The sequence below is a fragment of the Cibotium barometz genome, chromosome 66 (genome assembly GCF_041138505.1).
Source record: "Cibotium barometz isolate CiBa-2024 chromosome 66, ASM4113850v1, whole genome shotgun sequence".
NCBI lineage: Eukaryota > Viridiplantae > Streptophyta > Polypodiopsida > Cyatheales > Cibotiaceae > Cibotium > Cibotium barometz.
Genome location: NC_141111.1, coordinates 16,111,735 through 16,183,823, shown reverse-complemented (window position 1 = coordinate 16,183,823; position 72,089 = coordinate 16,111,735). Strand labels below are relative to the sequence as shown.

At 38.8% G+C, this 72,089-nt stretch overlaps 2 protein-coding genes across 13 annotated transcripts; one reads left to right on the top strand and one right to left on the bottom strand.

Annotated features, from left to right (window-relative positions):
- Nucleotides 1-16,834: 16,834 nt before the first annotated feature.
- On the top strand, nt 16,835-70,926 carry LOC147602813 (uncharacterized). 12 transcript variants are annotated; one of them, XM_086797621.1, is made up of 8 exons: nt 16,835-16,990; nt 17,083-17,170; nt 18,515-19,509; nt 19,579-19,734; nt 19,863-20,242; nt 68,531-68,964; nt 69,137-69,197; nt 70,007-70,926. In XM_086797621.1, exons 3-8 carry the CDS (start codon nt 18,666-18,668, stop codon nt 70,709-70,711), a joined length of 2,580 nt encoding a protein of 859 aa, XP_086653747.1. In that variant the 5' UTR covers nt 16,835-16,990; nt 17,083-17,170; nt 18,515-18,665; the 3' UTR covers nt 70,712-70,926. The 12 variants fall into 12 exon arrangements, with proteins under 12 accessions (XP_086653747.1, XP_086653735.1, XP_086653740.1 ...); XM_086797609.1 differs by having other exon boundaries at nt 16,836-16,990; nt 18,515-19,734; XM_086797614.1 differs by having other exon boundaries at nt 16,836-16,990; nt 17,083-17,181; nt 18,522-19,734.
- LOC147602814 (uncharacterized) lies at nt 40,512-51,591 on the bottom strand. The gene is made up of 3 exons (XM_086797588.1): nt 51,118-51,591; nt 50,063-51,027; nt 40,512-40,623 (listed from the first exon to the last, which is right to left on the bottom strand). The coding sequence occupies exons 1-3, from the start codon at nt 51,589-51,591 to the stop codon at nt 40,512-40,514; spliced, it is 1,551 nt and encodes a 516-aa protein (XP_086653714.1).
- Nucleotides 70,927-72,089: the final 1,163 nt, after the last annotated feature.

The following is a 72,089-nucleotide window of genomic DNA, read 5'->3' as shown; positions in this document are numbered from 1 at the left end:
TTCATCAATTGATGATGAGGCACCCATGTGAAGTCCGAATTAGTGGCTACGTCAAAAGATTTCATGTCCATGTGAGAGATGCAAGGGAGCAATCGTGCATTTACAATGAATCACAATAACCATGTGTAAGATTACGGCCGATTCGAAGATGTACTATATGCCGCTAGTTCAATAATCATAAATATGCTCTATCGCAAGTTCTTATGCACATTATTTAGGTATTCATAAGGTACTCCATGTTTTTTAGGATGAGTATGAGGAGGATGTTGATGCTATATATAGCGTGCCTACCTCACCCTCGGCTGGTGTATTGTGTCTCTCTCTTTCTCCTTTGATCAACATGGTATCAAAGTGATGCAGATAGTCATTCGATCATCCCTTGCACCGCCTTCCAAAGCGTGTGCTATGCCTACTTTGGCTTGCTTTTTGGTGACTAGCTCTTGCCATGCTCTGCCACCTCTCTCTTCTTGCCGGGGTTACCAACACCAAGGAGATGTTCTTGCCTTGCCTATTGCATTGTTTCTTATGACTTAGCGTTGCTAGCTATCGTGTGCCCAGCTTTTATCTCACGTGTATTGTTTTTATCAGAGCATGTATCAGTACGGCTACGATGGCAGCGGCCAGGCCCTTACCATTGGATACTTCTCCTACGACGTGCTCAATCTGTCGGACGTTGTAGGAAAGGATCTAAAATTCACCAACTTCAGCTGCAGCTGCCGGGCCATGTCAGCCGCGTCGTCAACAACGTCATAGGCAGTAGCGGTATCATCGGACTTGGTCGAGGTGTGACATCTCTAATCTCTCAGCTCAAAATAAAGCAATTTTTTAACTACTTACATAGCGTTTTTGAGCGCAAGTCCAACACAAGAGGTTATTGCTTCTATGTATTTTTTCTAGAGGTATATTACATGTCTTGAGTTTTCATGGCTGCCTCTATGTTTCTATTTTCTAACAAGGTCTGATTGTGAGTGTGCATGAAGAAGGCAGATATCAAGTAATTTTGTGTATGAAATAATCTGATAGTTAATCTTTTTGGTGAGTGCAAGTGCATGTCCAAGAGTAAGTTCCATATAGCTTGGTGGGTGTTCCTACCCCAAAGTCACAAAACAATACAAGACTTTACTATTGTGTGTATTTTACCACTTTCTTAAGCTTTAAAGCTACCAATTGTGTGTTTTTGTATGTGATAACAATTGTGTATCATTTGGACACTTTAGCACTATGATTAGATTTAGGCTTGCTATATGGAGCTTTTTCACATGCTATGGTTTTGATCCATTTTCCATACAATTGGAGCTTGTTCACATGCTATGGGTTTTGTCACGTAGGCTGTAACGTCTGTGAGACCGACGGCAGACCGGATGGTCAGATGGGGCTTTATCATCAACGCCTTGACCGGAGCGCCAAGGACATGGCCATCCAGTGTTCAGTGTAGGAGAGGACGCCCATGCAAAGTCATGGGCGGCCAGGCTAGTGTGGACGGCAGGCCACACACTATATAGGTTGGGGGATGAGGGGCAATCCTCATTCTTCTTCTGTGGCTAGGTGGTGAGCCAGAGGCCGTCCCCTCCTGTGGTAGCGCCCGTAGTGGTGCAACGGTGATCTAACATTGGTATCAGAGCGTCAGTTCCATTTGGTCATGGTCCGTGCATGACCGGGGACTGGGGACTTGAGCCCACTCAATGGTTTTCAACCATTCAATAAAAATCTTATCCTTATCTCTCTACAGGTTACAATTGACTGTGTGGAGAGAGGTGGCCATAGCTGAGTAGAGAAAATCATTTGCAGGCATAGCAAGTTTTTGCTCTCTTGCTCTCCCTTGTATATCTCTCAACAGCGTAGAGCAAGGAAGCCACCATCTTTATCCGCAGAGCATTCTGTGTGTGGGTGTGGGGAGAAGAAGACGAGAGCTGCCCCTCTCTCTCTCTCTCTCTCTCTCTCTCTCTCTCTCTCTCTCTCTGGCTGGAGCGAACACCAACCAGCAGACGGGTGCACAGGCGAGGAGAGGAAAACTAAGCACAGCTCTCTTGCGTTGACAGTAGCAACACCATACTCTCGCTCGTATGCACAAAGTCTGACGTGGACAGCAGCCCGCAAGCTCTGTTGTGGTGGAGCCTACAAGTGTTATGTACGCATTCTCCTGGTGAAACTTAAAGGTAGCACCATCTCAACGGTAGAGGTGATTTTCCATCTCTCTCAGCCAGGGGGAAGACGGAGCTCTCGGAGCTCTCTAGCTAAAAAATAGTCGCACCCAGCCGCGCAGCTAGTTGCCCAGCGGGCGGCCTGCCTAGTGCAGCTGACGGCCAGCCCACAGGCGGCCAGCCAAGCTAGCGCCGGCAGCCAGCCAAGCCAACACCGGCGGCCAACCCACAGGCGGCCAGCCTTTCCCTACAGTGGGGGGGGACCGCGTGTCAGGCAAATTTTTATTTTTTTTTGTTTTTTTTAATCCAACAAACACCTCTCTCCCGACAGTGGAGGGATAATCCAGGGTGGTTCAAGCGCAGGTTCCCACGGGGAATAATTTTTTTTATGAGCTACAGGCACCTTTCTCTCGGATCGGAGCATCACGGAGTAGCGACGCTTGTAGAGACTCGCAGCGCAACACAAATCGGTAGTCGACGACAGTCGTCGCAGCAGCCGACCGTAAGAAGGGGGGTGACTATTCTCTCTCCACCACTGCTCATTTTATTACCGTTTTTTTTGTAATTTTAGAGTTCTCGCATTTTTATTTGTGCAAGAATTAAAATATGTATGCTAGGCGTAGTGTGTCCCCACCGCCTTCTACTTCTCTAGGGTTTTCAGGTCTCTTATCCTCGATCGCGGGTTTGACCCCCCGACCGAATTGTCAGGCCGTATACACCCGACCGTTGTCCGGTCCGGAGTGCGCTCGTTGATCACGCATGATCCGCCAGCGCCCTCCTCGTCTGTTGACCCCACCTTAGGACCCAGCAAGCCCGCAGCGGCCCCGCAGTATAGCAGATGACCCCTTTCTGGCCAATGAGCCAGATGACATGAACACCGACGTCGCCGAGGGGGTCAAGGAGGACCTCTTGGAATATGACGACGATGATTATGACCTATTGGACCCTGCCGATGTCCTCACAGAGACGGAGCTCTCTAGTGGACTTTTTAAATATCTTAATGCAAAACTGAACAATATGGGTAAATTCCAGGCTGACTTAGTCACGATGCTACAGAGCATCTCCACACGGTTAGACGCATTGACAGCCGCCTTGGCTAGTACTCTGACTCCTCATGATAGACGAGCTCCTGCAACACGGGTGAGCGTAGCCTCGCCAGTGGTTGTAGGAGTACATGCCGATGCGCCTGCGGGGCCGTCCGTAGAGACAGCTTCGTCCCTAGTTTTGGTGGCGAGAAGAAGGAGAGAAACAAGGACTCGGTCAACATGTTTCTAGCGAAGTGGTCAGACTTGCACGCACTGTGACAGCAGCCTAGCCGGGTGCAGCCCAATAGAGGCTAGCCTCTCATTAACCGGCAAAGCGTACAAGTGGTGGATGAGTTTGACAACTCGTCCTGTCACTTGGACGGAGTTTGAAACGATGTTTTGAAAAGAGTTTTTGCCTGTTAATGAGGCGGAGAGAAGCTGGGAGTTATGGGACAAGTGCTCGATGGAGAACAAATCCCTGACTCAGTACATCTCAGACTATAGGGAGATAGTACTCAAGCTAAAGGGGATCGATGCATTCCAGACATTGCAAGGCTTTAAAAGAGGCCTCAAAGATGATTACCTTGAGTATGTAGAGCCCTTACAGCCTAAAGACTTAGCAGAGGCAATTAAGTATGCGCAAATATTTGATGACATCAAGCGCCGTAATGCACGTGGTGGCTCGAGCAAGACTGAGGGTAGTGAGAAGAGGAGGTCAGGCCTTAAAAGAAAAGGGTTCCATAGTGATAAGCAGGGGGATAGGATGCACCAGGGAGGACAGGGTGGTCATTGGTCTAAAACCCGCAACCATCCAGAAAGAAAAGAGACAGTGAAGTCCAAAAAAAAAGAGGAGTATATTAAAGCGCGAAAGGAAAATCGTTGCTTTAATTGCAACGATGTAGGGCACATGAACGCTGAGTGTCCAAAGCTTAAAGCTAGCACGAGCGGCAACGAGCCCAAAAGAGATGGTAAATCCTCTAGGCAGTTGTATATAGTGCAGAGACTCCCTCTCAGTTTCGCAGAGTTCAGAGAGGTGATTGTGTGTCATTGTGATGAGCATCACGCTAGTTCGGTGACACCAGCGATGTGGCAGCCTACTGTAGGTCCGCATGACATGGTGCGCATGTATGGCACCATAGGTGGCCCTAGAGTCATAGTTTTTATCGATGATGGAGCTAGCCACAACTTCTTGAACTACTCGTCGTTAGTCATGAGTATACTATTGGTCTAGACTGTTGACCTTGCCAACGGGTGTGACAAAACGGTATGGAATACCGTAGTATTGGGGGTCCCATTATCTATGCAGGACTATGAGGCTCCGCTTGACTTTCAGGTCATGCACTTAGCCAGAGCAGATGTATATCTAGGTAGGGAGTGGCTGTATGGCTTGGGCCCTAGTCTAGCTCGGAGTTACCTACATAGAGTTACCTACATAATACGCTACGTTTTGAGCATGGAGGTAGAGTCATTACCCTATAGGGCGACCGTACTGTCCCCGCCACACCACTTATTTCCTCCATGGAGCTGTGCATAGCGGTCCGCAGAGGCAAGATAGCAGAGGTATATGCTTGTTACCCTCTTTTAAATTCTGTTTCCGTAGATGAAACTGTAAATGTTGTTTGTGTAGACAAACAAGGAAAACAAAATAACCTTGGACGAGACCCACTGTTTGAAAACCCTGTTTGGCATGCATGCTCAAACAAGAAAAAATCCAAGGTGAAAGAGACATTAAAGAAAAAGTACATAGATAATTTAATAAATTTATTAGAGGAATTTTAGGATGTTTCTCCTGATGATTTGCCAGATGGCTTACCACCATCTAGAGAAGTAGACCATGGCATCAAAGTTATGCTAGGATCAAAACCTATAAGCAAACCTGCTTATAGGTTAAGCCACTCCGAGGCACAGGAGGTGGAAAAACAATTGACGAAATATTTGAACAAAGGCTTTATTCGGCCTAGTTCAAGTCCGTGGGCATCGCCTATTCTTCTGGTAAAGAAGAAAGATGGATCTATGCGGATGTGCATAGACTATAGGGCTCTTAATCAGATAACGATTAAGAACAAGTATCCGATGCCACGCATGGATGAGTTGTTTGATCAACTCTATGAATCGAGATACTTTACAAAAGTAGACCTGAGATCAGGGTATCATCAGGTTAGAATTAAAGTAGAAGATGTTGCGAAGACAACATTTAGGACCCGTTTCAGGCATTTTGAGTTTTTGGTTATGCCATTTGGACTAACCAATGCTCCAGTGACGTTTATGACGCTGATGGACAGCATTTTACGTCCATATGTGGAAAAATTCATAGTAGTTTTCCTAGATGATATTCTTGTGTACAGTAAGACACAGAAAGAACACATAGAGTATTTTCGTCTAGTATTCGAGTTGTTGCGAGAGCACAAACTATTTGCAAAGAAGAGCGAATGTGAATTTTTTGAAATAGAAATTCACTACCTTGGCCATATTATATCCGCTCTGATGGTACGTGGATGGAGCCAGAAAAAGTAGAGGCTATTCTTAAATGGCCAGCACCGAAGAATCTCGAGGAACTGCAGATTTTTCTTGGCATGTCGGGGCTCTACCGATAGTATGTGAGAAGGACTACTCGAAGATCGTAGTCCCGTTGATTGACAAGGTTGGGGGGAAGCCCAACATAAGAGCTTTGATAAGCTCAAGGTGACCGTAGGCAGCTGCACCTGTTTTGACTATTGTCGATCCAAATGAGCCGTTTGTCTTGGAGCTAGTAAAATGAGGCCATTGGGGATGTACTTATGAAAAGGGGACGCCCAATTGCATTTGAGAGTAAAAAGTTAGATCGTGTGCAGCGTAACTACTCAGCTTATGAGCGAGAGTTACTAGCGATAGTTCATGCACTCAAAAAGTGGAGACACTATTTATATGGTGCTTCTTTTGAGGTCCGAATGGACCATGAAATTCTGAAATGGCTTTCAAGTCAAAGTGAGATGAAGGGTAGAAAAGCTCGGTGGGCGGAGATTCTACAGGAGTTTGACCTTTAGATACGTTACTAGAAAGGTAAGTATAACGTGGTGGCAGATGCACTTAGTTGCATGCCACAGATTAATGAACTTAGTTTCACAGTCTTCAAGAATGATTTCTTAGAGTCACTACGTGGTTTATGTTGTTGAAATATACAAGTGAATAGGGTGTGTGCGGGAACAAGCCCTTGGTTAGAGACTGTAAAAGAGAATGTGTAAATGTGAAAGAACCTGTGAAAAGGTGAGAAGAATCTCCTAGAAGAGAATAAATGGTAGCATGAGAAGATTTAGGAAGTGTGGAGATATTCTGGGAGATATTCTGGGAAAAGTGAAGAGGTGGAGAGAATCAAGCAAGAGAGGTGGAGTGAATCAAGGAGAAATCAGTGGGATTAGATGCTTGGATGTAAACTCTATAAATTGAGGCATTGGCCTATGAGAATTTGCTGGTTTTTTATTATCCATGCCTACATTAAGTTATTTGCTAAGTACTCACTAGTTACTCTTAATTATTTGCCTACATTAAGTTATTTGCTAATTACCCACTAGTTACTCTTAATTATTTGCCTACATTAAGTTATTTGCTAATTACTCACTAGTTACTCTGCTAATCACTTTGTTAATGATGTTGATTCTAGTATTTGATCCACCATAGCTCATCACATTTCTCTAATTTCAACATGGTGTCAGAGCCATGCCTAGAATCCATCATTTTGTGAGCCCATTATCTTGCTAATCATTTTGCTAATTAGAATTAGTAGCTAATTATAATTTTCTCTCTTTTTTCAACTCACCTCTGTACCCCCAGCTGGTGGAGGAGCTCTAGCTCCTTGCACACTCATCATTAGGTCAAACCCTTTTAACCCTAGCTAGCCAACTCATAGAAGCTCTAGCCAGTCAAGACAGAAGCGCAAACCGCCGTCGGGGCTGCTTGCAGAAATCGACGATTTATCAAGCGCCATTTTTCTGAGGATATTTTGACATTGCAATCAAATTGCTCTAATTCCTCTTAGCCCCAGGAGTTTTCAAGCATGCTCTACAAGCTTGTGAAGACAGAATTCAATTTGATCAAGTCTACAGTGAGATCCAAGCTCTTCATCAAATCTGCAAGTGACTTTGGTAAAACAGAGATTAAGCTTTCAATATTTGGTCAAATCTTGTGTTTCTTGGCTTAATCCTCTACTAGACTCATTGCTATTGATGGCTTTGAAAGCATTTGAGCTCATTTGAAGTCTAAGGCACCAGATTTGGACTTCTCGCATACTCTGTTTTTTGTACACAAAACAATGGATTAATTTGTTAATCAGTGATTAATCAGTACTAATCACTGTATTTTGGTGTAATTGAGGGTTCAAATTAACTATTAGATATCTGATACAGATCCCTATAACTTCAGATTACAATTCGGAGTTGGTTTGATACTCCAACCATTCCATACAAATTGGTTACCGTTGATTTAATGTAATTTCTGGTGATTTTATGCTGATAAATTTGTTGTAATCTTCTCTTAAACACTAGATTGAGTTATAAAAGGGTAGACAGTGTCCTTGAATCTTGAAATTGGATCAAGAGGTAAGACCCCCTTCACATTATCATGAGTATAGCACAAGAAATAGCCAAATTTAATGGGGAGCAGTTTTACACATGGCAGACAAAAACCATGTATTTGCTCATGAGAAAAAATCTGTGGGGGCTAGTTGAGGGAAGAGATGAATGTCCAGAGAGAGAGAAAAATGAGTGGAAGAGCAAGAATGAAAAAGCATTAGGACTTATTGCACTCAGTTTAAATGATGAAATCATTCATCACATCACAGGGATACAATGGGCAAAAGACGCATGGGATGAACTCAAATTATTTGGCACACAAGCAAAAAATTCAAAGATAAATCTGTTAATGCAATTCTATAAATTGTACATGAAGGAAAGTGAACCTTTAATCACACACTTGAACAAATATAAAAGCATTAAGCATTAGCTGGCAACTATTTGCAAAAAGGTAGAAGATGATGAGGCATTAGCAGTGCTTCTGAAGAGTGTGGACAAAGGTGAATATGAAAATATTGTAGCAACACTAAAGAATGTACCTGAATTAAAGCTACACGAGATAGAAGCACTCTACTAGAGCATGAGAGCAAAGGCGAAGAGAAGAAATGGCTCGACTCAACAGCAGGAGAAGAAAAAGCATTCTTCACCCGAGGAGAATTCTCTCGAGGACGAGGACATGGAAGAGGCAGAGTAGGAGGAAGAACCTTCACTTGCAACAACTGTGGAAAGCCAGGTCACATGGCAAGAGACTGCTACAGCAAACCCAATGGAGAAGGAACGACATCGACAAACTTCATGGAGGCTCCAAAGGAAGTGGAGTCAAATCATCTTTTCTGAGAGAGAGAGAGAGAGAGAGAGAGAGAGAGAGAGAGAGAGAGAGAGACCCCACAACCCAATGTAACCTGCCCCAACAAAGTAAAACCACCTCTGAGCCACCGATGATGTAGGCCACGTGGTAGATGTATGTGTGAGCACTTTAGTTAAGGTCGCGGGCACTTGGAGTAGCCTTGGAAACATAGAGAGAGAGAGTGTCAAGGACTATGAGTTTAGGGACTTGAGGCACTGGTCTCGTAGGCTATCAAGTAAGAGAGAAACTTGGTATAGGGTCCAGGTGTGGTAAGATAACTTGAGGGGAGGTGTGCTAGACACTAGTCGTTTCGCACAGTATCAAGTAAGAGAGAAACTTGGTATAGGGTCTAGGTGTTCTAGGAGTATTCACTTGAGGGGAGGTGTTGAAATATACAAGTGAATAGGGTGTGTGCAGGAACAAGCCCTTGGTTAGAGGCTATAAAAGAGAACTGTAAAAGAGAATGAGTAAATGTGAAAGAACCTGTGAAAAGGTGAGAAGAATCTACTAGGAGAGAATAAAGGGTAGCATGAGAAGATTTAAGAAGTGTGGAGATATTCTAGGAGATATTCTGGGAAAAGTGAAGAGGTGGAGAGAATTAAGCAAGAGAGGTGGAGTGAATCAAGGAGAAAGTGAAGAGGTGGAGTGAATCAAGGAGAAATCAGTGGGATTAGATGCTTGGATGTAAACTCTATAAATTGAGGCATTGGCCTAATGAGAATTTGCTGGTTTTTTGTTATCCATGCCTACATTAAGTTATTTGCTAATTACTCAATTACATCTTAATTATTTGCTAATCACTTTGTTAATGATGTTGATTCTAGTATTTGATCCACCATAGCTCATCACATTTCTCTAAACTCAACATATGTGAGCACGATCCATCTTTTACAGAGGTCTGGCGCGCTGTACACATACGCACTTCTTCACAGACGCAACCACCTCCCTCGTTGGCACGGATTGCTAGTCTGGAGAGACTAGCCGAAGGTGCAACGGGAAGGGAAGCGAGAGTTAGTCCAGAGAGACTAGCCGTGTCTTCTGGGTATAGTTTGGAGCGGGAGAGCTTTGACGTAGGCCCTTCATCACCTTTGACTGCCACGGCTTCAAAGGGGAGTGATAAACTTCGTCGGGGGGAGAAATATGCTAATTACTCCATTGACAAGACGGGTACTTACTCAACTCTTCTTAAGGGGGGAGTAATGTCACACGTAGGCTCCTGTGACCGACCGGATGGCCAGACGGGGCTTTAGCATCAACGCCTCAGCCGGAGCACCAAGGACGTGGCCCCATCGGGGGTTCAGTGGGAGAGGATGCCCATGCGGAGTCATGGGCGGCCAGGCTAGTGTGGATGGCAGGCCACACACTATATAGCCTGGGGGATGAGGGGCAATCCTCATTCTTCCTCTGTGGGGCTGGGTGGTGAGCCAGAGGCTGTCCCCTCCTGTGGTAGCGCCCGTAGTGGTGCTACGGTGATCTAACAAGTTTTGACTATCACATCATGCTTTATACTACTGGAACTATGTGCATGCCAATGATGATTTATATGTTTTATTTTGAATGGTCATCAACTACAAGCTTCAAGATCCGATTATCATGCTTATAGGCTCTGGAATTCAATGCAAAATATTAATATTTTAAGCCTTTTGTAGATAGTTTTGGAATGTACACATTGCCTTATAATGTTTATAGGCTATGAACTTCGATGTGTTGCAGAATATTAATCTCTTAAGCCTTTTGCAGATAACATTTAAATTTGCCATTTATAATATGTAATAACTTTTTCTTTTTGCATGGATGGCACATGTATTTTGTGATTGATATAAAGATTTTACAACCTTACATAGACTTCAAGATAAGTTCACTTTTGTGCCCGTTTGGCACTGCGAGCGAAAATGAAGATGAAGATGCAGAAAAAGACAATGAATTAATTTAATTATTGTCTTCGTCTTTATTCATTTTTGGGACCTAAACACCTTATGTATTTTGCAACTTTGTATATAATTTGCAAGTAATAAAAACCATGACATTGCTATTATATTGCAAAACAAATTTGGTGTTTTAAGTGTTTGTCTTTAAAAAGAAGTTAAAATAATGTGATTTTATAAAAAACGAGGATAGAATGGGTGAGATATGGGGAGACATATCTCCCCACATATCTCACCCATTATGTCCCCAATTTTTTTTGCAGGTAGTACGTGGCTATATGCACTACTATGAACGTGGTTATTTGCACTATTGTAGCCATGTGCTCTTAGTCGCATCCATAGCGACGGGAATGTTTTTTTCCATTTATATATCCTTTGAAATTTATGTGGCTCTTCATGTGGTTGCGCTCTTCGTTTGTTGTAGTGAATCATTTTTTGGCGCACCATCTATAACACTAGTGTACTTAAAAGGTTGGCTACTCCTAATGGTTTTTTGTTTGTGTAAAAACCATAACCTCCAAAAGTAAAGAAAGTTTTCCATAAAACTACCTGTAAACATATATAACAAAATGGAAATGTGGGGAACTTGAAATCCATGTCATACCTAAAGAAGATGAATACAAAAAGGACATAGGGAGGATGAAAAATAAAAGCAAGAAGAAAAAGAAAATATAATTTAGAGCTTCAAGTAGAATTCAATGGCGAGGACAAACAAGAAGAATGTAAAAATTGAAAGGAATGAAAAGGAGGTAGCTTATTAGAGAAAAGTGTGTGTGCATGTGTGTGTTTGATGAGAGCTATCTTTGCTCAAATATACAAGGACAACAATACCCCTAATATTATAGTTATATTAAAGAAAACATATTGTCATACACTACGAACCTTACATTCAATTTGAACACTCTTCTTGTTTTATTTTTCAAATAACCGTACCTCATAAGAGGCTCATTGAAAATAGAAGGTCTTTTACTTTCTTGTCGAGTTATAGAAAAATGTACATGAATACGAGGTTTCTCATTTGAAAAGGTGAGAAAATCCACACACAATGGGTTACCTTTTAATCTCTATCTTTTGGGGGAAAAACATGGGTATAAATAATTGTATTATTGAAAGAAAGGGATAGAGAGTACATATCACTCCTTAACTCAGGCTAGACACCCAAAAAAAAAAGCATACTTAAGGGGTGTATCTAAAGTATAAAAATGCATTTTTGAGGGGTATTTAAAATACCCTTTGAACACATGTACTTTATAGGCTTTTTAAATAGTGGACCCCCATACTTTATAGGATTTTTAAGTAGTAACCCCCTCTCCCTTGCCCAGAAATAAAGTGAGCGGCACCTAGATGAGTGGATCGGCATTGAGCGGCACCTAGATGAGTGGACCCACCCTTTCTAATAGTTCAAGAATGGCTCTTTTATGGTTACTGAGCTAGAAAGTCTAGATGTAGACAGTATCCATATGCTTTCCCCTCTCTCTCTCTCTCTCTCTCTCTAGCATCCCCTTATTGTGTGTGTCTCTCATATTTTATAATAAAGTTCTTAAGGAATCTGTCTATCTCTCTCTCTCTCTCTCTCTCTCTCCCACCCCTTTATTGTGTGTGCCTCTCATATTTAATACAAAAGAGGAGGATTTTCTTAAGGAATTCCCATCTTGTTCTCTTCTTCTTGGTGTTTCCGTGAGTTCTCTCTCTCTCCATATAAATTTTCGGTTTTGTCTTAAAAGACAAAAATGCAAGCATGGAGCTTTGCAACCTAGTACTTAGTATTAATTACGGTGTTCGAGAAAGTATTTCGACCAAGTTACTAATACTTAAAACCCAAAGGGAGATTAGACTCGGTGAAATTGAGCGAGCGTTCAAACTTCAGGGAGCTAACACGTGGTAAGGCCCGCGCGCTGACACACAGGCTATATTGCCCATGAATGAATGATGCTCAATTTTCTTGCTAGATCTTGTGTGCGAATTTCGAAGGCAGATGCTTTTGCTCCCTAGCCACTCTAGCCACTGCCTATATGCTACGGAGGTGTTCAGCCACGCTCACACAAGTTGCATCTTACAACTGTGTAAGGCTCAAGCCTCAAGATTCAATTAGCCTTAGCCCATTAAGCCCGTCTGTTTAAGCATGTAGAAGCGACAAGCCTTGGGAGGTGTAGCCATTACTCTAGAGTATGTACTCTCTATAGGTTTGCTTCGTCTAGTTTGTACCACATTGAGGAGGACATATCACTAATATATACGGGAGAATCATAAACGTGTCATGAAATGTTTGGGGTGTATATCGACTCTTCCTCACTATAGAAACAATGTTGATTAGTAGTGTGGGGCAGATAGTAGAACATTTATTATGTTCATTATGTGTAACTTGGAGGTGGGTTTGGGTTGGGGACAAGGTTTCTTTTTGATGGGCGTCATTCCCAAGTATTATTTCTATTAAACTTGTTATTATTATGAAGGGTGACTCAACCCGTCAAAAATCATCCTTTGTTGGGGGTACTCTACTGGAGTAAGGGGGTCTACACACTTTTAACGGGAAACTTGAAAAACTTCAGTATAAAGAGGGTGGGCAAATGTATGGATGAGGGAGACTCCTTGTCCATGAAGTTTTGGGGGTGAGATTTCCGTAAAAAATCAAAATTCCATTCACTTTTTGTCGCGCATCACATTTCCACCCAAATTGTGTCATTTCTAGAGGAAAAAAATTAGGGAAGCTTTGTAAAAAGAGCGTGGGCAGGAAGATTGATGAGGGAGATTGCCCGTCCACGAAATTAGGCAAGCAAGATCTCCCTAAAAATTTGGTCTTTTTGACGCGCTTTGCACTTGCATCTCAAGCATGTAATAACCCCTTAAGAGTGAAGGAAAAAGCAAAGGTAGCTTTCACTCTTTTGTTGTGTTGTGTGAGAAGCAAGTATTCAACGAGAGCTTAATGGGACAGATAGTTTAACATTTATTAAACTCATTGTTTATTTGTAATATGTTTGGCTAGTGAGAATTGTAGTAAAGAGTAAGGGCCAAGGATGATTTTTGATAAGCAAGGTCATGCTTCAAAATGTTGAATAGGTTAAAGAAAAAAAAGTGCTTTTTTCATATTTTACCACATTTTTTTGACAAAACAGGATGATTTTTTTATGAGCTAGGTCACGCTTCAAAATGAGAGAATAGGTTTTCTAAAAATAATGTTTGTTTTTTCACATTTTACCTTATCTTTTGACAGGCACTCAAGATGAGTGGCCATATTTTAGGCCAAAATGTCCAAAAAAGGGACATCAGGCTCATCAAAAGGGAACCTTGGGATTAGTCAAGGAAAAAAGCAAAGCTTGCTTTTTCGAGTTTGTGGGGAGGGCAAAAGCAAAGCTTGCTTTTCTAGTTGTGGGAGGGTTTGGCAAAAGCAAAGCTTGTATTTGTAGTCTCTCTTGTGGGAGGGTTTAGTAAAAGCAAAGCTTGTTTTTGTAGTCTCTATGCTTGGGAACGAGTACACATTGTACACAAGCGTGGGGGGAGTGTGTGTGAGAGAGAGGAGAGAGAGAAAGAGAGAGGGGGGAATCTAAAGGCACTGATGGAGTGATGAAAAAAATCACAATCGAGTGTGATCTTCAAGAATCAAAAGCACAGAGTGCGGAAGGGGGCAAAAGGGGGGTGATGAGACATGTTGACATGGGACGTGTAAGGGCGTACAGGGGGCACGTGTGCTAAAGAAGGTGGTGCCGTGCCGTGTGGCAGCTACGCGACTCAGCAAAAGCTTCGCAGCCTTGTGTCAGGGATTGAGTGCGTGAGACGGAGAGAGCCTGTGATCAGCCTCCCCGCGGCTCCCCATCCTCCTCCTCCTTCCAGAAAAATATTAACCTGCGTGAGTAGTAGTACGGCAGAGAGCTTTTCGGTTTGCGACCACTGCAGGCTCTGAGCTGCTCGCATCTACATCTAGCCTCGTTATATCATCATTTCCCCCTCCCACATCTAGCCTCCCCCTCAGACTTCCTCTTATGTTCATCACCTCTTCAATGCTCCCTTGTACCTCTCTCTTTGACGCTACTTCCTTTTAAAACATTCACTACATAACAGTAGCGCTTTGGCAAAAACCTTGCTTTGACCAGAGGCTGTAGTCATGTTCCCCTTCCACCAAAGGGGTTTATCATTATCTATAACAATCAATATGAATATTAATTAATCATGTTCCCCTTCCACCAAAGGGGTTTATCATTATCTATAACAATCAATATGAATATTAATTAAGCAAAGGTTTTCTCCCTTACCACGTATCACTTTCTCTTGCCGTCTCATGTAAAACCATCTTCTTTGCTCTTCCTTTAATTTGCTCTTCCTTTAACTCATGTGGCATCAATCTACAAACAGCCAAACTTTGCACAGGTGGGGTAGTGCCACATAGCAACGTGCCGGTATAGATCTAGCCCTCTTTTTTTAAGAATTGAGATGGTTCTACTCACATACCTTTCGTAGTTGAGTGGAGAGTTTAGAGAAAAAAATGCCCTTGACTAAGGTTAAACTAGACCTCGGTGTTACTTTTAAAATTTAGACCTCGAAGTTACTCACTTGTTGGTAGTGCTACAATTTGGAGGTTGTCGTACACTTCCAAAGGAGTTCACCCTTAGAAGACTAGATACCAAAATTTTCCTTCAAAAGAAAGTCAAAGTTGTTAAAAAAAAATAGATTTTCCCTTCCAATCTCTTGACATGGCAATGGTTCAGGTTTAACACAAGCCCCGTGTATCAAGTTTTGGGGTTGTCCTTCAAATTCGAAGGTTGCTTCAAAGTATCTAGCTAGAAGCTGTGCTCATGTGCATTAGGGTAGGTGAGAATCAAGGTTGCTTTTTGACAGGTACCCTTACCCTTCATTTTGATGGGACTCCATTGGTTTTTTTGCAAGTTTTTACCACTGTGTATGTAATTTAGGATGGGAGACCTCAAATTTTACGGGTATTTTGATGGTCAAAGTGCCCAAAAAGGCATGACTACTGTCAAAATTCAAGCCTAGTATGTGCATATTGGCATGCTTGTAAAGCTCCTATAGACACTCTACATAAAGATGCACAATTCACGAAGTACATAAATATTGAAAGCAATGACAATCCATCATTTAGGTCATCTTGATGCCACAATTTAGGATGAGCTAGATTACAATGAAAAAACCCTGTAATGAATGTGTCATGATCGTGAATATGTGAACTTCGATCAATATTGAATTTTTCTTAACTTGTAAGTTGAAATCGTAAATATTATTAATCGAAATTGCTCTCTCTCTCTCTCTCTCTCTCTCTCTCTCTCTCTCCAAGCTTTGAGCCTTATTTGGAGGTTTAGTAGGAGCAAAGGTTCTTAGCTATCCCTAGGCACAATACAACCCTCACATGAAGGTGGCCATCGGCTACAACGACTTGGGACATCATGCTCAAGGGTTAAATCAGCTCTGCCAACTTGCTACACGTTATAGAGTGGGATATGTATAGAAAATGTACCTTGGAGCAAAGATTCTTAGCTGTCCCTAGGCACAATACAACCCTCACATGAAGGTGGCCATCGAGTACAATGAGCTGGGACATCGTGCTTAAGGGTTAAATCGGCTCTACCAACTTGCGTACACGTTATAGAGTGGGATATGTATGAAGTTAAGAAAATGTACCTTGGAGGCTTAATAATATGCTTCATGAGTATGGGAGGACATGTGATGTTGTAACAATATGGATTGTCATTGCTTAAAGAGTCAATACAGTTAAGACAATATTTTTATGGGTGATAAATGGGTGGAAAGTTGGCAATGATACTTTGAAATTCAAGGTTAAAAACATATATATACATATATATATACATATATATATATATATATATATATATGCAAATTGGCAATGACATTTTGAAGATTCAAAACATTACAAATATTTTATAGTTTCCCTTTTGCAGAAGAAGAACAAGAAGATGATGATTAAAAACATATAGATGGATGATATGTGGATCATGTGGAAGGTATTTGAGCGATAGGGGCCAAAGGGCCATATAAACGTAGGCTCTATTGAGGCTGTATTGTCTCTATCGTAAGGTACATGGCTGATACTGACGCAGCAACCCCGCCTATTTGAAGATGCAGTCATGTCCCATCCACACTGAGCTGATGAGACGCTTCCCACCCAGAGAGAAGGACGAGACTGGTCGCAGGTCGTCGTCGGAGACTACGACGACGGAGGGCTCACGGGGATGTCGCCTGTACAGAGAGTAGTTGCGTTCCTGTGAATCTTTTCACCACAATATATAATTTTAAAGGAACAAAGTAAGATATGCACACACACACACACAGACCCCATCATCTACAGTTGCTTGTTGTGATTGACTTTAATCAGCGTGGAGAGAGAGAGAGTCACGATGCACAGTAAAAGAAGGGCTCTCCCCTCACTACTACTACTATTTCTGTGCTTTTGGGCGTCCCTTCTCTTCTCACATTTTCCAAAGCTTTGTAAGAAGGAAGGAAGGTGCACACGGATGCAAGCGTTTCCGAGGTTATGGAGACGGTAAGAATTGTTTTCGATGATTTGATGTGGCTTGAGAAGATGGCTTAGAAAGGCCTTACAACTTACAATTGTTGTGGGTTTTTTCTATAAAGGAAGGACGCTCAGTGCCCGAGGAGGAGATGAAGAGAGAACTCAGAACATTCAATGTTCAAAACTTCAAATTTGAGCTCAGCTGGAGCAGTGAGCATTCCGTGTGTGAAAAAAAACTGTTTCATTTCTTTTTTAGACATCCATAATTACTCTCAGCCTCTGCAGACTACTTTTCCCATGTGCCCACCCTAGCATTCCCCAAAACTCTTGAATGGGTTCCAACTTCCAACTGTCCCATCCTGTGAAAGAATAGGTGGAAAGGGCACATGCCAATTCAAAGCTTAATCTCAGACTGCTGTAAAGGAAGTGGGCTTTAATCTATTATTGCATTTTGCCCTCTCTCTCTCTCTCTCTCTCTCTCTCTCTCTCTGCGCTCTTCATGAAGAGAAAGCCCCCCGAAGACACAGACTCTTCCTAGGTTCTTGCTAAATGGACTGAAATTATATGGCCGTAAGTCTCGAAAAACCCTAACCGCTTTCCCAAACAAGCCCCCTTCTATCAAGAGAGGACTTGCTACTTTCCAGCATCTACTCGTTAACTACCCTAAACATGGCCTTCTTCTGCTTTCATCTCCTAGAAGATGTCTTTTGACAAGGTATTTGAACCCTCTCACAGTCCTAGAGGTGTCTTTTGACAAGGTATTTGAACCCTCTCACAGTCCTAGTTATTGTCTCATTGGGGCCACTGTTCCTATCACTCCTTCCTTCCTTCAGTCTTCTCGTAATTATAAAAACTTATGCTTCCTGCTGCAAGGTCTACTTATTCTTCTCTTCACAGATCTTTGATGTAGTATGTCATAAAGGATCTCCGTTGTTAATTCGACACACCTAGCAGCCATGGCCTCAAGCACCATCATGAATTGCAATCATTGCATGGTTTAGCTAGGAAAGGTCTTAAGACTCATAGGAATGATGTACAGAATTATCGCACTCTAGTGAAAAGGAATGTCTGTTTTTGGAGCTACTACATGATCTAAGGGGGGTGGCATGACTGATGTAGAATCACAAGTGTTTTCTATTAAGTTTGTGATACTTCTTAGGAAATTGAGAAGCGTGTGTGATGGATGGGAATGGGCGCTTTCAGTAACTTCGAGGTACTGGATTGGGCCTTCAAACACTAGTCAGGAGGGGTGATATGCTGTTGGTGACACAACCTTTGCGAAAACCCAACGCACTGTTCTTTATTTTAGGCATGGGATTTTGATTTGCTTTGCATAGAGATTGACGTTGTATAATTTGGTGCCGTTGACAATGCGTTGGGAAACCTCCAGCCCTTTCTTATTAAAATGTGATGCTATGTATAAACTTACTCCCTTTGACATGCAGCAACAGCATGACCTCCATGCTGTGCAAGCCTGTTGTGTAAACAAAATATAGCTTAACCGTTTCTATATCTGATAATAGCAAGCTTACTGGTTTTCTCTTCTTTAATTAGCTTGCAGATTTGAGAGCGGAGCTTGTGCCACAGCAAGATAAAGACATGGTCTAGCTAGAATGGAGCTCATAATGGTATATTAGCGCCTTGAGCCTCTGCAAGCTCAAGTCCTAGTGTCTCGAGCCCTCATAGCACAGTCTTCAGCACAGCAATGGACCAGCAGCAGCTTCATGAGCATCATCATAATCATGCCCATAATATAGCCTTGCATGAGCACCTTCGACGGGACAAATTGAGGGACCAGCAGATAAGAGAGGGGTTAATCCCCGTCTGCAGCAGTAGAAATGATGCAGCTATGGCTTACTCCGATATGCAACCCAGTTCTAGCTTCCGAGCCGAACTCCTGGAAACACCTCACAACAGTTCACAATCTCAAATAAACTCTACAGTCACATTTCCCCCATCAACACAGCCATTCATGCTGCACAGGAAGCCCAATATAGAGAGAAGCGTAACTCATAACAGCTTCTTCATGCACAGCAGCAACACTAGTAACATTCCTCTTCCTGGCAGCTCCGAGATCGGACATGAGATTGTGCAGCTTGGCAGAGAAGACATGTCCGCCGGAAACGGTTTGGCTAGGTCAGCTGAGAAGCTCCAAGATAATTCAAGTGCAGTATCGAGCCTTAATCCGAGATATGCTGACAACATTCTTGTGAGGTTTTCCAGTAATCACTCTGGTGGTGGAGGAGGGCTATGGCCATATCCACTGAGGACTAATCTCTCAGAAACTAGTACTAGTGTGCAGCTTCCCATGAACATCGGCTCGGGGCAAGATCTCAATGCGTACACAGGAGGAGCTAGCATGGGCGGCCATCTACACCAATCCATTTTACCTGTAAGCAATGATCCAGGTGCAGGAGTTCGGTATAGTCATAACAGTGCCGCGGCCGATCACACAGTCTGGGCAAATGAAGGGACGGAGCTCTTGCTTCTACCGGGTATAAGCGGCGGTGATCACCATCACCATCATCATCAAGCACCAGCTCCGCAAGGTGAAATCTCTGCTCCTCTCAACCTGGACAACCTAAAACCTCTCAGCGAGTACCTTAATCCGCATGCAGATCATGAGCAAAGCCGACAAGCGAGCGCTAACTTTCAGAGCTTCCCGACTCCGGCTGGGAGCAGTTTCCGAGATCTCTCACTCTCTCTCTCTGCACAGCAGAACTCCCAACAATTGCTCTATCACCGCGCTCTGGACAATCCTGCCTGTCTCTCAGGTTAGCGCTAACAATCGAGTTAGGTTTTAATTAATGACTAACGTGCAGGCTACGTTAAAATTAAGCCCGCTTATTTCACAATTAACAGTGCCATGGACTAATTATATGCAGCTTCTTTCTGGTTGCAGAATCATTTTGCCATCTGCAAAGCTCCATGTACCTCAAAGCAGCCCAGCAGCTTCTCAACGACCTTTGCAAGGTGGAGCGCAGCAGCGGAGGAGCTGCAAGCAGCTCTCCACGCAACCTAGTGTACAACAATCAGGCCCCGGGTGCTGCTTTAGCAGGTGGCATGGTAAACACCATGATCAGCAATGCTAATCATGACAGTAGTTTAATTAACAGGGGAGTGGTGGGAAGCTCCTTACATGGATTACAGCAGTCCACACATGATCAAGTGCCAAATTTGGCTCTTCTGCAACTGGATAGGCAGAGCACAATGTATCATCTACAACCGGACCGGCCTCACCTCGAACTAAAACGAAGAAGACTCGTGGTCATGCTGGAAGAGGTACGCTGTTTAATTATTAAACATTCCAAAAACCATAGGTTGTGATTCTAAGCTTAGCTTACTTGACATATTTAATATATCAATATTTAATGAAAACCTTTAAAGTTCAAAAACCGTATGTTGTACAATATAATACATATTAGTTTTACCCTAGGTTGTAGTATGTACATCTAAAGCTAGATGAAAAAATTTCAGACGTTGTTCATCTAAAGCTAGATTACACTGACATCAAGGATCCACTGATTAATGGATAGCTTAAGGATAAATTTTCAGATTTTAACTCATTAATTAAGAAAACGAATGTATTATTCGTAGCCCGTTCCCATCTAATCTCTATTTGCACAACCATAACTCGGGTATTGATTTTCCTAAATATTTGTGACCTTGTGTAATTCTATATCAGCTCGTCGACATTAATGTATCTGACGCAGCCTTCAGCTCAATATATATTGCCATTTACTGGTTGCTGTGTGCTAAGTTGGTTCTTTTGGAAGGTTCCAACTTTTGGATACTCATCATCAGGAAACCTGATTAACCGAGATTTTAATTAAACATCTTATCTTAATGTGGTTGCAAACATGCCTTGTTTTAGGTTACCCTTCAGGCCTGCATATTACATATTGCCTTTGTTTCTGACCCTTTTGTGTGGATAACTCCTTTGTTATCAAAAATGGAAGGACCATCTTTACATGCACATGTATATGGCATGGCAGCTTCTTCTTTTTTCAAAGCTCATAAAGGCATGCACGCACTAACAGTACATAAAAGGTGAGTTCTTCTGAGATTATCAAAGTGCAGCTGATCAAGAGTTCTCTTGATTTGAAGGAGAGATCGGAGCCAGGTAGAAACCTTAGTAGCTAATTTTTATAACCTTTAGAGCATGCAAGAGATGGCCTAGAGAGGTAATCAAATGACAGGGCATGATGCAAAGGATCTATCTAATGGGGCATCAAAAGAGTTGTGTGTATGATAACTAGCTCTCACTACATGGTGCCACACAAGTTTAGGACTTCGTTTTTGTTGAAGAATAAGATTCTCATTCAAAGGCTATTGAGACCTCTTGAATCTAAATCAACATCCTACCTATCATAGTCAAATTAAGGTATTAACTAGCTACTGAGAAGGTCGAAATGCATGTAGGGTCACCTCTGCCAGGCTTTAAGCACCTTGCTTGTTGTTCAGCTCATCTTGCTAAGCGCCTTATTTGTTTAGCTTGTCCTCTACCTTTTCTTGCCGATCAATTTATTGTAGAGAAGGTGGATAATGTCTAATGTTTGGGTGTTGCAACTCTTATGCCCTCTTACATTGAATATACACCAAAGCATGTGAACTCCCCCTAAGGGGATGGTATGGTGTCTCTAGAAGCCCTCTCTATGAAAAATAAGAATATAAGGCGATGGTATAGTGTCCCCCAGGATCTCAACCCAAATCCTCTTTATCTCTAAAGAATAAGAAATATAGGATCTCAACCAAACCCTCTTTATTTAAAGAATTAGAATAAGAATAGGACAAGGAAGAAGAAGAAGTCGAAGAACATATAACTCTTGTCTTCCCTTTCTACTTTTGCTTCTTCATGTCTTCCTTCTTAAACATAAAATAAAAAATAGACTCTAGACCAAAGACATTGAGTGACACTTTGATGATGACTTAAAAAAGACTCAAAACACAAGTAAAGATGTCAAACTTGTTTAGATTTAAAACAAGAAAATGTTTTTATATATTACCTTAAACTATAAAATATTCAGTAATATAGATATAACAAGGCTCAATAAAGAAAAATAGATTACAAGTTCTTGCAAACGCAAAAAAATAAATCCAAATACATTATAACAATAATAATAATAAAATAGTAGAAAGAGGAAAAATGCGCCTTCATCTTTTCTCATTCCTCTTCTTAGATCTAGAAGATGGTGGAAGGCGTAAATCATAATCCACTATTACTTGTATTCTTCTTCTTCACCTTCTCTTTTTTTAAATGAGAAAACAAACAAATTAGAAGAAGAAGATATCTTATTCTTATATTAAAAAAATACACTCAACAAAAGTAAAATTTAAATAAAAGTTAAACTCATGTTTGTAAATAATGAGCCGTAAAGTTCACATTTGAACAATCAAAAATTTAAGGAACAAGAGAAAGAAAGAGATGGACCTTACTTCTTAGGAAGCTTTCTCGTTGCAAAACCTTCAAAAAAAGAAGAGACTACAATAACATAATCTATGAATCCTTCACTAGAACAACTATATCCATTTAGAGTATGTATAATTTCATTAATTTTATATAGAAAAGAAAAATGTTTTGGGTTTTAAGCACTTATAAGGGTGTTTGTGCTACGTCCTTCCTGGCATGGTTTTTTTCTCTAGAGAGCTAGATAAGCATTTCATATGTGGTCCTATCTAAGCAAGGGGAGAGCTTATAACTCAATGTGTTGAGCTATCCTTGCATGGGTCTCGATATAGACTAGTTCTTGAGGTGGTTCTAGGACTTCTAAGCTTGTGGATCAATATCATGCATGGTATAGAACATGCGTAGTGGTGGTTTGCACATGTAAGGTAGTCTACAGATGTAAAAGCCTCATGCGATGGTGGTCCACATTTCTCCCTCTTTGAAACCTGAGGGTGGTCCAAAAAAGTAAGCCCATAGCCGGGGGGTGAGTTTGCCTACTCCTCACCTTGTGTGGCCTACATATATGCATGTGTGAGCACTTCAAATGCACAGTTATCATGAACAACAATATTCTGGGGATTCCATGTTTGGTATTATATCCAAGCTTGCACCAAAACTAGACTTGTGAAGCTCTCATGATAGAGGTGTGGTTGTGATATGATGGCTACTATTTTTCAAAGAGAGAGATTGGATTTAATGGGATCATATTGTTCTCACAGAGGAGAAAATGAGAGGAGACTTGGATTTCTCTTGAGAGGAAAGGAAGGACTCCACTTACTTCCTCTTGGAGATGGAGATTTATAGCCATGGAGAAGTTGGATAAGCACAATCACTGTACACGGAGACACAAGATGAGATTATATATAGAGTGAAGTGAGATGTGGATAGTTGTAAAATGGTCAAGAACATGAACTAGAGCTAGCATCCACATATATTTTTAGGACACTAGTTGTTATCTAGAAGGGGGTGTACAATACTAATAAGCCCAATTGAGAGCTTAGGTTTTTACAAATGGACTATCATGTTTCTATGATCTTAAACTTAGATAATAGAAATTGAGAAATAACAAAGTCTAATATATGATCTCTAGGACACTTGCATCAAGCATCAAAGTACAGGTTCTTACATGAGATTATTGCATATATAGCTATGAAGCTTCAGTTGAAGATATATTTTTATAATGTCAAGAGAGGGAATATGCTAATCATGGATTATGTGGCAAATAATAGAGGCTTCTCAGATCATATAGTAGCCCATTGGATATGTTGAAAGGAATTTTTGTCCCTTTCTAACAAATTTAAAGGCACCAAAAAAATGAAAGAAAGGAATTTATTTAACTCAAACAATGAAAGAAGATCAAGTAGAAAAAACACTAAAAAATAATAATTTAGAATACAATGAAACAAATAAAGCCAAATCATTTTACTAAAAATCCCGAAAGGCCAGTATAAAGAGCCCAAAGGCATTGACAAATGAGCTCAAAGGCATTGACAAATGAGCTAGCCTAATCAATATCACAACCACAACCCCTTCTTATCATCATGATCCTCCTTGTCATGATCACCATGCTCCTTTTTGTGGCCATGCTTCTACTTGTCGTCATTGTCTTTGTCTAAACACATGGAATACTATGTAAAAAAAATATTTTAAAATATAATTTAAAAAAAGAAATCCCTTGATTGCATTGCAAAACCTCTTGTACATGCAAGGGGAACCCTTGTTTTTTTGCTTGTGCACGTGAAAGTGTTCATGTGAAGGTGAAGACAACAAATTTACACAAGATTGTGGCTAAAGCATAGAGAAACTAAAGAGAACTATTTTGCATAAGGTTGAAGCCAAAACATAAATTTCAATACTTAATCATTGGCAAAGTAAGTCTCAAATTGTAGCAAAAAAGAGTAATGTATTATCAACAAAAAGACAAGAACATAATAAGGTATATAAGCACCAAGCTTAGAGAGTTGGGGTTGCATCAAGATCCTCATGAAGGATGGGTAATTCCTCATCATCATCTTGATCTTCCTCATTGGCATCAAGAATTATATCATTGTCTTTAGAACCACTAATAGCTTCTTTGAATTTCTCTTCAATGATGACTCTACTCTCAAGCAGCCATTGCCAAGTCTCATTGTTTGGATGGTAGCATTGATAATCCAATTTCCATCCTATAGGGCAATGACAATCATTTCTTGCAAAAAAAGAGAGAATAAACATAACCATCATGAGAAGTAATTATGACCAATTGAAGGATTCAAGGACTTGCAAATTATTCCTTCCAACGATCCTTCCCACTTGACTCCCAACCATCGAGCCAAAATTCTCTATTTATGAGTGGCTAGGTTGATTTTTGTTGTTTTCACTCCTTTTTCTCCCTTGCATCTTATATGTACTTTCTCTAGTAGTCCTTTCTTGTGCACCCATAAGATGGTGAGGGAATACCCTTCTTTACATTTACACTGTCCCTTACCCTCTGCCAAATTTGTGATCTCTCATTTTAAAGGAAATTCATCATCTTCACTCAAAACCAATCTTCAAAAAAATGCAGGATTGGGGAATCTCTCTTCAGGCACTTGTGGACATAGTCAAAGTCTCGAGTGGATTGTTGTTCCCATCTCTTAAATCAAGACTATAGGTGGAGTTCAAGAGATGTTTGTAGCGCATCATGAATTCCATGCCCGAATAATTCATGAGATCATGAAAACTCCACCATCACTCCTTACGATGTACTATACGTGGCCTTGTCAATTTAGGTCTGTTGGGTAGGCGAATCGGTCCCCTAAAACATCTGCATAGGTAAGACCCTACCTCACCTCTACTTGAGGACCCTTCCTCACCTCTACTACCCCTAGAATGATGTGAAACAAAATGTGTATGAGGAGTTAGAGGATTGGTCAATAGAGTGGATGTTTAGGACAATGAAGGTGTTGCTTTTCTGAAATGAGTAGCGACACTTGGGCCATATTGTCTAGACAATCTTTAGTTGGCTTCCTTGAAGGCGACCCCCTTGTATTAAAAAAAGTGGTGTGAGGGTTGGGTCATCGGTACATGGAATAACTCAACAGCTTGAGGTCTCGTAACATCCTTGCATACATAACATAGAGCTTGAGGTCTTGTAACATCCTTGCATACATAACATAGATAGAGTGAGGTAAAAACATGGCAAAGAATGAAAAACCTCAGTGTAATAAAGCTGAAATGGAAAAAATAGTGTAACAAACCTCATCATCTTCAACTCTCCACCCTAGCCACATCGATGAAAAGAGAGCAAGAGACCACATCCTACATTGGAAAAGAGATACCATTAGGAAACCATTAAAGTACATAAGCTTTATACATATGCATAAGCTTATTCATAAAGCTTATGCATAAAATAAAGCTTATGTATTAAGTTTATGCATAAAGCTTTATGCATAAGCTTAATACATATGCTTAATTTTTTGCAACCATTAAAGTACATATGCTTTATACATTTGCATAAGCTTATTCATAAAGCTTATGCATAAAATTAAGCGTATGTATTAATTTTATGCATAAAGCTATATCCATAAGCTTAATACATATGCTTAATTTTTATAGATCTAGCTTTATTAATAAATCTTTATGAATAAGCTTAATAGATAATCTTTATTCAATTTATGTAATAAGGCCTTATGTTTATGGCTTAATACATATGCATTAAGCTTAAGTATAAAGCTTGTGCCTAAAGCTTATACTTAATCTTTAGGCACAAGCTTTATACTTAAGCTTAATGCATATGTATTAAACTATAAACATAAAGCTTTATTGCATAAATCCATATGCATAAAGCTTTATGTATATGTTGAAGATAGATGCTTAAGATTTATGATAAGGTTTATGCATAAGCTTAATACATATGCATTGCTTTATACATATGGCCTTAAAGAGCTTAAAGACCTTTAGTACATATGCATAAGATTTATACATAAGAGCTTAAAGCTCTTAAGTAAATCATAAGAGCTCAAGAGCTCTTGCTCTTATGCATAAGAGCTTAAAGTTATTAAACACAATGCATAAGAGCTAAAAGCTCTTACGCATGTTGCTTTATGCATAGGATCTTATTTATAAGAGCTTGGATCTCTTAAGCACAATGCATGAGCGATCAAGAGATTATTGTGCATAAGATCCTAAAGTTCTTATGCATAAGAGATTGAACCTCTCAAGACAAAAGCATAAGAGCATTGAGATCTTATGCAAACTACCTAAGAGCTTCTAGCTTTTATGCATAAGATCTTAGGAATAATGCGTAAGAGCTTAAAGAACCTATGCATTGAGCTCTTATTCATTATGCCTAAAGAATAATTCTTAATGCACAAGCATTAAGGCTAATGTGTTCTTCTTATTGCATAGACATTAAAGCTTCATGGTTAGGCATAAAGGATTTAAGCATAGGCTTATGTATAAAGACTATGCATACAAAATTTATGCATAAGGCTTTTTACATAAGCCTACACATTAGGGTTATACATAAGTCATTATGCATAAAGGCCTTATACATAGCTTTATTTATATGTACAAGAGAGCATACGTATGTTCTATTCTTGCAAACATTGATTCTTTGTATGCATAGAGTACATATGGTCTTTGTAGGTATGCATAAAGGCCTTCTATATAGCTTTATTTAAGCATACAAGGGAGCATATATATGTTCTATGCTTGCATACATAGAGTATATGTACACATAGAGTACATATGGTCTATGTGCATATGCATAAATAGAGATTGTAAGCATTGTTTATGCATATAAAAAGCATATGTATGCTCTATTATTACATACATGCAGCATGCATTCTACATAAAACATAGACATATAGCATAAATATTAACTAAATCACAAAAAACCCCTCCCCCCCATCAAAGGGTCCCAGTAATTCATGAATTTTTAAAAATCCAAGAAGCACTAACCTGAATTAACAAGCTGAGTGTATTGGAGAGGAGTTTCAAAAAATAGTGAGCTCCTCAAAATGCTTACAAAAAAACCAACCAGAGTTTTTTTTGAAGAAAGAAAGAGCATAGAAAATAGAGCAGTAGAGATTTTGCTCACCTTATGTTGAGAGAGGGAGAGAGACGAGACAAGAGACACCACATACGCTCCACAAGAATGAATCATATTAGTCACAAGTCACATATATATAGGCAAGACCTAGAGTGAGTTAGGCTAGCTATATATAGCTCCCACACCCCCACTCAAATAAAGGTCTCCAGCTGCGAGTAAAAAACCCTTGGGAGCACAAGGGAAAAACCCAAGCTCCTACATATAAATGTACAATGCCACTTAAAGTCCATGTGAAATGTGCTTCTATATACAAAGTACAAAGAATAAATGTGCATGATGTGAAGTAATGTGTGAAGTGTCCTAAAGTCTATAGGCTATGTACAAGTCTAGACAAAATTGACATGACGTGAGATGTGCTAATCTCCAAAAAGAGAGGCCGCCGCAACTCCAAGTTCTGATCGCAAAATTGTAAACCGAGCTTCATGGAGTCCTTTGGTGAGAATGTCTGCAATCATTTGATCAGTTGGACAATGTTCTACCATTATTGCTCCTTTCCTTACTTCATGTCGAACATAGTGATAATGAACTGAAATATGCTTGGACTTGCTATGTTGCACGTAGTCCTTAGCTAGACTAATAGCACTTTGGTTGTCACATCTAAGAGGAGTGCTTGAGGAAGGAGAATGACCAATATCAGGCAAGCAATTGTCGAAGCCAAACCAATTCACGAGCTGCTAAAGATGCAGCTACATATTCAGACTCTGTGTAGTAGAAACTACAATACAACGTTGTTTCTTGCTAGCCCAAGATACCAAACAACCATTAATAAAGAAGCAATTACCACTGGTGGATCGCATGGACAAGTTAGAGCTTGCCCAATCAGCATCTGAATAACCCAAAAAATTAAGACAAGTTGATGAAGATATGTCTTCTTAACGGCGATATAAAAGTAGCTCCAACACCTTATATGTAAGTAGGAGAGGGTTGCAATAGTTATATGAAAATCTTGTGTAAAAATAAAATATTATGTGAGATAAAACAAGCTAAGCCACATATATCCTACTTATTATTCAAGAAGAGGATAAGCAAAATTTATTTAAGAGAAGAAGTAAGGAAATCACATACATAAATAGTGGTAAATGACTTATCCTACTCACATCCATAATCTTAACATAAATCCTTCCAACTATAATGTTAAGATTATGGATGTGAGGGATTATGCATGATCTTTTGATGAAAGGAGAGAGATGAGGGGTATAGCAAGGACATGAGGTTAACGATAAAGAGATAGATTGAAGGGATTCAGGTGTCATTGCAACAACAAGAATATTGTTATGGGTTCTTATAAAAGAAGAAGGTAGACCAGGCGGTTGGAGAAAAGCGTACCTAATTCAAACCATTTTTGGGATTTTTCGTAGTGTGCTACTAGCTACGCTATTGGTATGACTATTAGCGTTGCTAGTAGCTAGGCCACTAGCCGAGCTAGTAGCACACCGAGAAAAAAGGAAAAGACTAATTATAGTACACATAGTTGCCAAGATGATAGCTGGCCCATACGCGGTGGGCTACTAAATCATCAAATGCATGGGTGAGACCCTACCTCACCTCTACTTGAGGACCCTTCCTCACCTCTACTACCTCTAGAGTGATGTGAAACAAAATGTGTAGGGGTTTGAATAGGCATAGTGTGGGTAGGGTTAGTGCAGGCGCTAGGGACACTGGGTGAAGGAAAGAGGAGTTAGAGGATTGGTCAATAGAGTGGATGTTTAGGACAATGATGGTCTTGCTTCTCTGAAATGAGTAACAACACGGGCCATATTGTCTAGACAATTTTTGGTTGGCTTTCTTGAACGTGACCCCTCTTGTATTAAAAAACGTGGTGTGAGGGTTGGGTCATCGATACATGGAATAACTCAACAGCTTGAGGTCTTGCATACATAACATAGAGCTTGAGGTCTCGTAACATCCTTGCATACATAACATAGAGTGAGATAAAAACATGGCAAGAAATGAAAAACCTTAGCGTAATAATAAAGCTGAAATGGGAAAAAAAGTGTAACAAACTTCATCATCTTCAACTCTCCACCCTAGCCACATCGATGAAAAGAGAGCAAGAGACCACATCCTACATTGGAAAAGAAATACCATTAGGAAACCATCAAAGTACATAAGCTTTATACATATGCATAAGCTTATTAAAGCTTATGCATAAAATTAAGCTTATGTATTAAGTTTATGCATGAAGCTTTATGCATAAGCTTAATACATATGCTTAATTTTATGCAACCATTTAAGTACATACGCTTTATACATATGCATAAGCTTATTCATAAAGCTTATGCATAAAATTAAGCGTATGTATTAATTTTATGCATAAAGCTGTATCCATAAGCTTAATACATATGCTTAATTTTATGCATAATCTTTATAGATCTGGCTTTATTAATAAATCTTTATCAATAAGCTTAATATATAATCTTTATTCAATTAAGCTTTATGCATAAATTTTCTACATATGGCTTTATACAATAAATCTTTATGCAATAAGGCTTTATGTTTATGGTTTAATACATATGCATTAAGCTTAAGTATAAAGCTTGTGCCTAAAGCTTATACTTAATCTTTAGGCACAAGCTTTATACTTAAGCTTAATGCATATGTATTAAACCGTAAACATAAAGCTTTATTGCATAAATCCATATGCATAATCTTTATACATATGCATAAAGCTTTATGTATATGTTGAAGACAGATGCTTAAGATTTATGCATAAGCTTAATACATATGCATATGATTTATGCATTAAGCTTAAGTATAAAGCTTGTGCCTAAAGCTTATACTTAATCTTTAGGCACAAGCTTTATACTTAAGCTTAATGCATATGTATTAAACCGTAAACATAAAGCTTTATTGCATAAATCCATATGCATAATCTTTATATATATGCATAAAGCTTTATGTATATGTTGAAGACAGATGCTTAAGATTTATGCATAAGCTTAATACATATGCATATGATTTATACATATGCATACGTCATATGATTTATACATAAGCTTAATACATATGCATATGCTTTATACATATGGCCTTAAAGAGCTTAAAGATATTTAGTACATATGCATAATATTTATACGTGAGAGCTTAAAGCTCTTAAGTAAATCATAAGAGCTCAAGAGCTCTTGCTCTTATGGATTGAGCTCTTGCTCTTATGCATAAGAGCTTAAAGTTATTAAACACAATGCATAAGAGCTAAAAGCTCCTACGCATTATGCTCTATGCATAGGATCTTATTTATAAGAGCTTGAATCTCTTAAGCACAATGCATGAGAGATCAAGAGATTATTGTGCATAAGATCCTAAAGTTCTTATGCATAAGAGATTGAACCTCTCAAGACAAAAGCATAAGAGCATTGAGATCTTATGCAAACTACCTAAGAGCTTCTAGCTTTTATGCATATAAGATCTTAAGAACAATGCGTAAGAGCTTAAAGAACTTATGCATTGAGCTCTTATTCATTATGCCTAAAGAATACTTCTTAATGCACAAGCATTTAGGCTAGTGTGTTCTTCTTATTGCATAGACATTAAAGCTTAATGGTTAGGCATAAAAGCTTTAAGCATAGGCTTATGTATAAAGAATATGCATAAAGAATTTATGCATAGGCTTTTTACATAAGCCTACACGTTAGGGTTATACATAAGTCATTATGCATAAAGGCCTTATACATAGCTTTATTTATGTGTACAAGAGAGCATGTGTATGTTCTATTCTTGCATACATATATTATATGTATGCATAGAGTACATATGGTCTATGTATGCATAGAGTACATATGGTCTATGTAGACATGCATAAAGGCCTTATATATAGCTTTATTTAAGCATACAAGGGAGTATATATATGTTCTATGCTTGCATACATAGAGTATATGTACACATAGAGTACATATGGTCTATGTGGGTATGAATAAATAGAGCTTGTAAGCTTTGTTTATGCATATAAAAAGCATATGTATGCTCTATTATTACGTACATACATGAATTCTACATAAAACATAGACATATAGCATAAATATTAACTAAATCACAAAAAAGCGTCCCCCCCCCCACGAAAGGGTGCCAATAATTCATAAATTTTTAAAAACCCAAAGAGCAACAACCTGAATTAACAAGCTCAGTGGATTGGAGAGGAGTTTCACAAAATGGTGAGCTCCTCAAAATGCTTACAAAAAAAATAGCCAAAATTTTTTTTGAGAAAAGAAAGAGCATAGAGCAAAGAGCAGTAGAGATTTTTCTCACCTTATATGTAGGAGGGGGTTGCAATAGTTATATGAAAATCTCGTGTAAAAATAAAATATTATGTGAGATAGAACAAACTAAGCCACATATATTTTACTTATTATTAAGAAGAGGATAAGCAAAATTGATTTAAGAGAAGAGCAAGGAAATCACATACATAAATAGTGGTCAATGACTTATCCTACTAACATCCATAATCTTAACATAAATCCTTCCAACTATAATGTTAAGATTATGGATGTGAGGGATTATATATGATCTTTTGATGAAAAGAGAGAGATGAGGGGTATAGCAAGGACATGAGGTTAAGGATAAAGAGATGGATTGAAGGGATTGAAGGTGTCATTGCAACAACAAGAATATTTTTATGGGTTCTTAGAAAAGAAGAAGGTAGACCAGGCGGTTGGAGAAAAGCGTACCTAATTCAAACCATTGTTGGGATTTTTTGTAGTGTGCTACTAGCTACGCTATTGGTCTGACTATTAGCGTAGCTAGTAGCTAGGCCACTAGCCGAGCTAGTAGCTAGGCCACTAGCCGAGCTAGTAGCACACCGAGCAAAAAGGAAAAGACTAATTATTGTACACATAGTTGCCAAGATGATAGCCGACCCATACGCGGTGGGCTACTAAATCATCAATTTTGCTCGGCTATGTGTTGATTTGTGAGTGCATGGTAGTTTAGAAGCTTCTATACATTAAATACTTAACAAAAAAATTTGTAACATCATCAATGTGTCTACAAGATCACGATACTAAACATCATCACTTACCTCGCTATTGGCTGGAGATGAAGCATCTTTTTTCAAAGTTATACATGATAGTATTGTCTTGAACATGAAAGTGAGAACCAAAATTTAACAAGCTAACTATGTTGTAGATGAAGCATCTTTATCTAAGCGGTCTATGATAGAATTACCTTCATCAAAGGAATATCCCAAATTTGAAAAGCTTTAAGTCCGCCATCTTGTAGGCACTTTATGTACACTACTAAAAATCTCTAACCCATTCATTGTAGGAACCTTCTCCTTGAACCAAAATTTGATAGGCTTTGAGTCAATTACCTCATAGGCACTTTATTTGCACTACACAAAAGCTCTAATTTATTCATTATGAGATTCTTCTTCTTAAACTATATATTTAGTTGTTTTTCTTAAGTATGTAGATTTAGTTAAAGTGAAATTGTTAGAAAGTATATCAAACAAATTCACATTTAAAATGTATTTTGTAATAATTTATCTTATATATTTTTATAATACCATCAATCTCATGTTGCATATGTGTCTTTAAACTTAGTCGATATATATTTTTGAGGCTAGTTCTCCTATATCACTTCATCAATCTATTTGTTAAGGAAAATAAGTGGTCCTACACATATGCCTTTTTTTTTCTTAACACTAGTTGGTAACTAGACATAAAGTTATCTTAGGACACTTCTATATATCCTAGGAAACTTTTATACCCTATTAACTAGAAAACTTTGTGGAATTATTTTGACAGATGGGTGTTGTAATATATTTTCTATTTTCTTTTGTCATATAATCAAAGCAAATTGAAAAAAAAAGAAAAATAAATCGTAAGAGTCCAATTTACACCTCGAGGGTTTGGAGATCAGTAATAATTTCAAGTTTAAGTATTGAGCAATTTTTGAGATGGTAGAGTGATACGGTTTAAACTTTTGAGATGCTAGAGCTATATTGGGGTCATAAAGTGATAGGAGCAATAAATCTAATATGATAGCAAACCCCTCGCTCATGAGATTCAAGAAGTTTAGAGAAAGAGGAAAGCCACAAGAGAAAAAGAGAGTGGAAATCATGCTAATGGGTAGCCTATAACATTGGCATCCTCACATCCTCCACATGAGCCTCCATCTCTCCCTACAATTATTCCCCCTGGTTTGGATGAACTATGTGAGCCTCCCTTTCCTCCTCCTCCTCCTCCGTCTAGTAAGAATGTGGATGCAAGTGCCACCATAGGCAAGCTATACATATGTCGTTGTGTCAAAGATCATTTGTAATTTTTTCCAGCATCTCACTCCCTTGCTACAATCTATTTTTCTCACATCCCTTATTGACCATCCTGACCTAGTGGAGTGTAGGTTTATTGTTTAGATTAGCATCCAAAGTGCAGAGTAGGCACCAAGGTTCTCAATAGTGTTTGTTGCTACTCATATGTGTTGACTAAGAAGAGGAATAATTTGGATGCATTGGCCGAGTCGTCGCGCTATTTTAGTGGCCATATGTAGACCCCACATGACAAGTGAGATGACAGCTTTATCTCACATTTTTGCATACCATCACACTCTTGGAAGAGGCAAAGTCTAGAATACAATATAAGATCTACATCTTGCATGGTTCCATGAGGAGACAAAGGCTAAAATGTGAGAGCTACAGCTTGCATTCTTCACATAGCACCATGTACTCTTAAATGTGGTTCCTTGAGGAGGCAAAATCTAGGTGTGCGGATGATCCTTGGGTATTAGGGCTTCTAGTGGTCAAGCTCTTAGATGTAATTGTTTGATTAATGATAGCTCCAAGACACTATTAAAGAAATTTTCAGAGAAGAATTGTAAAGCCTCGCCAAGGTTCAAGAAAGCATTGCAAAAAAGAGTCTCAATGGGTGTGTTCATTAAACATGGAGCTTTCTTTCTTGAGGTGAGTCAAACTAATTTACATAGTCATTTTGTGGAGATACACCCTCATCTCAGGGTTAGAGAAAGATCTTTTCAGTGACGCAAGCCATGGTTTTTATGTGCTAGTCCCTACAGCGTGATACTAGTTATTGATACTATGTGGAGTTTCAGGTTTATTATAGTATGTTCCATTTCCTTAGTGGGAATAATGGGAGGTCTACTAGCTCACACAATTTCAAACATACTCTTTTATGTCCATGCAATCTAGATGCCTTATACTATCATTTATGACATGCCAAGGGTACATGTGATGCATGTGGGGGATCGGGAATGTAACCTATCCTTAAGGACATGTGAGTGACACTGAGGTAGTGCATTGGTGGCAATATGAGTATGTATTGCCACCAGCTTGATTGTGTGGGGAAATCCAAGAGGTTTTAGCTTGTGGAGAAACATATTCCATGTACATTCCTCACTACATCTTTTAGAGCAAACATATATCCTTATATATGACACACACATTTTGCCAAGTGGTAGCACCGCTAGTTTCATTCATGCTTGGAGTAGTTTCTCATTGGTGTGGTTATCGTAGTGGTGGATTTTTTTGAGATCTACACATTGTCACATTAGTGTTGATCACTTGCATGATATACAATTTGTATAGCATCGTTTCTCCCTTCATGATGCATTTATGAGGGATTACAAAGTCACATGGCATCAGTTTGTGGTAGATTTTGTCTCATGGATATGGTGTTCAATTTAAGTCTTTGTCACAAGGTAGTTTTATAAGCTATACATGTGTCACTCAAAAACTAGAAGATAAGTTTTTTGGAGTTTTTATGAGACTTGCCATGGGAAGATGGAGCATGACAGTGATGGTGCATCCGTAAAACACACTTTATGGTGGTACCAACTTATGTAGAGAGGTTCAAAGATATAAAGTAGGACCGTGGTGGACTGGTGTACATGGCACTTGAGTGGTAGTGGAACCACTTGGTATATCTCACATGATGCAAGGGTGGCCATGATAATTTGTTGGTGTGTGAATGGAAGCACTATGGATCACTTGGTGCCATTCGATTATGGCCACACAGTTCTAGGTACATTGGGCTTCGACTCCATTCAGAGCACCACCTCTCATAGTGACCCCACCATCTTCACACACAAAGGTTTACATGCTTCTATGAAGTATGCATGGATGGTGTGTCATGTCAACATGTGTAGATAACACCAAAGAATCAGATGCATGGCACATGATGTTAGTGCCATTTTTACAATTGACTATAACAAGCTTACAAATTTATTGACCATAGATGATGTCTTGCCATCATTTCCCCTAATGGCAACAAGGGTAGGTCATGACTCTCCCCCTTAGGCCCTTTGATTTATTGAGGTAGATTCAACCTTTGTGCAACTATCTAGTGTTGAGGCTTGTGGATCTCAGGTTGGGGTCAATGTAAAACTTGCCACAAAGAGCATCTTGCACATGGTGTGGCTATTTTTATATAGAGCGCTTACAGTGACTTAGGCTGGTATCTATCTTTTTTTTTCTTATTTTCTTTTAACATCCTGTGTATTTTTTCTATATATATATTTTTATGTTTGTTCTTTTTTACGTAGACACCATCTGCAAATACTACAAAGCTACTATTAATGGAGATAGAGCAGACACTGTCCTATTGAGGAGCATATAAGATTCGAGATGGACCAGATGTCAGCATAGATGAGGGTCCAAATATGGAGGTATTATGAGGAGTTTACGATGCGACACATAGCCAAGTATAGAGTCGAGCCCATTTATTCCAATAGACTTGACATATTTCTCACAGTCGAGTAGTGTGGAGTGACCCTTATCTTGCTCTATATTCTTGGCCTCCTTTTGAGGTTCTACCACGATAACCATTGGTGGCTACACATGCCCTACAAATTTTACATGAGATAGAGTGCTCAATTTGTTCTCAGCCCCTTGATGTGTGATAAGGGGGATTTGGACATTTCTTCCACCTTTCCTACATCTCTCTTTACCTAGTGTGATGGGCTAGATGCCTAGTGTGTAGATACGCCATTGACTTGGCTACCTTGGTAATTCAGAATCTCCTCCCCAATATACTAGAGATTGTTTCACAGAATGGGAGTTCAATCAATCTCACATGATGTAAGAGGACTTGATAGTGTTAGCAGTCGGGCATTAATACTATCTTAAAGGGCTTCAAGGAGCTAGCAGAGCTAGAGTGGAGTGAGGCAGAGTCCCAATAGTGTGACATGCTACTCTAGAGGAGAGAAGGCACATGATACTTGAGTGTGTTAGTAGAGCTAGTTCTAAATAGAACATCGACTGAGTCTTATCGAGAGAGAATCTTGATTGCTAAGGAGATAACACATGTTGAGTGGGAGACATGTTCGTGCCAACTTTACTTTTTGGCTAGAGAGAGAGATGAGATTACGAATAGCACAAGACGTAGAGATTGAGAGGGCACTTGAGAGACGGTGCAAATAGGTATATTACTACAAGGGTGAAAGCATGAGAAGGTGGTACACTTTCTACTAGTTGCATTGGTTGCTACCACACTTGAAAACAACCAATATTTATGGATTTAATATCATCATAAGATGTATTTAGCAATTTATCTAGTGCCTTTTAGATATATTAAATGTGAAACAAGATTACACAACCATGTTTTAATTCTCTAACTCTGCATAAGATGTATTTAGCAATTTATCTAGTGCCTTTTAGATATATTAAATGTGAAACAAGATTACACAACCATGTTTTAATTCTCTAACTCTGCATAAAAGTGTTTTACCAACCAGTTGTAAAACACTGTCCATGACACAAGTTTTCAGTCCATCTTATCATGCTTTCACCCTACAATGTGCACCCATGTGGAGTCTTCATGATGGGAGGCTATTATTTTCTGATGAGTTATACAATCTCCTCAGTAGAGAGAAGGTTTTAGAGACGATGATTGTAATTGGTTAGATTTGGATAGTGAGATAGTGATCAAACCTAGAGTAGTCGGGAAAGCACTTACTTGTTGTAGTTATTATATAATGTTTTTTACTATTGTTTAGTGGCTAAGATTGTAGTTTCTTGATTCTCCATATGTATTATTCTCTCATATTTATATATCATCCCATTTTAGTTTTATATAACTGCATGGTTTTGCTCTCTTCCTCTCTCCAATATGCAAACATGTACACAAACATTCACACACACACGCACACATATATGTACATGCACATGCACACACATACACACACATGTGCTTACATAATACACACAACATTCATACGCACAAAGTTATCCACACATTTCTTCTTTTAGCATGTTTTGTCTCTTAAGAGCCTTCTATTTTTACTGTACTTGTCACTTACAGATGTGAACATGCTTCGATGGTGACTAAAGTTTTCAAGTGTGTATGTGTGCAAACCATCCTCACTCTTGCAACGTTTGGTCACCATTCAAGCTCATTTGGTTGGAATGTGTGTAGGGGAGATGTCCTCTTTTTAATGTGTCTTGGCCCTAGAGAGTCGCTTAGAAATTAGGCCTTTGGTCTACACAATCCAACCAAATGTACTTGGATGGTGACCAAACTTTATAAGAGGGTGGGTGCACTTCTACACACATAAAGTCTCATTACCATCTCAACATATTTGCATCATTAAGGGGCAAGTACTAAAAACCGAAGACCCTTAAGAGATGAAAAATAATTAAAAAAAGAAGACCCTAAGGCTGGATGGTGAGGGATAATATTTCTCAAATAAATTCAGTGACTATTTGAGAGAGCATGGGATAAAGAGGCAGTTTAGATGTAGGTACACCCCACATGCAAAAAAGGGTTGTATAAAGGAAAAAAACGGCATGTTGTAAAAGTTTCCCATGCATTGATAAATGAGAAAGGGATTCCTTATTTTTTTCGGCCTGAACTAGTGGTAACTACACTTTTTATCATAGGATTCCCATTGCAATAGTTCATGGCATGATTCTTCAAAAAACGCTTACTAGTAGAAAAGTAGATTTGGAGTACTTGAGAGTGTTTGGTTGTATTGCTTATGTAAATGTACCACATGAGGTGAGAAATAAGTTGGATCCAAAAATAAAAAACTATATATTCATTGGTTATTCCCTTGATAAAAGGTTACAGATGATATAGCCCCAACACTACAGCATAAGATGCGAGCGAGTATTCGGGATGTTATATTTGAAGAGAAGAGTAGAAGGTATATGCTAGTGAAGACTTAAAGAAACTTAGTGGAGACAAAGATAATACTTTAGCAAATGATTCTATTGTAAAAGAACTTGGTTAATTAGGTTGAGGTAGAATGTTAGGAATTTTGATATGCCGTGTGGTGGTACTATAGGTGCCAAAAAATAATAATTTTTACATGTATCATGAAAGGGAAAAGAAAAGGTGGATTAACCTTTTGTAATGTGTAATATTTTAGCAATTCACTCCTTTTTTGGTGGAGATAGTGGCTCAAAACGGAGCCTTGATGAGTAGTTTTAGATCCCATTATTATTACACTTGTTATACACTAAGAGTTAAAGTAGTGTTGATAATATCCTTAATAATGGTCTAGGTGTGCGTAGGTCTACTAGACTCAAATATCTAGGTGGATCTATTGAGAGATATGATGGGTATACAATCAATCCATCATTATCCATATATGATCAAATCTATATAAGATGTATGGTCCACATGTTTTAAGGAGGCAATTGGACAAGGGCATTGGAAAGATTACATGGATGAAGCTGTAGATGTCTATGTTATATGCGAATGAGACATAGGATTTGGTGCATTTACCTAAGAAAAATAAGGCAATTAGATGTAATAAATGAGACCTGCAATTTGTTGCATTTACCTAGGCAAAAGAAGGCAATTGGATGTGAGAAATGGATCTATAAAGTGAATCATAATTCAAATGATTATGTTAGTAGGTATAAGGCAAGATTGCATACCAAGGGACATGTATAGAGATGTGGAAGTAACTATGAGGAAGCATTAAACCCGGTTACTAGGATGGCAATTGTGGAAGCAATCATTGTTATGGCTACAACTAAGGGATAAGTATTTACATTAGATGGATGTAAAGAAGCTATTTTTACATGACAAGGGAGTTTACATATGGTATAGACCTCTAGAATGAGGATTACGCACACCTATATTTTGTTTGTTTTTGTAGGTTGTGCAAAGCCATGTATTGCTTGAAGAAAGCACCTAGAGCATAGTAAGACAAGTTGGGAGTACCGTGTTACTATTGGATTTCAAATATCCGATGCTAATTTCTCACTTTATGTGAATATCACTATGATGGAGGGATTATGTTAGTGGTCATATATGTTGATGTCTTGATTGTCACACGTGACAATGATGATGACATTCATGAGGTAAAGATTCTTCTTAATAAGAAGTTTGAATCAAAAGTTTTGGGTGAGCTATGAAACTTCCTGGGGATAGAGGTGATTAGACCATATGATGGGATCTGGCTTTTTTATAGATCCAAATTGCCAATATGTTTTGAACATGTTGTCCAATTATAGAAAGATAAGGTGTAAGATAATCTCATTGCCAATCAAACAAAACACGAGGTTCTATGTAAATATAGGTGATCTCTCTTAGAGGACTCGACTATGTTCAGGTATGTAGTAGATAGTTTGACTATCTAGATTTGAGCTATTCAATTAAAGTTATTTTTGTCCCATCAAGTCATGCAAATCTTATTCCAAGCTTTTGTGGTAGTCTAGTGTATATGGTTTGTCAAGATATGGACCCAATCCTTAGAGTCATCTCTCAAGCTTTAGGAGAGGCCATAGTCCTGGTTCTCATCTACACCATCAAATAACTTGTTGCAGCATTTAAACATGTTAACCATAGTGGTTTAGATAGTTGTGTCAAATTCATCCGCCAGAATTACTCAACCCATAGGTCGAGTCTTCTATGTCTTCAGGTTTATCTTTCAGGACCGGTTGCCTTTGCATATATAAATTTGATTAGTTTCCCAATCATGAACCAACTTTGCTTCTCTCATGTAAGAACTTTGGAGGATCATTGTGTACCCTCTTCTCTAAAACTACATTGCCACGAATGTGTGGTGGAAGATTAGTCCGAAGGTCTTGATAATTACCTCTTATAATACCTAAGGGTTTGGATGTGTTCTTGTCAATAATACCTGTTTGTATTCCTGTTGGCAAGCTTTACCATGAGGCTTGTGTCTACAAGTGGTGGGTAACCCCAATCATCTCCCCAGAAATCTTTGGTGATTATGGTGACCCTAGCACAACCATCCAAGTTCATAGAGACCATTAGATAGTCTCTCTTATACATGATAGATAACATGACATTAGTTTTTTGCTTTCAAAATAGTACCCTTTGGTTTTGTTTATGGAGGGAGGATGCTCAATGGGGAATCGAGGCCTCTACCTTTGAAACTAATCAAACCAAGCCCACATGCTCTAGAGACCCATAATTAGTCTCAAATGGCCTTAAACAGAATCAATTCTAGGGCCCTACCTCTGGAGAAACCAAGCCCCACATTTCTAGATGCAATGAGAAGGACTTAGTGGGAGATGAAAGTTGGCCTCTCATCATAGTTAGTGCAACATTTTCTTTGAGGTGATTGGAGAATGACTTTATTTTGTCTCCTTGAGAGGCGGCACCTATTAGGGAAGGATCAATGCACATTGCTTACACATTGATAGGTCCTATCCCAGTTTAGAGTGATTATAAACCCAATGAGTATGAATATTGCCCGCGAATTACCAGCATTGGTGGAGAGACTCATTGGATTAGATGAATGGTAAGTTAAGAGTCCACATAAATGAACCTCACCTTGAGGAGGAGAAGGATGATCAATTTGGTGCAATGCCCCACTGTGCATCCTCAACTTAAGGAGGGAATTGGTTATTTTTTAGGCCTCTTAAGAATGTTTATGGGTCGGTTTAAAGACCATGTGCTGAAGTCTAAGGCTCCCTTTTTGGGTCTATGATTGGCCCTAGAATAGGTTCTGGGATACACTCAAGTAGAGTTAGTGGTCACACTCAACCACTTGCTCTAGCATTGGCTCTAGTTTAGCTTCCTTGTAAGCCCTTGGGCGCTTGCTTCATTCTCTCTTTCTACAACATGGGGATGAGCTACTTGAGTTTATTTGGAAGGTTTTTATAATCTATGAGTTTATTTTATTTGGGAATAGTGGCTTTATGCATGAGATCATTGCCTGTCTCTCACCAGGAAAAAAACATTAGAGCTCTCATACAAACAACTTTTAATGGTTAGCACATCTCATTACGCTTGACAACTTTTAATGGTTAGCACATCTCATTACGCTTGACAACTGATCATACATTGTGTCTTCAAGTACTTGTCGAGGTCTTCTTATTTTGGACCTCTGATTCTGATTCATTAGCCTTTTTAGATGCTACTTTAGCCTTTCCCAAGGTTGCACTTCAGGCTCTTTGGCTACTTGTTTCAAAGTGTAAGCTTGGGACTTCTCCTTATTGGTAGCATTGGATGTTCCTTTGAATTCTACTACAACTTGGAGCCTTGTGATTAGAAAGAGAATAGAAGGGGATATAGGAGACACGGGATATAGGAGACACACCTTATTACACATTGCTCTCGTTTCATCAATACACACCAACAAGTAGAGAAGCTCCATAAAATTTCTTCATTTTCTTCCAAAAAACACAACACACTACAAAACGATAAGTTTACATTGAAATAAAACTAATGCTAATGTCCATACACTTGGCTAATTGAGCATAGCCATTATTATCCACACACACACAGCTAGTCTACTGTCCACACAACACTAATGTTATCCACCCACCAGTTCCCAATGAGATTTAATTCTTAACACTCCCCCTCAAGCTCACTATGCCCATCTCATGTACTTCAAGTTTGTCTACAGTACTTAATTTTCTCTTTACCAAGTGGTTTGATAAAGATATCTGCAACTTGCTCTTCAGTCTTCACCATGTTAAATCTATTTGACCATCCAACACTTTCTCCTTAATGAAATGATAATGGACTTCTATGTGTTTAGTTCTCACATGATAAACCGGATTACTAGCCAATTACATACTTCTAATGTTGTCATAGTGTATGGCAACAACACGTCCATCATAATGTTGTCACAAATCACTGAATAACATTTTCAGCCATACCACCTCACATGTAGCCATAGTTGCTCCTCTGTTCTCTACCTCTATGCTTGATAAATCAATGATGGGGTGGAAACATGTTAACATGCTACAGTGTTTTAGGTTTTTAGTAGTGCTAACATAAAAAATGGGTATGCGGTAAATTTTTTGCAAATAAAATTAGATTTTTTTAGACATTTTACATAAATATTATCTTCTTCAAGATATTTTCAATGATGTATAGCATGATAGGAAATTTCGCATTCTGGGTCATCTTTAGATCCAAAAATCATTATAAAAAGTCATGCTAACTAGTATCTGTCCTGGACACAAAAAGTGTAGAATGTTAACATGCTTCCACCTTGAGGGTTACTTCTTACTGTTGAAATATACAAGTGAATAGGGTGTGTGCGGGAACAAGCCCTTGGCAAGAGGTTGTAAAAGAGAATCTCTAAATGTGAGAAGTTGTGAAAAGGTGAGAAGTATCTACTGGGAGAGAATAAAGGGTAGCATGAGAATATTTAGGAGGTGTGGAGATATTCTGGGAAGAGGTGGAGAGAATCAACCAAAAGAGGTGGAGAGAATCAAGCAAAAGAGGTGGAGTGAATCAAGGAGAAATCAGTGGGATTAGATGCTTGGATGTAAACTCTATAAATTGAGGCATTGGCCTAATGAGAATTTGCTAGTTTTTTACTATCCATGCCTACATTAAGCTATCAATTAATTACTCACTAATCACGTCTTAATTATCATCTAATATCTTTGTTAATGATGTTGATTCTAGCATTTGATCCACCATAGCTCATCACATTGCTGCAAAGTTAACAGGTATCAAAGCCTAGCCTAGAATCCATCAAGTTTATGAGCCCATTATCTTACTAATCACTTAGCTAATTAGAATTAGTAGTAGATAATTAAGATTTTTACCTCTTTTTCAACAAGCTTCTGTATCCCCAGCTAGTGGAGGGGCTTGATCTCCCTCCACGCTTAACAATAGCCTCCAAGCTTTTAGCCACACATAGCCACATGCTCCAGCCCATTCAAGAAATTCATCAAACCGCCAGCACAAGCAGTAGAAAATCGTGATTTTTCCAGTGCCTATTTTTCTGAAGAAAATGGAGATCTTGTCTTCCACAGATGCAATGGCTCTAATTCCTCTTGGCCCTAGGGGTTTTGAAGGGTGCTCTACAAGCTGGTGAAGACAGATTCTGATTTGATCAAGTCTACAGTGAGATCCAAGATCTTCATCAAATTTGCAGGTGACTTTGGTGAAACAGAGATTAAGCATTTAATGTTTGGTCAAATCTTGTGTTTCTTGGCTTAATCCTCTACTAGACTAATTGCTATTGATGGCCTTGAAAGGATTTGAGCTCATTTGAGCTCTAAGGCCTCAAATCTAGACTCCACACATACTCTGTTTTTTTGCACGAAAAACAGAGGATTAATTTGCTAATCAATGATTAATCAGTCCTAATCACTGTATTTTGGATAAATTGAGGGTTTTAATTAACCATTGGGTATCTGATAGAGATCCCTATAACTTCAGATTATTACAATTCGGACATGGTTTGATACTCCAACCATTCCGTACAGATCTGTTACCCTTAGTTTAATGTAATTTCTAGTAGATTTATGTTGATAAATCTATTGTAATCATCACCTAAACATCAGATTGAGTCATAAAAGGGTAGACACTGCCCTTGAATCTTGAAATTGGATGAAGAGGTAAGACTTCCTTTACATCATCTCACGAGTACGGCAGAAGAGATAGCCAAATTTAATGGGGAGTAGTTTTACACATGGCAGACAAAAACCATGTATCTGCTCATGAGGAAAAATCTGTGGGGGCTAGTTGAGGGAACAGATGAATGCCCCCAGAGGTGAGAGGGAAAAATGAGTGGAAGAGCAGGAATGAGAAAGCATTAGGACTTATCGCACTGAGTTTAAATGATGAAATCATTCATCACATCACAGGGATACAATGGGCAAAAGATGCATGGGAGGGACGAAAATAAATTATTTGGCACACAAGCTAAAAATTCAAAGATAAATTTGTTAATGCAATTCTACAATATGGATATGAAGGAAAGTGAACCTTTAATCACACACTTAAACAGATATAAAAGCATTAAGCAACAACTAGCAGCTCTATTGGCAAAAAAGTAGAAGATGATGAAGCACTAGCAGTGCTTCTGAAGAGTGTGGACAAAGATGAATATGAAAACATTGTCGCAACATTAAAGAATGTACCTGAATTGAGTGTGGACAAAGATGAATATGAAAACATTGTCGCAACATTAAAGAATGTACCTGAATTGAAGCTACACGAGATAGAAGGAGCTCTACTAGAGCAAGAGACTAGAGGCAAAGAGAAGAAATGGCTGGACTTAACAATAGGAGAAGAAAAAGAATTCTTCACCTGAGGAGGAATCTCTCGAGGACGAGGACGAGGAAGAGGCAGAGCAGGAGGAAGGACCTTCACTTGCCACAACTGTGGAAAGCCAGGACACATGGCAAGAGACTGCTACAGCAAACCCAGTGGAGAAGGACCGACATCGGTAAACTTCATGGAGGCTCCTAAGAAAGTGGAGTCAGATCATCTTTTCGGAGAGAGAGAGAAACCCCACAACCCAATGTAACATGCCCGAACAGAGTAAAACCACCTCTAAGCCATCGATGATGTAGGCCATGTGGTAGATGTATGTGTGAGCACTTTAGTCAAGGTCATGGGCACTTGTAGTAGCCTTGGACACATAGAGAGAGAGAGTGTCAAGGACTATGAGTTTAGGGACTTGAGGCACTGGTCGCGGACTATCAAGTAAGAAGAAAACTTGGTATAGGGTCCAGGTGTGCTAGGATTATTCACTTGAGGGGAGGTGTTAAAATATACAAGTGAATAGGGTGTGTGTGGGAACAAGCCCTTGCCAAGAGGCTGTAAAAGAGAATCTGTAAATGTGAGAAAACCTATGAAAAGGTGAGAAGTATCTACTAGGAGAGAATAAAGGGTAGCATGAGAAGATTTAGGAGGTGTGGAGATATTCTGGGAAGAGATGGAGAGAATCAAGCAAAAGAGGTGAAGTGAATCAAAGAGAAATCAGTGGGATTGGATGCTTGAATGTAAACTCTATAAATTGAGGCATTGGCCTAATGAGAATTTGCTGGTTTTTGATTATCCATGCCTACATTAAGCTATCAGTTAATTTCTCACTAATCACGTCTTAATTACCATCTAATATCTTTGTTAATGATGTTGATTCTAGCATTTGATCCACCATAGCTCATCACATTGCTGCAAATTTAACAGTTACTGCTCTAACTCACTACAATACTTTGCATGTTAACTGCATATCCACTAGTAGACCTACTGCCATAAGCACCATCTGCCCAATGAGGATCTATGTATCCATGCACCATCACATCCTTTCCATGCTCCTAGAATAAACCATAATGGCTAGTGGTCTTTACGTATCTTATGATCCTCATGGACTTAAGAATCAGATAGAACCAGATTTAGGAGCATGAGGTGCAGTTTGGCCAAGTGTGGACTAGGAGAAGGGGACAAGGAAGGACAGTCAGCTGCATGAAAAGGACTGTCGGCTGCACACAGAGGCTGTTGGCTACAAACGACGACTGTCGGCTGCTGCAGGCGCATCATCATATGTGGCGTTTATGACCAGTCAGCTGGCCAACCAGCAATCGGCCAGCACTCCAAGGGTCCAAGGGCCTATAAATTGGCATTTTTGCTCAATGATTGATTCATTCAACTCCTTTTGAGTGTGACTTCCTGTGACTGCATAAACTAACAAACTATTCTCACTCTATAACATAATTCTGGTCTAGTAATGGTTAAGTAAATCAAGCTTCTGACCATCTTCTTGTACATAGTAATATCATCCATCTCAAAATGTACTAAGGCATTCAAAATATGTTTTGAAGCAAGTCTATTGCCAAGCTCATAAATTTATGATTTATTTGCTACAAAATATACTAAGGCATTCAAAATATGTTTTGAAGCAAGTCTATTGCCAAGCTAATAAATTTATGATTTATTTGCTACAAAATAAAATTTGAAAAGGGTTAGAATATGAACCATACTTCTTCTAACAACATGAGTATGATCAAATATAAATATTTTTTTAGGTGGTAACTTAGATTTCATATAATTCAAAGGAGGAAATGATTCTTCACTATATGTTCTTCTCCAATGGTGTCGCCCATAGGCTTGCATCCAATCATGCCATACTTTGCCAACATATCTAAGGCATATTGTCTTTGTACTAAGGCGATCCGGGGTGGGCAACAAGAAGAGCGGCCTCCAAGCACTCCTCAAGGCTCCCATGTTGCTCAATGGGCTTGGGGCACAACGCATCACAAACATAAGAACCCCAAAACCACACACCCAACAAGAAAAGGGGCACCACCTAGTTATGTGTGTGACCTAGGACACCAAAAATCTTTCCTTGTAGCAAATCAATACAAGCTAACCATATACATCAATCAAAAGGCACACACACTCTCAACAAACACTCATAACATATGATATTGTGTGTGGAGGAGACTAGCATAACACAAATGGATGTACACCAAACTTGGAGAAGAACTTAGAGAGACAATATAAGCTTGATTTTGTTGTCAGTATACACATGGTCTTAAGGTTACGGGAGCCCTCTCACCATACAACCCTCTTACCATGGAATGAAAGGCAACAAATCAAAAACAGGCCCTCAAGCTGCCAAGCATAAAATCACACCACAAAATACAAGGATCGAGTTTACCCTAAATCAAACATCGTACTGCTTTGGTAAAATAACTTTGGAGTTGTAGGAGTCCAAGATTTTGTACACAATTGCACCCAAACTACTAATCTTATTTATGCACAAAGGCAAGATACAATTATGATAGGGAGTATGGCATCACTCAAGCTCTCACAAATGACATAACTAGCTTCAAGCTTCAAGCTTCTCTATGCAATCAAAGGTATTGATGTATAGAGAGAGCTCGCAAGTTCACTATCTCCTTACACACTAGAGTTGGGAGTGGTGTACAATGTGTGTAATCTCCCCTTACAAGGAATGGAGGGGGCTCTATTTATAGGTTTGAGAAGTCCCAATTAGGATTAAGCCTAATCAATCTTATTATGAAAAATCATAGATTATGGATTTTTTTATTTTGAAATGAGAGTGGGCCTCTTCTTATCCCTTGAGTCACATGGATGTGGGCTCAAGGTGAGAGAATTATTAAAGATGAGAGAAGAGTGTGATGTAGAGGTTTGAGCAAATAACTTGTAGTAATGCCTACTCCAAAAGTAGTACAGTAGTGGGTGCTTATTTACAAATGTTAGTGGTTAGTAGTTAGTAATCACTATAAAAGGTTAGTAATACAATGTACAAAATGGGTGAGAAGGGCTGAGACGTTGAGTGAGAGGAGTAAAGATTTGGAAAGATCCTTTGTGTGGTTGAAAGCTCGAAGAAGCTTGGATTCTCCCATGTGTAGATCTTTAAGTTAACTGCCGATCTCCTTCTTGCATTTGATGCCACAAAAGTTGATTGAGGTGAAGAACATGGGGGTTTTTGTAGATGGAAATCCCATATTTTCAGAGGTTAATATGATACATTCATGCTGAATTTTTATGTATTTTTTGAGATTGAAAAAATAATTTAGTAATATGGGAGTAGTAGGGAGAGAAATGGAGATGAGGTATGGGTGTAGAGTAGATATGAGAGCAAATGGATATGGAAGGAGAGGGAAAAGGTGGAGAGGGTGAGAGAGGACATGAAGTTTGCAGGTTTGATGGAGTGAGAAAGGAATGAGTAAGTGTGTAGGTGATGAATGTGTAAGGGAGATGAGAAGAGACTAGGTGTACCTTGCCAAAAAGTGGGCAGACTGGGGTCCAATAAAAAATTCATATCTCAGTGCCATTAGCTCCAAAAATTCTCAAAAAAATTGAGCATATTCCTGAGCTCCCTAGCTAACTTTTGGCTTTTCATAACTAGTCCAAATTCGGAGTGGAGGTGGGCGCAAAAAATTTAGCAGAATCATGTATTTTCTGAATTTTTAAAATCTTTGTGTGGGTCCCCATTGGTGGAATTTCTTGATAGCTCCAAGAGTGAGCCCCCCAATACATCATACCCTGACCTTAGAGACTCAAGTGTATGTGGACACTTGCATGGAGGAGATTTTTTTCATTTTATAAAGGATTTATATAATAAGAAAAAACAAGCTAGTATTTAACTAGTCAACATATCATGACAATATGGTTATTATGATAGGAAAATAAAATAAACAAAGAGATCTAATTGTGAATAAAATATATAAAAATAATTCATATATGAAAAGGTATTTAATGAAAATATATAAAATATTTAATAGTAAAAAATATATACAAAAATACTAAACTATGGAAGTCAAAAGGGAAGGAGACCCTCATTATTTTAGGGTAGATGAGAGAATAAAAGATGAAATAGTCTAAGGGAAAAAGTGATTTGGGTAGTAGGCTTTCTACATGGTGTGGGTAGAAATGTGAGAACATAGGATTTACTTATGCATGGTAAAGTTGAAGCATATGTACAATGATGGTCCAAAAGTATTATGAAGAAATAATAATAATAATAATAATTAATAAATAAAATATACTTAGGTTTTGTAATACACATGCCTAATGAAGTATTTACATATTTGAGAAAATAGAGACCTCCATATTTAGGCCCTTATATAAAATAAAATATTTACACAAAATGGGCCGTAATAATTTTATTTATTTTTGATGAGTAGCTAGCAATTTTTTTTTATAATATAAAAAATATATAGAAGATATGGGTAAAGTCCCTAATGCACACACGCCTATTAACAGTGAAAAGGTATTTATGACAAAGAGTTTATGTGATATTCCTTGGCCGAGGTAGCTCCTTGTGGTAATGTGAATAGCCGAAAAAATGGCTATCATTTAGCCCTCCCCCTAGATAATGGTATATTCATGTACCATCATAATGTAGGCCTTCTAAAGCAAGTGGTGTAATGTGATTCTCTTGTCCATCTTTCTTCTGTTCCTTATGTTTTGCACCACATCCATCACTCAAACCACATAACTTTTATGCCCTTTTATCTCTTTTTTGTGGTTGCTTCTGTAAGTCTGTCGGTAGAATGCGACTCAAGTATGGCTTGAGTCTGTAGCCATTAACCTTCTAAGAATGTTCTTTGCCATCCAAATCCATGAGTTGATAATAGCTAGAGTTGAAAACCTTCTTGACAATGTATGGTCCCTGCCATCTAGTTTCAAACTTGGCATCAAACCGATTATCAAGTCGATTGTCATACCTTAGCACAAGATCTCCTTTTTTGATGCCCTTGTCTTTCAAAGTTGCATTGAACTTCTCTGCTGCTTGCATGGCTTTTCTTCTATAACACTCGTATGCAGCTTCTCTTTTCCACTCTAGCTCAACTAAAGTGAGAAGTTGATCTACCCATGCATCTTGATCTCCTAGTCCACCTTTTCCATGTAGCCGCATTGTTGGAATGTTGAGCTCAATAGGCTGCAATGCTTCTTGACCATAAACCAAGTGAAAGGGCGTAAACCCCGTTGCTTCTCGATAGGTAGTCCGGTATGCCCATAGTGCTCCATCAAGGAACTCATCCCAAAGCTTCGTCTTGTTCTCCACCATCTTCCTTATGATTCCTGCAATGACACCATTAGCCTTCTCTACTAACCCATTTGATTGGGGATAGTAGGGTGTGCTATGATGATGTGAAATATGAAGCTCTTCACAAACTTCGGTGAGCAAACCTTTTCTAAAACAACCTGGACCATTGTCAGAAACAATCTCCAAGGGGATGCCAAATCTGCAACATATATGAGTGTAAACAAATTTGCTTACAGTCTTTCCATTCACCCTTGCGACACTTTGAGCCTCCACCCACCTAGTCATGTAGTCTATGGCCACTAAGATGTATAATTTTCCATTTTTAGTTCTAGGTAGTGGACCCATAGCATCAATGCCCCATTTTTCAAATGGACCACTTGCAATGACTAATTGGCGTGGACCATGTAGCAACAACCTCTTATTACCATTGACTTGGCAGTTATGACAGCTCCTACACCAATGTTGGACATCCACATGTAAGCTTGGCCAAACATACCCAGCAAGCAAAATCTTTTTCATAGTTAGTTCTTGAGCAAAATGGCCACCACATGCTTCTTCATGCAAACCCTCTAAAATGGCTGGAATCTCCTTGGTTGTTGGTACTCTTCTGCACACTTGATCTTTTCCTTTTTGGTAGAGGGCACCTTCTAAGAACAAGAAAGAACTTGCCCTCTTCATGAGCCTCCTCTTTTGTGCCTTTGTGAAGTCTTGTGGGAATTCACCTTCCAAGATGTAGCTCACTATGGGAGCCAGTGCCTCCATTCCTTGGTACTGTGGTTGCTTAATAGCCGCTGCAACCAAGACAACTACTTGCATTTCCTTCTTAACACATGCAATAGCTTGTTGTGCAAGTAGATCAGCATCCTCATTTTGTTTCCTAGGAATATGATACAATTGCACCTCCTCAAGTAGATCAGGATGCTGATCTACTTGTTGTGCAAGTAGATCAGCATCCTCATTTTGTTTCCTAGGAATATGATACAATTGCACCTCCTCAAATTGATTAAACAGCCTACGGATAGCATGAACCTTTTGCCTTAATCTTTCATTCTTGCATGCCCAAATGCCTAAAATTTGCCTTACAATAAGAAGTGCATCCCCTTTTACCAGGAGACGTTGTATCCCTTGATTGATGCACACCTTCAAACCATGAAGTAGTATGTCGTACTCTGCTTCATTGTTGCTAGTAGAACTTGGCAAGTTGACCTTCTCCTTCATAACCACCTCTCCATTTGGGTTGAGCAGCACCAGCCCTCCCCCTGCTTTACCCGTGGCTTTTCTAAAAGCTCCATCAAAGAACAAGGTGAATGCATTAGGTATAGTTTTGGGTGGTGGCAATGGTAGGGTCTTTACTTCAGGCACCTTAATCTCCTTTTTATGCACTCTATAAGTGAGAATCCCTACCAATTGTGCACACACACTATCTTCTACCTTGAAAGAGTATTGGAATTCTTGCAATTCCATAACCCACTTTGTGATTCTAGCACTGATAGTCATTTGAGAAGACACCCAAGGAAACAAATTTTCTGTAGTGAGAATTACAAAAGGTTTTGGTAACAAGTAGGATCTAAATTTTCTCACCGCAAAGATGAGAGCAAGCATCATGAGTTTCGCTTCCGTGTAGCCTTTCTCCAAGACATTCATGACCCTACTAACAAAGTAGATGGGCCGCATCCTAGTACTGTGGGGATCTTGCTGTAACAAAACTGCACCCACTGTTTCCTTTCCAACACTAGAGCTAACAAAGAAAGTGTACTCCCAACAAGGAGACATGAGTGTTGGTAGCTCTGACAAAATGACTTTAATGTTACAAAAGTACTCCTCAAGCTCATTAGACCATGCAAACTCTACTTGTTGAGTCAATTTTTGCAAGGGGTGAAGTAACTCTGAGGCTAAGTGAATGAAGCGTGACATGTACTTCACCTTTTGAATGAATGAGATGGCCTCCTTGAGACTCTTTGGAGATGGTAGGTTGATAAGAGCCTTTGCCTTTGTAGGATCCACCTCAATGCCTTTGGAAGAAACCTTATGACCAAGCAAGATTACTTCATCCTCACCAATATGACATTTGTCGGGATTGAATTGGGTCCCCCATGTCGTAGAGTTTCTTCAAGCCTTCTTCCACCCTCTGCACATGCAAAAATCATCTATGAACACTCTAATGGATTTAATGACTTAGAGCTATAGATGCAAAAATCATCTATGAACACTCTAATGGATTTCCCAAAGAATGCTTGAAACACCATGTTCATGTAACGTTGAAATGTTGCTGGAGCATTGGTTAAACCAAATGGCATGACTCTGAAAGCATAACAACCCCAAGGAATGATGAAGGTTGTTTTCAATTGATCCTCCACCAATGCAATCCCAATTTGAAAGTAACCCGAGTAGCCATCACATATTGTATACTTCTCATGACCTGCTACCTCATTTAGGATCTCATCTTGAAATGGAAGAGGAAAGTGGTCCCTTTTTGTCGCCTCGTTGAGTGGACGATAGTCCACACACACCCTCCATTTGCCATTCTTCTTGGGAGTGACCACGACAGGAGAGACCCACTCTGAATTTTCTACAGGATATATGAACCCCGCTGCTAGAAGCTTTCACCTCTTTGAGTAGTGCTTGCTCCTTGATGACTCCTAGTCTTCGTAGCTTTTGTGCCTTAGGTTTGGCTTCTAGCTTTAGCTCGATCTTGTGTTGAATGGCCTCTACGCCACGCACATCTGTGTAATCTTTAGCAAAAGGCCTAGGAAATTTCCTTAGTACACATTTAAACTCCTCTCCTTCCTCTAATGTAAGCGTTTTTGAGAGCATAGCATCAAACATTTCTTCATCATGCTTAATTTGGTCTTCTTGAGAGCCTACCTCCTCCAAACCTTGACAGGGTGTCTCTTTGTCTTTTGCTCTGAATCTTACCCCCATGACTTCAATGGAAGACTCCTCGTCCATAGTGCTACTGCTGCTTTCTTTCTCTGAGGCAAATGGAGGGTGTGTGTGGACTATCGTTCTTCATCGGTCCAATCCTCCTCTGTTTCGCCTTGAGAAGATTCTTCATTTATCTCCTCTTGTCGTTGCTCCTTCATGTCAAAGATAATCTTCTTACGATTTTCATTCCCGCAAATTAACTTTCCATTTTCCTAATCCTGCAAAGCTCGCATTCTCATTAGCCATGGTCTACCTAGGATAAATGGATAACCACTTCCCTTGGTAGACATAACATAAAAATCAACAACCTTCTTAATGCCAAAAACTTCCACAGAAACATTCTTACAAATCCCAAGACACTTTGCTTTGCTATTGTTTGCCATTTTCACCTTAATTTCAGGTGTTTCATGAATATGCATGCCTAGTTTTTGCATAAGGTCTTCTGTCATGATGCAAATTTGTGCACCCCCATCTACTAGACCCTTCTTAACTAGCCTTCCCTTGATGTAGCAATCTAATATAGGTGTAATGTCCTCATCCATCTCAGCTTGTGAAATTTTTACAACAGGCACATTCTCTTTTGTTTTTCTCCTAGTGCTCACGGCCTTTGTTAATTCCCTCCTAACTTGTGGGCATAAGGCTAGAAATTGAGGCCACGAGATATCAGGACCCTTACCTCTCATGTCTTCCAAAAGGTTGTATGGAGCCATACCATGTCCAAGGGGGAAATCTTGGAGGTTTATACGACGTCGTCTCCTCTTGACTTCCTTGTTTTCCTTCACTTTCTTTACTCGTCCATGGTCACTTTGTGATGCCACACCCTCCTTTTCCTTATCTTTTCCACGCCCTCGTTTGACACCATTTGCTTCAATGTCTACCTCCTTGGCCTTTGTTACCTCTACCACATGTACATTTGGGTCCGGCAAGGGTGGCATTCCTTCCACTCCTGGTGGAGGTGGTCTTGTTGCATTGGGCCTCTGCAAAATCATCGGTTGTTGTTAACTAGTGCCTTCACCTGCATTCATCACTGGATAATTCATGGTAGGCTTCCCTGGCTCCCCACGAGGCCAAGGACAATTATACATCCCATGCCCTGACTCTCCGCAATTCCAACATTGCAAGAGTCGCCTAGGTCGTTGCTCTCGTTCTTCAACCCTTTTAGCTTGGCCCTTCTGTTCCACAGCTTGTGCAAAGTGGATAGTCAAGTTATTTAAAGACTCATTTAACTTTTCTATCACCTCGACTGTGACCTCAGGTAATTCTCTACGAGTGCAAGACTGTACCTCTTTCCTAGGCTTTGAGTCATCAAAGATAAAGCCCCCCCAAGCATACACCTCATCTTTCGGAGTTTCTTGGTAGCCCTAGCCTCAGCAGCATCAAATATTGTGGGCTCTCCTGACTGTACTTGCAATTTTAGTGATGGGTACATCCCTGCAACAAATCTCTCCTTCTTCAAAAATTCTGCACCATCTCCAGGATTAGGAAGACTACGCAACCAAAGAGTCCAAAGACATAAGAATTCTTGCTTATAACTCAATCCTCTAGATCCTTTTGCTTATGAGCAACTATTTCTTGCCATAGCTTTTGTGTGTTCAAAGGAGTGAAGTAATTGTCTCTAAAAAGTTGCATGACCTCCTTGTAATCTACTCGTGCGGGTGCAGGTAGAGATTGAAACCAAGTGGAAGCATCTCTTCATAGGACCAACTCAAACATGTCTAAGCATTCTTGGTCTCCTACCACTCTCTCTATGTGGAGTGCCATTCTAAAGTTTGATAAGAACAACTCAGCATCCTCACCGGGCTCTCCAAAGAATAAGGGGTAGCCACTCATTTGCCTAGTTGTATCCATGCTTAAGAAGAAGAAGCACAAATATGATTGCACAAAGGTCTTCCTTCACTCTCTTTCTCTCTCACTCCTTTTTTTCTTTTTTTCTTTTTTCTTTTTTTTTCTTTTTCAAAGTAGAATGAAAATGTAGACGTCAAAGCTTATGTCATAACGAATCAAAGGCAAAATAAATGGATTAACTGAGGCATTAATGGCTGCTACTTGCCTAGGTCCAAACATACGACGAATGACACGCTGAAATTGTAACTTACTACCAACAACTATGTGTATTTCTTGCCTAGCATAAGAGATTAGCCTACGGTATAAGTCTTCTTGATTCATAAAACTAAGCTAAAACAAGATGAAAATATGCACATCAAAGGAAATGGTGTAATCTACAATGGGAAGTATGACAGGATTAGGTGATGCTAAAATCTCACTTAGTCTTTTTGGACCAAAAAGAAGAACCATGCGTTGTTGGTAGAAAATTTTTCTATCAATGCAAACATTCACTCTAATAGAGTGCACCCAATGAAACTGGTTGAATTGAATCCCAAGGGGATTAGGAGGAGGTGGATTGTTCATGAAAGATCATACAAATGTACCACTTTCCTTCTTAAAATATGATACCCAACAAGCAAACAAGGGAATTTATGTGTCAGAGAGATCGATGTACCTTAAATACCCATTCAAAAACTGCTCGTTCCTCAGTGGGGGCACCAAAATTAAGGCGGTCCGGGGCGGGTAACAAGAAGAGCGGCCTCCAAGCACTCCTCAAGGCTCCCGTGTTGCTCAATGGGCTTGGGGCACAACGCATCACAAACATAAGAACCCCAAAACCACACACCCAACAAGAAAAGGAGCACCACCTAGTTATGTGTGTGAACTAGGATACCAAAAATCTTTCCTTGTAGCAAATCAATACAAGCTAACCATATACATCAATCAAAATACACACACACTCTCAACAAACACTCATAACATATGATATTGTGTGTGGAGGAGACTAGCATAACACAAATGGATGCACACCAAACTTGGAGAAGAACTTAGAGAGACAATATAAGCTTGATTCTGTTGTCGGTATACACATGGTCTTAAGGTTACGGGAGCCCTCTCACTATACAACCCTCTTACCATGGAATGAAAGGCAACAAATCTAAAACAGGCCCTCAAGCTGCCAAGCATAAAATCACACCACAAAATACAAGGATCGAGTTTACCTTAAATCAAACATCGTACCGCTTTGGTAAAATAACTTTGGAGTTGTAGGAGTCCAAGATTTTGTACACAATTGCACCCAAACTACTAATCTTATTTATGCACAAAGACAAGATACAATTATGATAGGGAGTATGGCATCACTCAAGCCCTCACAATGACATAACTAGCTTCAAGCTTCAAGCTTCTCTATGCAATCAAAGGTATTGATGTATAGAGAGAGCTCACAAGTTTACTATCTCCTTACACACTAGAGTTGGGAGTGGTGTACAATGTGTGTAATCTCCCCTTACAAGAAATGGAGGGGGCTCTATTTATAGGTTTGAGAAGCCCCAATTAGGATTAAGCCTAATCAATCTTATTATAGAAAATCATAGATTATGGATTTTTTATTTTGAAATGAGAGTGGGCCTCTTCTTATCCCTTGAGTCACATGGATGTGGGCTCAAGGTGTGAGAATTATTGAAGATGAGAGGAGAGTGTGATGTAGAGGTTTGAGCAAATAACTTGTAGTAATGCCTACTCCAAAAGTAGTACAGTGGGTGCTTATTTACAAATGTTAGTGGTTAGTAGTTAGTAATCACTATAAAAGGTTAGTAATACAATGTACAAAATGGGTGAGAAGAGCTGAGAGGTTGAGTGAGAGGAGTAAAGATTTGGAAAGATCCTTTGTGTGGTTGAAAGCTCGAAGAAGCTTGGATTCTCCCATGTGTAGATCTTTAAGTTAACCGGCCGATCTCCTTCTTGCATTTGATGCCACAAAAGTTGATTGAGGTGAAGAACATGGGGGGTTTTGTAGATGGAAATCCCATATTTGCAGAGGTTAATATGATACATTCATGCTGAATTTTTATGTATTTTTTAAGATTGGGAAAATAATTTAGTAGTATGGGAGTAGTAGGGAGAGAAATGGAGATGAGGTATGGGTGTAGAGTAGATATGAGAGCAAATGGAGATGGAAGGAGAGGGAAAAGGTAGAGAGGGTGAGAGAGGACATGAAGTTTGCAGGTTTGATGGAGTGAGAAAGAAATGAGTAAGTGTGTAGGTGATGAATGTGTAAGGGAGATGAGAAGAGACTAGGTGTACCTTGCCAAAAAGTAGGCAGACTCGGGTCCAATAAAAAATTCATATCTCACCGTCATTAGCTCCAAAAATTCTTTAAAAAATTGAGCATATTCCTGAGCTCCCTAGCTAACTTTTGGCTTTTCATGACCAGTCCGAATTCGGAGTGGAGGTGGGCGCAAAAAATTCAGCAGAATCATGTATTTTTTGATTTTTTTAAATCTTTGTGTGGGTCCCCATTGGTGGAATTTCTTGATAGCTCCAAGAGTGAGCCCCCCAATACATCATACCCTACCCTTAGAGACTCAAGTGTATGTGGACACTTGCATGGAGGAGATTTTTTATCATTTTATAAAGGATTTACATAATAAGAAAAAACAAGCTAGTATTTAACTAGTCAACATATCGTGACAATATGGTTATTATGGTAGGAAAATAAAATAAACAAAGAGATCTAATTGTGAATAAAATATATAAAAATAATTGATATATGAAAAGGTATTTAATGAAAATATATAAAATATTTAATAGTAAAAAATATATACAAAAATACTAAACTATGGAAGTCAAAAGAGAGGGAGACCCTCATTATTTTAGGGTAGATGAGAGAATAAAAGATGAAATAGTCTAAGGAAAAAAGTGATTTGAGTAGTAGGCTTTCTACATGGTGTGGGTAGAAATGTGAGGGCATATGATTTACTTATGCATGGTGAAGTTGAAGCATATGTACAATGATGGTCCAAAAGTATTATGAAGAAAAAATAATAATAATAATAATAATAAATAAATAAAATATACTTAGGTTTTATAATACACACGCCTAATGAAGTATTTACATATTTGAGAAAATAGAGACCCCCATATTTAGGCCCTTATATAAAATAAAATATTTAAATGGACCGTAATAATTTTATTTATTTTTGATGAGTAGCTAGCAATTTTTTTTTATAATATAAAAAATATATAGAAGATATGGGTAAAGTCCCTAACGCACACAGGCCTATTTACAGTGAAAAGGTATTTATGACAAAGAGTTTATGTGATTTTTCTTGGCCGAGGTAGCTCCTTGTGGTAATGTGGATAGCCGAAAAAATGGCTATCAGTACCAACCAAATATCATATGATGTCTTGATAACATCAATGCCAAGAAAGAATCTCATCTCTCCCAAAATGTTCATGCCAAACTGGCTGCTTAACATGCTACCTTCACATTGGCAATGTCATTTCCACAATCATCTATGACTATCAAGTCATCCACATAAATCATAATCACGACCACACTATTTCTGTCTTCTTCATATATAGTGAAGAATTTGAATTTCCCACATGAAATCCAATGCAAATAAGATACCTACTAATCCTATCACCCCATGCTCATGGTGCTTGCTTCAGCCCATATAATGCTTCTTTTTCTTTTTCTTTTTTTTGAAAGTATAATCATGTTATAGTTGAAATAAAGTTACATTATCAACCTTTTAGTGCTATAATCCTTAGGTTTTAACACTATTATGAGCAAAATAGGTAACTGACGAGGGTTGCCTAAAACGATTCGCTCCCCAAAATGTGTGAAATCTTAAAAATGGCTTAAAAACATAGTTTTTTGAAAACACATCAAGAATTCCATGTATAAATTTAAAAAATACATGAATTTTGCTATTTTTTTCAAGATTAAAAACACGTGTGACCTTTGTAGATTTATAAACCGCTGTTGTTTGTGACATAAAAATAAACTTGACTTATAAAATGACATAGGAGTCTACAAAACTTAAAGAAATATCAATCTTTTTTAAATAAAAAATTATTTTAAATAAATTTCATGAATTAAGACACTTTTTTTAATGGACTTTCTTGGGACAAATTCTACCACTATGCATAAATATGCACATTATTTGATAAGCACTCAAAAAATATTAGAATACAAAACAATATAAGCTCCATAATTTATGATAAAATCTACAAACATGCTTGAGTCTATTTCTAGACCCAAATAGTAAAGCCTTTAGTATATACTTACCTTGATAGTTTGCATGGTATAATTATTTGCTCTATTATTTTTATAAGCAGATAGTGGGCATGATATACAACCAATGCTAAGAGTTTAAAGAGGTCAACTTATAGGTGTGCAAAGGTAGACTTGTATTCATATATACATGTAGAAGATGGTAACTATGGAGGCTTTGCATAAACTTAAGCATGTTAAAAGATATATTTTTTCAGCAGGACAATCTTAGAGGTAGACATCATATAGCCTATGTGGGTGTAAATTTCAACCCACAAAGGCATTTGTTTTCATGAAGGGAATTTTTGTTATGCAATATGGATAAAGGTGACAGGAAGAAATTGTTGCCTATATCATGTCCCTATGTGGTGGTAGTGGCAAAAATTCATAGTATGCATATATTGATGTTGGATCCAGATAGCCATTATCATGAACATAGGTGATGGTATATCTAAGAGTAGTGTAGGAATGAGCTCTAGTTATAATTATTTATAGTGCATGTGAAGGATGTTGAAAGATGGTATGTCTAAGAGTAGTGTAGAATGAACTCTGGTTGTAATTATTTAGAGGACATGCAAAGGATGCTGAGAGATGCAATCTTCGCTCGGATCGCGACATTGTCTTTGTGTACAAAGAGAAAAGAGAGAAGCTTAGGGCTTCTAGAATGGTGGTAGATAAGAGCTTAGAGCTTTCACGATGATGGTAGATTTAAGGTCCCCTATGCTAGAGAGCATACTACTGCACATAGGCATGGCAAAGTCCACCTCCTCGACATAGATGGTCGCACCATGTGTATTTGCTTATAGTTCTTCAACTTTAAAATATAATTAGAGAACAAAAATCAGGATTAGCGAATCAATCGACTTGTGGTATTCCAAATCAATGGAACCTTGCACATTTGGATTAAAACATTTGGATTAAAACCAATGGATTATAGGTCATCATGGACTATCTCATCTAGTTGTTCTGTTATCACGATTTTTTTGGCATCTATTATGTAGCGATATTATTTATGATACAAAGGTTACATGGTTACATAGATAAGCATTTTTTTTAATGACCTCCTCTCAAATTTGTAGTCAAAGGTTGCGACCATATGTGTTTTTCATGTCCTTTAGCCATAAACCTATGTTCTACCTATATCACCTTATTCTAGGTATATTTTTTCTTTAATTCTATGCAAAACATCAAGTTGAAAAGTTGATGTTTTGCATAAAATCAATGTAAAATATCAACTTTTTCATAAAACTTAATGTTTTACATCAACTCGATGCAAAAACATCGAGTTGTGTGAAAAAGATGATGTTTTGCATCAACTCAATGCAAAACATCAACTTTTCGACTAAAAGTTGATATTTTGCATCATCGAGTTGATGCAAAACATCAAATTTTCCACAACTTGATGTTGTGTATCGAGTTGATGCAAAACATCAACTTTCTTACATAACTTGATGTTTTGCATCAAAGTTGATGTAAAACATCAAATTTTTCACACAACTCGATGTTTTGCATCGCAAAACAACAACTCTACCACAAAACTTGATGTTTTGCATCAAATTTCAAGATGCTCCGAAGAAGAAAGTTGGAGGATCAGAGGTTGATTTTCACAAACAGCCTTTTTTAGTAATTTCGTCCGCCAAAAGCATTCTCAGACAACCGATTCCACAAATTTTGAGTATAAATACAACTATGTTTCGATGCGATTTGCAGACGTCACAAAGCAATTTGTTGATGCAGCAAGTCGCTTTGCGACCTCTGCAAATCGCATCGAAACATAGTCATGCTGGTACTCAAAATTTGTGGAATAGGTCATCTGCGCATGCCATCGCAAACAAAATCACTAAAATAGGCCGTTTGTGAAAATCGATCTCTGATCCTCCAACTTTCTTCTTCGGAGCATCTGAAACTTAATGCAAAACATCAAGTTTTGTGGTAGAGTTGATGTTTTGCTTCAACTTTGATGCAAAACATCGAGTTGTGTGGAAAAGTTGATGTTTTGCATCAACTTTGATGCAAAACATCGAGTTGTGGAAAAGTTGATGTTTCGCATCAACTCAATGCAAAACATCGAGTTGTGTGGAAAAGTTGATGTTTTGCATCAACTCACTTTTCCACACAACTTGATGTTTTTTAACGAGTTGATGCAAAACATCAAGTTTTATTGAAAGTTGATGTTTTACATCGATTTTATGATGCAAAACATCAACTTTTTCATAAAAGTTGATGTTTTACATCAAAGTTGATGTAAAACATTAAGTTTTGTGGGAAGTTGATGTTTTACATAATGTTGATACAAAACATCAAGTATTGTAAAAAAGTTGATCTTTTGCATAGAAATTTATTGTTTTGAATATAAAGTAATGTTTTACATCAACTTGATTCAAAATATCAAAATTTCGTAAAAGTTGATGTTTTGTATTAAGTTCATGGAAAACATCAACTCTTAGCTGAGAAGTTCTTACTCAGCATTAAGTTGGCCGCAAATGTTATAGTTAAAACATCCTTACTATGTGTAGTAACCAATAGGATTCGAACCTAAGTTCTTGTCTGATATTTAAAGTATTTTGGAAAGTATAAACTTTTGTTTCTTAAAGAGACATTTTTCATACTTTCTAAACTCATTTAATAACTTAAATTACCATTTAACCCTTTTTTGTCACATCAAGGACACATCTTCTTTAAAAATGAGTACCATTCCTTTTTTGTCACGTCAAGGACACATCTTCTTTAAAAATGAGTGTGGAATTATTTTTCAAAATTAGATAACTTTCAAATAGCTTATTCATGATATTTTAAAATTCATATGTACGTAACGAACTCTTTTTAAAAAATTATATATTATCAATTAAGAAATTGTGATACTCAAGAGCTTCGAAATGGATTTTAATACTTCTCTCATCGTCGAGAGCCAAAATAGGATTTTACAATTAAGATAATAATTGTATCAAGATAACGCTTTTGTAATATATTTATACAAATAGTTTTTTATAGTTGCACTCTATAGCACATCCTCAATCATGCTAACAAGGCAAATGACCCAAGGAGTCTAAGCTTCAAGTGTACACATAGAAGAAAAAAATTATATTTGTGGATAGTGAAGAAGAGGATGCCTCATCTACCTTCTCAGGGAAAGGCACATCGACTAGTGATGGTGTAGCAATGATTATGAGGAACCATACCTATGCCATAAGCTATATGTTTAGAAAATGGCTTCTTTTACAGTTGTATCATTTTTTAAATGGATTGAAGATGGAAATAATAAACATTGTCTCTATTTTGGCATGTTTTTTGAAACCTTATTGTTAGATTTGTAATTATAATCTCAACAAAAAGTACGTAAAACGAAGTCTTTTTTTTCATGTCAATTTTTGTAAGAAACATTTAAAGTGTCCAAAATATTATTGTTTTTTTGTAGTGTTGTATGCATGCGTAGACCACTTTTTAAAAAGAGATAAAAAACTAAACCTTTTTAATGGAATCTTTGAAATATGCCAAATGTTTCTCGTTTTCAAGAAATATTACCTATTTTGTTCGCAACAGTATATAAAGCACTATGCAAGCCACACTAGCCTAAACTAAACTGTACCTCGGCACTATGCATTAAGCATGCATGCATGCATAGAGCTTAATCTATTCATAGATCTCTATGCATTATGAATGCATACATAGAGCTTAATCTATGCATTAAACTACGCCGCTATGCAAGCCTTATGCAAGCTATGCTAAAGCTTTTACATAAAGCATACATGAGGCCTTATGCATAAAGCTTTAAGCATAATGCTTTATGCATGAGGCCTTATACATAATAAAGATTTAAGCATAATGCTTTATGCATGAGGCCTTATGCATAAAGCTTATGCATAAGGCTTATGCATGAGGCCTTAAGCATAAAACTATGCATGAGGCCTTATGCATAAAGCATGCATGAGGTCTTATGCATGAGGCCTTATGCATAAAGCTTATGCATAAAGCATTATGCATAAGATTATGCATAAAGATTATGCGCAAACCTACAAAACAAATCCCGAGCACCCAAGGGTGCAATAATAATAGAGGAAAGAGAGGAAAGATAGAAAAGCACTTACCTCTTTTTCGTGATGCGAAAAGAGAGGATATGAGGACTTACAAAACCAACAGAAAGGGTGAGGAAGGATTAGTAATTAATACATACAAAAGCTTATGCAAGCTATGTCGCTATGCAAGCCTTATGCAAACTATGCCGCTATGCAAGTCTTATGCAAGCTATGCTAAAGCTTATGCATAAAGCATGCATGATGCCTTATGCATAAAGATATGTATGAGGCTTTATGCAGGCCTTATGCATAAAGCTTATGCATAAAGCATGCATGAGGCCTTATGCATAAAGCCGACGCATAAAGCTATGCATGAGGCCTTATGTATAAATCTATGCATGAGGCTTATGTATAAAGCACTATGCAAGCTACGCTAGCCTAAACTAAACCGTACCCCGGCACTATCATGCATGCATAGAGCTTAATTCATGCATAGATTAAGCCCTATACATGTATAAAGCTCTATGCAAAGATCTTAATGCATGCATAGAGATCTATGCATAGATCTTAATCTATGCATAGATCTCTATGCATTATGAATGCATAATTCATGCATAGATTAAGCTCTATGCATGCATAAATCTCTATGCATAAAGCTTAATGCATGCATAGAGGTCTATGCATAGATCTCTATGCATTATGAATTCATGCATAGAGCTTAATCTATGCATTCATAGAGCTCAATCTATGCATTATGCATAAAGCATTATGCATAAAGCTTCTGTGCAAACCTACAAAACAAATCCCCAGCACCCAAGGGTGCAATAATAATAGAGGAAAGAGAGGAAAGATAGAAAAGCACTTACCTCTTTTTCGTGGTACTGAAAGAGAGGATAGGAGGACCTACAAAACCAATAAAAGGGTGAGGAAAGGATTAGTAATGCATACATACAAAATCTTATGCAAGCTATGCCACTCTATGCAATCCTTGTGCAAACTATGCCACTATGCAAGCCTTTTGCAAGCTATGCTAAAGCTTATGCATAAAGCATACATGAGGCCTTATGCATAAAGCTATGCATGAGGCCTTATGCATAAAGGCTGTGCATGAGGCTTATGCATAAAGCATGCATAAGGCCTTATGCATAAAGCCTATACATGAGGCTTATGCATAAAGCACTATGCAAGCCACACTAGTCTAAACTAAACCATACCCCGGCACTATGCACTAAGCACACATGCATAGAGCTTAATTCATGCATAGATTAAGCTCTATGCATGCATAAAGGTCATGCATGTAGAGCTTAATGCATGCATGGAGGTATGTGCATAGAGCTTAATCTATGCATAGATCTCTATGCATTATGAATGCATAGAGATCTCTATGCATTATGAATGCATAGAGATCTCTATGCATTATGAATGAATAGAGGTATGTGCATAGAGCTTAATCTATGCATAGATCTTAATCTATGCATAGAGCTTAATCTATGCATAGATCTCTATACATTATGAATGCATGCATAGAGCTTAATCTATGCATTATGCATAAATCTTATGTATAAAGCATTATGCATAAAGCTTATGCGTAAACCTACAAAATAAATCCCCAGCACCCAAGGGTGCAATAATATAGAGGAAAGATAGAAAAGCACTAACCTCTTTTTCGTGATGCTCAAAGAGAGGATACGAGGACCTACAAAACCAACAAAAGGATGAGGAAAGGATTAGTAATGCTTACATACAAAAGCTTATGCAAGCTATGTCGCCTATGCAAGCCTATGTCGCCTATGCAAGCCTTATGCAAGCTATGCTAAAGCTTATGCATTAATCATGCATGTGGCCTTGCGCATAAAGCTATGCATGAGGCCTTATGCACAGAGCATGCATGAGGCCTTATGCATAAAGCCTATGCATAAAGCTATGCATGAGGCCTTATTCATAAAGCTATGCATGAGGCTTATGCATAAAGCACTAAGCAAGCTACGCTAGCCTAAACTAAACCGTACCTCGACACTATGCATTAAGCAGGCATGCATAGAGCTTAATTCATGCATAGATTAAGCTCTATGCATGCATAAAAATCTATGCTTAGAGCTTAATGCATGCATAAAGGTCTATGCATAGATCTTAATCTACGCATAGATCTCTATGCATTATGAATGCATGCATAGAGCTTAATCTATGCATTAAGCTCTACGAATAGAGCTTAATGCATAGATTAAGCTTTATGTTTAGAGCTCTATTCGTAGATTAAGCTCTATGCATAGAGGACCTACAAAATAAAACCCCTCTTTTTGGTAAATAAAAATAGAGAAAAGAGAGGATAAAAAGATAAGAAAATGAGGAAAGATAGGAAAGCACTTACCTCTTTTTGGTGATGTTGAAAGAGAAGATTAGAAGACCTATAAAACCAACAAAAGGGTGAGGAAAGGATTAGTAATGCATACATACAAAAGACCTAAGAACCTAATGCATACATACAAAATCGAAAAGAGAGGAAAGAGAGAAAAGCATTTACCTCTTTTTGGTGAAGTTGAAAGAGAGGATTATAAGACCTACAAAACAAAACAAAAAATTGAGAAAAGAATTAGTAATACAAAATCCTAAAAGTGTGAATAGCATGGATACACAAGGAGGTTTTAGCCTTATGCATAAGGAGGTTTAAGTATAAGCCTCTTCTGCATAAGAGGCTTATGCATAAGAAAGAGAGAGAGAGAGAGAGAGAGAGATTTGAGTGTCTAACATTAGGTAAAATTTGGACTCACTTTTGGGCCTTTTAAGCTCTTTGAGATCCTAGGGAATATTCTATAAGGACCAATGAGTGTGAGGCTTCCGTTATTATGGAACTTTTTAGGTTACTTTTTGGTGGGGAGACAATAACTTGAACATAAAAACTCCAAATTTGTCGGAGGTTGGTGCGTTAGAATCCTCTCATGAAGATCTTTCCAATGATATGTTACATGATATAGTTTTGAGGTACTATGGATAGAGTTATCCACGATCCTGCTTTTTGTAATAGAATGATGACTTGGCATTTCTTAGAGGGCCCAAAAATGAGTCCACATTTTCCCTAATGATTGGGAGTTATCGATGGACACTTGAATTCTTAAAACACAATGGATACTCCTCATACATGGGGGCTTATATAACAGATCATCCCATCCTTCGCATGGTGAGACAGTGATGAGGGTGAAGCATTAAACCCCAACACTCCCTCTTAACATCCACCGATATAATCTCCTTGTTTCAACACCAAGTTGATGAAGATGATCCTCACGTAGATCTCTCCCAAGGTTCTTTGTGAAGATGTATGCACAATTATTCATTGTTGATAGCTTGACCTCTTTTTCCAAGGTTAACTCGTGTATAAAGTATAATTGTAAATCAATGCCCTTTGTGTGCGAGCATGGAACATCAAGTTCTTCGTAGTTGCCATGTAATGGTTTTGAATATCACACAAACACTCATTCAGTTACTTTTGACCCGCATCCATGTCCCCCGAAATTCTCCTCAACCCGAGTGCTTCACATGAAGAATAGTGAAGCATAGCATGCAGCCTTTCAGCCTAGATAGAAGAAAGAGCCACTATACGCCATTTCTAACCGACCTAGGTGAAGAATTCCCTAAGTAGGACTTTGTGGGGAGGTGGGTTTTTGGTTTGTAGCAGGTCCAAAGGGAGTGGTGGTCTTTTATCTTTGGTGTTTTTTTTGTTTTTTTTGTCAAAGGCCAAGCGTTCGAAAAAAGTTGTTTTCTCAAAAAGTGGAAAACCTTTATCTCAAAATTACGAAATTATTTATTAAAAAATTCTTCAAATTTGAAGGTTATAACTTCTCAAAATCGGGCGATATTTGGACCTTCAAGTTTTAAATTTAAAGGTATTTTTCAAAATATGCAGGTGTAAACTACACTAAAGTCAAGTTTCTAACATTGGGAAGGGGGGCGGGGTTGTAGTTTTTTGTTTGGAAAATTTTGAAATATTTGATTTGATGGAGAGATGCATTTACTCCATTTCCTATATACTTGGCATGTGGTCGTTAGTGTGGAGTTGCTTATTTTCAACAACCATTTGATAAAGAGCTTCAACAGGTGCTAGTAGGCTCTAGGTTCTTAACACGTTGCAACATGTGTCATTAAATAATGGTACATCAAGTGCTAGCTTGTTGGAACTTGACACATAACCATGGCTGGCTACAGCTAGTAATTGGAATGAAGATATCGTCCCACAACCCATGTCTTCTTGGTCACCTTTACGTTCTAAATGTAAAAGACGCCCATTAATGATTTAACACCCTCTCCACATGCCACTCATTGCCTAATGAAAAAATGTTTATTTCTTATATATATTACTTCAAAACCAACTTTACAACCAAACCATATTGAGAAGTCTACATATCAATTTCCATCTATCATCTTCTAACACGAGATCTTCTAACACAAGAGATCTTATAGCCTAACTGAATACAAGCTTCCATCATAGCCTCAGTTGTGCACCCTCTATAGGAGATTGCTTCTCTAAGACTTTCTCTTTTCTTCTCCAAATTTCTAAGTAGACTAAAATCATCGAAAAAATAATTTTTCTAACAGAGATTCTTCATTAAATTGAAACCCTTTGGGAACTTCCCCTCAAGGAAGTAGTTACAAGTGGAGTAATGTTTCTCAATGTGAGACACATGTTCACTAGTGCTCAAGAAAAACCCGGCCTTTAGTGTATTTTTCACGGGTTGAATTAAAAAATCCTAGGCAAACTTTGACCTTATCTCATAAAACACACCAATTATAGGTTGAATTAAAAAAATCTCAACTAAACTTTCACCTTGCCTTATAAAATGGGCACAAACCCTTTAAACCTTCTAGAGAAGCCTCTTAGAAAATAGGGTTGGGAAACAAGGCTACCATTTTAAAAATTTCTTTAAATTTAAGACAAACGCATATATTTTGAAGGTCAACCTAGTTTATGGCTTTATGTTGAAGGTTAGGGTAGCCTACCCTGCTGCTAGGAAAAATGTTGGTCATCGGATTAATGTGTGGTTTTGAGTTGTAAATCAAGTATGTTAACCTTTCTCCAAGGCCAATGTGTGGTTGTAAGTTGTAAAGCAAGTATGCTAACCTCCACTGTGCTTATTCTCTGGGTTTCTGCAAGACAGAGCTTGCAAAGTATTACGTTTAAATACATTCTTCTCTTTGTAACCTGCAGGTGTCTTGGGGCCAGTGAATCTGATTTTATCTGTTTTTTTTAAATGGGTTTTGTTCTGGGTTATCTCTATTTACAACTGGTTGGAGATGTCACCATGAAGAGCAATAGAAGTTTGTTTAATTCTACTGACGTGTTGGGTTTCGTGTTTGCATGCATGCACAGCTCGACAAGAGGTACAGAAGGTACGAGGAGCAGATGCAGGTGGTGGTGATGTCGCTCGAGGCGTCGACGGGGACGGGGTTAATGCTAGAAGGGGCGGCGCCATACAAGGAAGCGGCGGCGCAAGCCATGCAGAGACATTTCAGGTGCCTGAGAGACACCATAGCCAACGAGGTGTTTGCGTTGACAGGCTTTAACAATAGCCATGGTTTGCAACGAGCTTCTAGGGATGCTATAAATAACAACAGTGCGCAGCTGGTGAGCCAATGGGATCAGTCGAGTCCGACAAGGCTGCGCTTGTTGGACCAACAACTGCGCCACCAGCGGGCGTTGCAGCAGGCGGGGCTCTTCCAGCAGCCATGGAGGCCGCAGAGGGGTTTGCCGGAGCGCTCCGTCTCCGTTCTACGAGCTTGGCTCTTCGAGCATTTCTTGCACCCGTAAGCATATTACAGGCTTTCATGATTAGGGTTGGAAGCCCTAATTAGGCTCTAATTCATGATCTTAGCCTCTTAATTCATGATCTTAGCCTCTTTTGCCCATGCAACGGAGGAAGCTCTCTTGCCACCTTACGCTACCTCTGTACTGATTGATTCTTTGGCATGCGTTTAGGTATCCCAAGGACACCGAGAAGCTTCTCCTCGCAAGGCAGACAGGACTCACCCGTAATCAGGTGAGTACAGAGTTTTTTCATGTCAACACACTATAAAGCCCTAAACCCACAACTGCATTAGATTAGGAAACTCATGGTAGTTCAGCTATATTGTCCCAAAATGCACGAGTACACGTCTTGTGATTAGAGTGCACCTAAGACTGTAAGTGTGCACATAAGTATGTCATGTGATTAGGATGCCTAAGTAGTTTTATTGCCAGCTGATTTGAAGCCAACATAATGAACACATAGATCCTACTGTGATCCCAAAAATCATCTCAAATCCATGCAAAAAAATCCAACTGCATGGCCAACCCTACAGACTCACAGAGGTATACAAAGCTTCAACTTTCATTTTTGGCCGACATATAATTTAACATTCACAAGTATTGCTTTAGAGACTTGCGATTCACATGTCAAATAAATATATACTTTTAATTGATTTAGTTCTTAGGCATAAATCAAAGCCTCTGTTCTTTTTCTGTCGGCATTAGCTCGCTTCACTCCACACCATTAAAGCAAGGTCATGGGACCAAAACCCTGACACCACTTAGAAAACAAAAGCATCTTAATACTATAACCGGAGACTTGCAATTAACATCACAATGTTCACTTAAGATCTTCCACTTTCCTCTCTTGAGGATAAAGTTTGAACACAATGTTCACTTAAGATCTTCCACTTTCCTCTCTTGAGGATAAAGTTTGAACACACTATTATTTACTTTTTAAAGCATTATCATTCTACTGTGCAGCAAAAATCAATTAATACAAAAAGTGAACAAAAGAGGGTTGCATACATGATAACCTTTTCCTTAATGTATGGCTTGTAGGTCTCCAACTGGTTCATCAATGCTCGGGTTCGTTTGTGGAAGCCATTGGTAGAGGAGATGTACCAAGAGGAGATGAAGGCGGCAGAGCTGCGGCATGCAGCTGCCATGGGAAACCCCATTGAGTCTAGCCCCACTCTGCATCTTCGGAGGAGTACTGCAGCAATCAGCAATCCTCATCATTTCCATGGGGATCAATCAGAGAAACATGGGCCATCTGACTTTAGTCATCATGTGATGGCCATGCAAGACCTGTCATCTATGGATGACATGGGATTGGAACCCGCCAAATTTCACAAACACACATCTGTTTCTGATGAGTATCTGAATGATAACCAACCGAAGCCCTTCGGAGACGAGCATCATCGAAGCGAGCAAGTGAGTTTTGTAACCAATCTGGAAGGGCCATCGACAACAGCAACAATGGCAACTGTGCTGGAAGCACAGCATTGCATACCTCATACATGGCCTTTCATTCAACATCAAAGTGTTTCATTGGATGTCAATCAGCAACAACACTACAGCAATAACAACAATGCTGCTTTGATGAGGTTTGGAAACTCGGGGGGAGTGACGCTCACGTTAGGGCTGCAACAACACTCGGGCGGCAGCGGTACTATGCACTGTGGAGGCCCTAGCTGTGCTCCATTCGATAGATCACCATCAGGTGTAGATGGTGTTGATGCAGGGCAACGGTGGTGTGGATGAGAAAGAGCTATACAATTTCAAATGTACATTATATATTCTTGTGTGTGTGTGAGAGAGAGAGAGAGAGAGACCATTGGTGCTGCAACTCATTGCAAGATTTATATCAACCGAGTTCATGATCAGTTTCACGTTGATCAGGCTCGTATAAGTCAAGCAAGCTGTTATCCGGATGATTAGATTGTATAACTAATAAGTTCTAAGTCTGCTTAGATTCAGTGCTTCAAGTTTGCTTAGCTAATTAAAAAAAGCTGGTGATCTGGTGTTGCCCATCAAATTTTAGGCCTGACTTTGTTGGAGCTATATATAGCTAGCCTTAACTCACTCTAGGTCTTGCCTATATATATGTGACTTGTGATTAATATGATTCGGAGCGTATGTGGTGTCTCTTGTCTCATCTCTCTCCTTCTCTCAACATGGTATCAGAGCGATTCTAATCATAAGGGAAGCATCTTCATCTTCCTGTTCAATTTATGATTATAATTTCATGTCTTACGAGATTGATCTTTGGTAACAGTTTTATGTAGGGTTGATTGGTTCTTTGATTATATGTTGCCTATATGATTTTATAGCTCCACTTGTTGTAATTAAAATTGTTTCTTAATCACGTTCTTAATACCAAAACCAAGTGCTGGTGCGTAGATGGTACAATGGTGGTGAATACTATCAAAACGGTTTGTCAATCGGAGTTCTGAGTCAAGAGTTAGGACAGTTCAGGCAAACTGCATGTAAAACAGTAAAACAGGTTCTTTGTGAGAGCAAACAGGTAGTTGTCTCTGAGTCGTAAGCAGGATTTGATCGTCAAAGCTTTCTGTGAAAGCTTCAGAGACGGATGCTTGCTGTACAAGCTACAATTAGATACAAAACTTGCCGTGCAAGTTACGTCATAACGCGGTGCTTTTTCTTATTATTATTTTCATCTCTTATGGACCTCTAAGTTTCCTTACATGCATGAGACACAGGTCTCCACTTTTAGAGTTCTAATTTTGGTTCACGTTCTATTCTTTACACGATCACTTTATGCTTGTCGTCTGGTGCATGCCTATTTTTGGCTACGTTTCTCATATCTCGTACATGGTCTACAAGTTCTGCGATCTTATCTTGTACGTGTTCTCACAACCTGACATGGCAAACACTATACTTGTTAACGGATTTCCTTCTGGGCAGCATTCTGTTCCTCTTTTCCAAGGCCAAGGATTTCTTGGTTGGAAATACAAGATGCTATTAATTTTGGAAGGAGACGAATTGGCAGATATTGTTCTTGGTATTCTTGCATGCCCTCCTCAACCTATTGATCCACTTCAGAATGATGTCATTATTATTGAAGGTACTATTTTTGAACGGTGGAAAATTGATCATGCACACTGGATTCGTCATCATA

Bases quoted from the DNA above. Each gene is read 5' to 3' on its own strand.
- LOC147602814 (XM_086797588.1), bottom strand. From the start codon at position 51,591: ATGGAATTGCAAGAATTCCAATACTCTTTCAAGGTAGAAGATAGTGTG. The intron at 51,028-51,117 runs GTGCAATTGTAT...CTACTTGAGGAG, and splicing joins TGTTTAATCAATTTGAGGAG to GTGCAATTGTATCATATTCC. The intron at 40,624-50,062 runs GTTTACGCCCTT...TGGTTGTGCTAG, and splicing joins ACCTATCGAGAAGCAACGGG to GGTCACCATAATCACCAAAG.
- LOC147602813 (XM_086797609.1), top strand. From the start codon at position 18,666: ATGGACCAGCAGCAGCTTCATGAGCATCATCATAATCATGCCCATAAT. The intron at 68,965-69,136 runs GTAAGCATATTA...GCATGCGTTTAG, and splicing joins TTCGAGCATTTCTTGCACCC to GTATCCCAAGGACACCGAGA. The intron at 69,198-70,006 runs GTGAGTACAGAG...TATGGCTTGTAG, and splicing joins CAGGACTCACCCGTAATCAG to GTCTCCAACTGGTTCATCAA.